Raw genomic sequence first — 72,089 nt, forward strand, 5'->3', positions numbered from 1 at the left:
GTCCTATTTATTGTTCATCATTCCCAATATCATTCTGTTATAACTTATTATTTTTCTGTGTTCACAAAAGCACACACTTTCTATCCTAATTTCTTTCCCGCCCACATTAACGCTGAAGACTCTTTTCTCTCTCCTACTACGAGCTTTCCTATATCATCACTTACCAGCGGAGCCGCTCCCTCCCTCCCTCATCCCGTCATCACTCCTGATACTCTCCCCATAACACTCCCAAATTCAAAATCACCCCTTCCTTTCAACTTCGTTCCACTTAACGCTAACACATCCATCTTTCTACCGAAAAACTGGCAATCTCAAAATTACCCCTTCTTTTCAACTTAGTTTCACTTAACACAAACACATCTACCTTCCTTCTTACAAACTGCCAATCTCTTTCATTTTACTCTCACCTGTACCAGAACCACGCACTTTTAATGACCCAAATATAGTGTTGTGGTTGGGGAGTACCTCCCAGCCTTTGTGCCTTTATTTCTCGTAGAAAGAACCTATAGAAAGCAGGTAATCACGGTGGTAGTATCCCCCCCCCTTCCCCAAACACACACCTACCCCAGGTGATAAGCACTGCATAATAAAATGCGGTCAACACCTCAGTACTACACCTGCGAAAATTTTGTTTTAGAGGGTTATTCATTCTTACCGTTTCTATCTCTGTCTTGCTCTGTCTGCAATATACATTTTTGTTTCTTCCTTTTTTCTTGGTGCAAGTTATTCTCTGATTGTTGATATTTCTCTTCATCGTCAATACTACTTGAGCTTTCCAATCATTCTTTCTATATTTAATTATACAATAAAAATCTGTCCTTATTATCAGGATTCTACTCCGTTTTCTATTAGACATCTTTTTATTTGCTTACAGACGACTTACGATTACACTTTTAATAACTCCAGAAATAAAAAAAGAATTACGATTAAATTATTTGCATTAATCGATCATTATTTCGTAAAAAGATTTTTCTTAAGTCATCTCACTCGGGGATCCTGATCGAAGAGATCTAATGAAGCACAATTTGACGACGTCCAGAAGGAGAGTCTTAATTGGCTGAAGCTTTTCAGGGACAAACTGACATGATTGGACGCCATGTTTTGTAAAATGCCTACCAAGATCGTGATGGAGTCACACGCTAGTGCTAATAAACACAGACACAGGCGCGCAAGCACGAACACACACACACACACACACACACACACACACACACACACACACACACACACACACACACACACACACACACACACACACACACACACATACACACACACACACACACACACTACCTTTACAAACAAGGGATTTCCTGAATTTCAGTTTTTGATATGCCTTGACTGAGACGTTGTCTCTCATAACAATAATAAATGATGGTGCCTGTAACCATTACTAACCATCACCCACCACGCACGTGATCCACATGCTTGCAACATAGCGAGACTCCCCCTCTTGCTTACCTTGCATTTCCCACAATATACATCTAACGCAGCACATTTCAAGACAAACAAGATATAGATACCCAATGTCACCAGACTAACCTATTAAAAGTCCTTTTATTATAATTGCCCTAGTATATAACCCATAAACTAACATATATATAATATACCTAACAATATCCACCAAGTATAGGACTAACCCTCATATATAAAACTGACCCCAATGCATAGAATAGCGAGACTAACGCCTTTACTTACAACCATCCACTAACCCCCTATATAACCTTTAACACCCATGTCACGAACGCCAGAGCGGGGTAGGTCAAGAGCCTACCGCCCCAATAGCTGGGTAGCTCAAGAGCCTACCGGCCAGAAGCCAGAGCTAGGCAGATCGCGAAGGCTGCCAGCCAGTTGTGCCCTAGGTCAAGGCCTGGCACAAATTGTTATTCTGTAACTTGAAATATTTGTAAATAAATAGACGAAAACTCCCGTTTTGGAGTTTATCTTGCCCGCATTAAGTCCTTCTTGTGTAACCACACCCTTTTCACGGTTACATGCCTCTCTCTGTACTCACTCCCTTATCTCACGTTATTTCCATATTTTTCTCACAGACTGTGCTGTGATTTTATTAATTTTTTATTTATTCATATATTTATTTTTTACATCCTTGCAATGCTTTTTGTCTCCTCCCACTTAACCTTTCTTTTCTCTTTCTCTCTCTTACTGCTTTATTTGCTTATTACCCGTTTTCATCCACTTGTTCCCTCCCTTTCGTCTTAAAAAGGTTGTGCACCTCTTCACACAGCACATTTCATCCGTCCTTTTGCTTTGTCTCTTCTCTTCTCACATTTTTTGTTCTTAATCTTAAGTCGGATTTTCTTTTTTTTTTAGACAAATGATAGAGATGTATAATGTTGTTTGATATATATATATATATATATATATATATATATATATATATATATATATATATATATATATATATATATATATATATATATATATATATATTGCGTCTGGGGTATTGGTTGCTTGTTATTGTGGCAAAGTAGCATGCAGTCGATACTTTAGGGTCTATATGGGGCGCCCCTACGGACCAGAGCCACACATCATTTTATTGTTTTTGGTTAACAATAAGGTGAAGTAAAACGCTGCACGTCAAAAGTTAATATATATTGTACGAGTAAGGTACACTTCGTCTTTCCACTCTTCACCACAGTCACGGAAATGCACTGATGCGTACAGGACGAGCTCGCACAAAAATCTGGCGTGCTGCGTGACAAGCACCGATTCGATCCACAGAACAGTTGCTAACTTTTATTTATCTAATCATTTTAATTATTCATTTGTATACAGAATTTTACATTTAAACACTTTCAGTTACATGACAACTTCAAATTTGATAGTAATAAAGATCTATATCCCATTCACTCAACTTTCGCATTACAATTTATATGACAATTAATTAACAGGTACAACGACTTCTAGAACTCTGGAACTCACGCTAAAGCACGCACGCACGCACACACGTACACAGAAACTACGCATTAATCTAATTCTACATGTAGTTTAATTTCTAACCAATACATGCATACAATAAACGCTCGGCCACGTGAAAGGAGCTGGCCCCAGCGACTTACAATGTAACGTACAAAAGATATAAATGCAATTAGTACATGCTGGCATATGAACATTATATATATATACATGGAGAACGTACATGGAACATTAATTTAATAAAGGAAGGTAGTGGAGAACATTTTTGGCAGCTATAGGGATTGAAGGTTCAAGAAGTATGACGGTTGCGAAGATTATATGGGTGGGAGACAGGGGATGTTGAAATGGGAGGGGAGGGAGGAAGGGGTTCTGTGGGAGTCGGAGTGTCATTGTCACAGTCTACACCTCGAGAGAAAAGCTTAAGGGTGTCCAGGTGCATGATGAATTCTGTGTCTGAACGCAAGTGTTTTAGTTTGACTTTGTTTGTAGGTTCTAGTGCGAGGACACGGAAAGGACCAAGGAATTTTGGTGAAAGCTTGGAAGATGGAGAATGGGTCTGGGCATATACAATGTCACCTATAGTAATGTTAGATTCTCTAGCATTTTTATTGTGAAGACGGGCCATCTCGTCTTTAGCGAGAGAAAGAGACTGAGTAATTCTCTTGAAGAGAGAGCTGAAATTTGAAAGTGAAACCTTTACAAAATCATCAAGGTTGTAAATGGGACCTATTTCTGAAGCAAGAAGGTCATATGGGAGTCGCTTGTCGGAACCAAAGATGACAAAGTGAGGCGACTCTGATATGGACCTATTGATGGCACTGTTAAGGCAAGACTGAATCATAGGGACATGGTAATCCCAGGAGAGATGGAGATCAGAAGCGAGGTGTCGGAGAACATTGAGAATCTTTCTGTTTTGCCGTTCAACAAGGCCATTTGAACTGGGGTGGTATGCAACAATATTACATTTTGTGATTTGAAAGGACTTGCAAATATTGGAAAGAATCTCATTGTTGAATTCCGTGCCATTGTCAGAGAGAAGAACTTTGGGAGTAGTGAAGGGGCAAATAACTTTGTCAATGAATGTCTTTGCAATTGTTGTCGCAGTCTTGTCTGGGATAGGTGCAAGTATGCAAAATCTGGAAAAATGATCCATACACACAAACAGGTACTGGTTTCCACTAGAAGTGAGTGGTAATTTGAGAAGGTCAATTGCAACCATATCAAAGGGTTTGCTAGGGATTGGGTATGTCAATATTGGAACTTTACTTTGAATATGACCTTTATGGCTAGCACATGAATGACAGGCGTCAATGTGGTTATGGATATCCTTTCTCATCGTAAGCCAAAAGTACTGAAGTCTGGCCTGTGTAACGCATTTGTCTTTTCCTGGATGTGCAGCAAGTGGAGAATCATGTAAAAGGAACAGAACTTCAGGTACTAAGTCAGAAGGAACTACGAGTTGTTGTACAAGTCTGTTTGGTTCATGCTTGTTGGAAAGTGTGGTTTCGTGATAAAGAACGTCATTGACAAGTCTGAAGTGTTCCAAGGAGGTAGGTAAGTCTGTAAGATCAGATGTATCTCCTGACTCGAGAGAGAATATCACACGTTTCCACATTGGGTCGGATCTTTGAGCTGCTTGTATACGCGCATGAGTAAGAGTGACTGGCTGAGGGAGGGTATTGATAGCAGCAACATTTCTAGAAAGTGCGTCTGCAACATGGTTTGCTGATCCGCGCACAAATGAGAAGGTGGGACTGAATTCTTGAATAGTCAAGAACCAGCGAGCAAGTTTCCCGGACAAGTTCTTGCCTCTGAAAAGTTGAAGAAGTGCCTGGTGGTATGTATGGACTGTGACAGGATAGCCTAGAATGATTTCCTTAAAATGTCTAAGTGCATATATTACAGCAAGAGCTTCAATTTCTGTGACAGAATAGTTCCGTTCAGCTTTGTTAAGGAGTCTGCTGGTAAAGGCAATAGGGCGAAGGTGTGTGTCTTGTTCTTGCATGAGGACAGCACCAAGACCTTGGAATGAGGCATCGGTGTAGAGAATAAAGGGTAAGTCATAGTTAGGAAAGGCTAAGACAGGAGCAGTGGTAAGGGCATTCTTTAAGTCTGCAAAGGCTTGTTCCTGGGCAGACGACCAGTGGAAGGGTACATCTTTCTTTAGTAGGGAAGTAAGAGGGGCTGCAATTTTTGAATAATTGCGGATGTACCTACGGTAATAACCTGAAAGACCAAGGAAGGAGCGAAGGTGCTCAAGGTTCGTTGGACGAGGGAAGTCAGCAACAGCTTTGACTTTATCAGGAACCGTAAGAATGCCATCAGAAGTTAGTACATGTCCAAGAAAACGAATTTCTTTCTTAAGAAAGGAGCATTTGCTGAGTTTAAGTTTAAGGTTGGCATCTGCAAGACGAGAAAAGACTTGTTGAAGGGTGTGAATGTGGTCGGGTACAGATTTGGAAGCTATTATGATGTCATCCAAATACATGAAGACATTTTCACCAATTAAGCCATGAAGTACGGTATGCATAAGTCGTGTGAAGACAGAAGGAGCAGAAGTGAGACCCATAGCCAAACGTTTGAATTGGAAATGACCAGAAGGGGTAGAGAAAGCTGTTAGAGGTTTGCTTTCCGGAGCAAGAGGAATTTGAAAATATCCTGACATTAGGTCTAAAGTTGAAAAGACAGTATTATTCTGACCAACAGAATGTAGGATTTCCTGGAGAACGGGAATGGGCGTTCTTTCGGGGACAGTGATTTTGTTAAGCTCTCTAAAATCAACAACAGGTCGAAATGTACCATCTGGTTTGGGAACAACAAATAGGGGAAAATTCCACTCAGAAATAGAAGGTTCAATGATATCTTGGGCAAGCATGTCTGCAATGAGCTTGTCCACAATCTTGCGCTTACTGTGCGGGAGTCTATAAGCCGGAATATAGCAAGGTTTAGAGCCATCACGAAGGGGAATGTGGTGGTGAATGAGGTCTGTAGAACCTAGGGATTCACCTGGCAAGGCAATGACATGGCGAAAGGCATTGCATAAAGAAGTTAAATCCTGTTGAGCATCGGGGAAGTCAAGGGTTTTGAAGTGAGATGCGTCAATAGGAACCTGTGCCTGATGCACATCGGAGTTAATGGTACAAACTGGCAAGGAAGAATTTTGGTCATCAATGACTTTTACTCTTGAAGGATACACAAGAAAATCACATAAGTTAGTACCAAGTTTGAGGTGGAGGGGAGCATGAGTGTCATTGGCAACAAGAAAAGACGTATGACCTTTCTTGGAGGTAGTGCATAAGGCTGAAATTAGTGATATGCCTTTGACACGTGTGGATTCTGGCATACAGAGAACATCACATTCCGGAGCTTGGAAAATGCGAAGCTGCACTTTGAAATACTCATGTGGTGGAAGAGTCACAGGTCTTGTTAACACTGCATGAGTAGTGCGACACATTGTGGAAAGCACATCAGAGACAGGGGAGAAGGTAATTACTAAATCATCCAAGGAAGGAGAAATCTGGCTTTCTGTTGGAGAGAATTCTGTAGAAGGGGGAGAACATTTGGTATTCCTTTTCCTTGATTTAGGCATGCGAGAAGAACGCAAACGCTTTGTACGTGTGGGAACTTTGTGCAAGGTCTGTTCACTAGAAGCAGGAAGTGAATTCTGAAGAGAAAGTTCAGATGATGATTGTACAGTATCCTGGGACGTGGGAGCTAGAGGAGAAGGGGAGGAAGTACTCTCAGTTTGAGTTATCTGAATCTGGGTAGAGGGGGTAGGAGGAGCAACAATAGTGGGCACTGACACAGTTGGCATGCTGTGGGAGGGGGGATTTGCAGAAGGTGGGTGAGAAGTAGTCGCCAAGGGTAGGGCTGGTATAAAATGACGACCGTAAGCAATGCCATGGCGTTGGGGAAAGACGCTAATTCCATATTGCTGCATAGTGGCTAGTCCCAGAAGGACATCTGCAGGAAACTGTACATCAGCCACATATAGAGGGATATGAATCTCGTGACTGTTAGGATGAAGAACTATTGGAAGATGGATCTTACCTAAAACTGGAAATGGAACACCATCTACGTTAGTAAGTTGGAGATCGGAAGGTTCCAAGATTGTAACATGCTTATAGGATAGGCGGAGTTTGTGGAAGGTGGAAGAAGTTATGATATTTACAGGAGAACCAGTATCTATGAAGAGAGATATAGGAAAGGTATGAACCATAGCAGGAATGGAAATAGCATTGGACCATGTGTTAGAGTTAGAAAGAGTACAAATGGGAAGGGTGGGTGGTGGGGATGGGATAGGCATGTTAGGAGGGGTTGTGCTGAGAGAAGGAGAGGGAGATAGTCATATAGGAGAAGAAGAAGGCGAACTTCGACGGGAAGAGAAAGTCTGTTGAGAGGGGTTGGAGTTCAAAACACGACATTCTGCAGCCGTATGGAAGCATTTACCGTGGACAGGGCAATCTTTATCGGGAGGAGTGGAGAGACGAATAGCACATCTGTTAGCATAGTGGCCTGGGGTTTTGCAATAGTAACAAATAACCGTTGAACGTGAGAAGGATCTTTGTCTAGGTCGAGAAATGGATCTGGGACGGAAAGTGGATCTTTGCCGAGAGGCAGATCGGGACACATGTGCAACTGCTAAGGTAGGTTTGGGGATTGGGGCTGGCTGGGCATCAATGTCTGTCAGTGTCTTTGGTGACTCTTGGATCTGATGAGACAAAGTTGAGATGGTCATATTTGGAGTGAACTGTATGGATTTGGTTTTGTTTAAGGTGTCTGGATGGAGAAGAGAAAGAAAGCGAAAGTACGCAAAGAGGGATGCAACCTGGTTAAGGGAGATAAGTCAATCGGCCTCAACCCAGTTGGAAGATGCTAGAGTGGATTTTAGACGAGCCTTTATGTCTGAAGCAAGTCTTGCATCCTTTTCTTTTCTGACATAAGGAGGAGAGTTTATTTGTAAGGCAAGGTCATATAGGGGAGTGAGAACACCAAGGGTAGTGTGTTGGCCAAATTGAGTCTTAATTAAGTCAACAAAAGTAGAATATGTGTTGCATTCTTGAAATGCATCTGTTTGCAGGATGTCTCCAGCTACGGAGTTCTGATCAACAAAGCTGCGTAGGACACTGAGTTTTTCATCATCAGTAGTGCAATTTCTACGATTAATAGCTGCTTCGACATTGTTAAGGAATGAATGGAAGGGAATATTGGAACCTGTGAATTTGGGTACGTCTACCGTGTCGTGTACAATAGTCATGAGTTGACGGGGTTGTTGGGTTGAGGAAGAAGCCATGTTGGTAGGGCTTAAACTTGGGGATGAGAACGGAGAAAAAGGTAGGGGTGGAAGGTCGTTTAGTGACACACTGAGTAGCGATGAGAATTTTGGGGAGGGATGAGGTGAAGGTGTTGAGTCTGTGGATGAAGGTAGACTCTGGAGGGAGGGGCTACGAAAAATATTACAAGGAAGGTCTGTCATAAAGGATGTACTGACTGCCAAAATGGTTTTCCACTTACCTTAGATATACTAGAAGAAGACGTCTTGAGATGTAGAGAGAAGACACAGAGGGATGGAGAACACACAGGTGAAATGGAAGAGCAGTGGAACTTGCTGCAAACAGTGGAAGATTTTAGTAAGGGTACACAGAAATCTATTGGAGTTATAAGGAATTATGAAGGTATTTAACATTAATATATACATACACAAAATAATACAAGTAATAATGGTAATGACATAAAGAAAACAAAAAGTAACACTATTGTTTGTATGGCAATGCTAAGTTATAACACAACACTGATTTTACGAGTATAAATAACTGCTTTAGAAACTTAAGTTCAAGAATGGCACTTATGGAGGAGGGGCTCAGTAAACCGACTGGAATCGTCGTGTAACGGAGACGACGTCGGGTGGGTGATGTGGAGGGTAGAGCGCTCAGCAAAGACGGCGGAGGTGGTTGGTGTCGCAGTGGAGGCGAGTCCGTTGGGTCTCGCTGTGAGGAACGGAGAGCGGATGGAGGTGGAGTGGTGCCTTGCGCGGACGGTGACGTCACGCATGGAGCTAGGCCGTGAGCTGGGGCTGGTGACCTGGTTTGGGTAAAGCACCGTACAGGACGTCTGTGGAAGTGGTTGAAGCTGGAGCGGAGACTTCCAAACGGTCGTGGTTTCCGGATTCCACTTTGGAAGTGGAGAAGTGGAGCAGAGACTGGAACTGCGTAATCCACTTGAGGAAGAAGATGATGCTGGAAGTACGCGTTTGCGGGAATTTGGAGTCACGCGTATGCTGTAAGGTAGTTGGTGAGCTGACTCGTAGAATGATTGACAGCTGGGTAGGGGGGTGCGAGCTGAAGGGTGACGGTGAGAGTGAAAGACGGGAAATGCGAACGATGGCTTGGGTAGCGACGAACGTGGTTGGAGGTAGCGTGGTGAGGTGACCTTATAGCACTGGCGCTTGTGTATGGTGGAATGCCGCTTGCAGGGCAGAGAATTGCTTGAAAATGCAATATGGGATCACACAAGGAGCGCAGACTGGAAAAGGGTCACACAGATCTTCACTCTGTTGTAAACAATGCAGAGAGAGACTTGTACACTGCCGATGCACTAATGGCGTAGACGCTGTGGTTAGGCCGGTCGGGGGAGCACTTAACTTTCGACACCGCGCCACCATTTATTGTTTTCGGTTAACAATAAGGTGAAGTAAAACGCTGCACGTCAAAAGTTAATATATTGTACGAGTAAGGTACACTTCGTCTTTCCACTCTTCACCACAGTCACGGAAAAAAAAATGCACTGATGCGTACAGGACGAGCTCACACAAAATCTAGCGTGCTCCGTGACAAGCACCGATTCGATCCACAGAACAGTTGCTAACTTTTATTTATCTAATCATTTTAATTATTCATTTGTATACAGAATTTTACATTTAAACACTTTCAGTTACATGACAACTTCAAATTTGATAGTAATAAAGATCTATATCCCATTCACTCAACTTTCGCATTACAATTTATATGACAATTAATTAACAGGTACAACGACTTCTAGAACTCTGGAACTCACGCTAAAGCACGCACGCACGCACACACGTACACAGAAACTACGCATTAATCTAATTCTACATGTAGTTTAATTTCTAACCAATACATGCATACAATAATTTTGTCTATGATAGAAGAAATTCTGTTCATAGAGAAATGATGACACTTTTATACTACGACTGTCCCTCCGTTATGCTGTCCCCCAACCCCTTGTTGCTGTCCTGTACCATTTCTCTGAGTATTCTCTTTCTGATTGGGGGAATTCCCTGTGGTGGGGGAAAAGAATACTGCCACCAAGTTTTCCCACTTGGATCGTAAGAGGCGAGAAGAAAGGGACGGGGAGAGGGACTAGGCATCCTTCTCCCTGTAGCCCCAAGGGGCAAATTCCTAAAAATCAAAGGAAAGGCATAAGGGGTGCTGGAGGGCCTCGGGCCAGCACCCTAAGGTTTGGGTCTTTTAATGTGCGTGGATGTGGTACAGATGAGAGTAAAAGGGAAGAGATAGGTAGCATGTTTGTGAGAAGAAAGTTGGATGTGTTGGCTTTGAGTGAAACTAAGTTGAAAGGGAAGGGTGAGTGTAAGTTTGGGAGTGTAAGTGGGAGGTTATCAGGAGTGAAGAGAGGGCGAGGGAGGGAAGGGGTGGCTATTCTAGTAAGTGAGGGGATAGGTAAAGGGGTAGTGGAGTGGAAGGAGGTTTCCTCAAGGATAATGTGGATGAAGGTGAAACTGGGAAAGGAGATGTGGGTCTTTGTAAGTGCATATGGGCCGGGCAGTGAGAAGAACATGGAAGAAAGGGAGGCCTTTTGGATAGATTTAAATGAGTGCATAGAGGGTTTAGGAAGAAATGTCAATGTAATAGTACTGGGAGACCTTAATGCTAGGGTGGGAAATGGTCCAATCGATGGAGTGGTTGGGAAGTGTGGAGTTCCAGGAAAGAATCGTAGTGGAGAGTTGATGGTGGAAATGTGTCTAGAAAGAGAGTTGATGATAGCAAATACAGTGTTTCGAAAGAAAGTCAAGCATAAGTACACATGGGAGAGGGTGGTGGAGGGAAGGGTGGTAGATAGAGCGCTAATGGATTATGTAGTGGTAAATAGGATTATGATAGGAAGAGTTAAGGATGTACATGTGCTAAGGGGAGAGGGTGGGGGAATATCAGATCATTTTTTGGTGGAAGGTAAGCTGAGAGTGGAGGATAGATGGAGAAGGAGGAAAGGGACAAAAGGTAGGGAGGTTCTTAGAGTGAACTCCTTGAATGAAAAGGAAAAGGAGAAGGAGTACGAAAAGAAGCTGAAGGAGGAGTGGGAGGGAGTAAAGGATAGAGCAGAGATGGGTGTGGAGGAGGAATGGGGATGGTTCAAGGAGGGAGTCTTAAAGTGTGCAAGGATGGTGTGTGGAACAAGAAGGACAGGGGGAAATAGAAGAAAGGGTAGTGAATGGTGGGATGAGGAAACAAAGAAGGCTGTAGAAGAGAAGAAGCGAGCATTCACAGATTGGTTACAAAAGAGGACAGGGGAGTCATATGAGACGTACAAAGAAAAGAAAAGAGAAGTAAAGCAAAATGTAAAGGAGGCAAAGAGGAGAGCAGATGTGAAGTGGGGTAGGAGTATGACAGAAAATTTTGAAAGTAATAAAAAGATGTTTTGGAAAGAAATTAAGAGAGGAAGAGGAGGCGAATCAAGTAGGGAAGAAAAGGTAAAAGGTACAGATGGAGAGTTGATCATGGAAGAGATGGCAGTGAGGGGAAGATGGGCAGAATATTTTAGGGAGTTGCTAAATGTGAAGGAGGATAGGGAAGGAAAGATAGCTGCAGTGGGAAATGCGAAGAAAATGAGAGTGATGAGTGAGGAGAATGGAGGAGAAATAAGGAAGGATGAGGTGAAGGCAGCTGTAAAGATGATGAAAGCAGGTAAGGCACCTGGTCTGGATGGATGTCATGCAGAATGTCTGAAAAAGGGAGGTGCAGTGATGGTGGACTGGTTGGTGAGGTTATTTAATGTTTACTGGAGAGAGGGTAGAGTACCGGAGGACTGGAGTAGTGCCTGTATAGTTCCTCTTTACAAGGGAAAAGGGGACAAGTGTGAATGTAGTAATTTCAGAGGGATTAGCCTGTTGAGTGTAGTAGGGAAGGCTTATGGGAGGATCTTAATTGAGAGGATTAGGAGAGGAACAGAGGGAGTAATTGGTGAGGAACAGTGTGGATTTAGGACGGGTAGAGGTTGTGTAGATCAGATCTTTGTGGTAAGACAGATATGTGAGAAAGCTATAGGAAAGGGGAAGGATGTTTTTTGGGCTTTCATGGATCTGGAAAAGGCTTATGATAGGGTAGACAGAAAGGCACTGTGGGAGGTTATGCAGATTTATGGGATAGGAGGAATGCTTTTGGGAGCTGTCAAGAGTTTTTATGAGAGTAGTAGAGCATGTGTTAGGATTAGAAATGGAGAGAGTGAGTGGTTTGAAGTAAAGGTGGGACTTCGTCAAGGATGCGTTATGTCGCCCTGGCTGTTCAACTTATACATGGATGGGGTGGTGCGAGAGGTGAATGCTAGGGTAGTGAGTCAGGGATTGGAGATGGTTAAAGAAAATGGAGAAAAGTGGGAGGTGAGTCAGCTGTTGTTTGCGGACGACACTGCGCTTGTGGCAGGGTCAGAGGAGGGATTGAGGAAGCTGGTGGCAGAGTTTGGGAGAGTATGTGATAGAAGAAAGCTAAAGATAAATGTGGGTAAAAGTAAGGTGATGAGATGTACAAGGGGTGAAAGTGGCAGTAGACTGGAAGTGAACATTAAGGGAGAGCGACTGGAGGAAGTGGATAGTTTTAGATACTTGGGTGCAAGTGTAGCAGGAAAAGGTGGAGTGAAGGTGGAGGTAGAATGTAGATTGAGAGAAGCGAGTAAATGCCTTGGTGGTTTAAAGAGTGTAATGAGGAATAGACATTTGGGAATGGATGCGAAGAGGAGACTGTATGAAGGAGTGATTGTGCCAACAGCACTGTATGGGGCAGAAACGTGGAACATAAGAGAAGAAGAGAGAAGGAGTTTGAATGTGTTTGAGATGAGGTGTCTGAGAAGTATGGTGGGGGTTACTAGGCTAGATAGAGTGAGAAATGAGGAGGTGAGGAGGAGAACAGGGGTGAAAAAGGATTTGGGAGATAGGGTTGATGAAAGAATATTAGGATGGTTTGGACACATGGAAAGAATGAGTGAAGAAAGACCAGTAAAAGAGGTATGGAAGGCAGATGTGGAGGGAGTGAACATGAGGGGACGTCCTAGGATGAGGTGGATGGATGGGGTGAAGGGGGCTTTGGGGAAGAGGGGAATGTCTGTTGAGGAAGGAAGGGAGAGGACGGAAGACAGAGGTGAGTGGAGAATGGTTGTATATGGATGATGTTGTGACTGCATGAGGAGGAATGGGCGGGGAAGTGGGGGGTGGGGTAGTATGTGTGAGTAAATTTTGACGCAGCCCGAAGGGATTTCTCCCCGTCATCGCCTTATATGCAAAGGGGGACGGAGAGGGGGGGTCGCCGATTAAATGAAGCGGCCTCGCTGTGGATGTACTGTGTCTTGCGACACTGCTTCTGACCCAGGGCGGTGGGCAGGGTGCAGGGATGACCCGTCATCCAGGAGGTGCTCAGATGAGAGGAAGGGTGGGAGGGGTGTGGAGTGTATTTAGAGATGAAATGGGTGGGAGTGTTTTTATGCCTTTCCCTTTTTGGCTACCTCCCTTGGAAGGGGGAAAAAGCCTTGGTATATGTATGTATGTATATATATATATATGTGTGTGTGTGTGTGTGTGTGTGTGTGTGTGTGTGTGTGTGTGTGTGTGTGTGTGTGTGTGTGAGTGTGTGTGTTTGTGTGTGTATGTGTATGTTTGTGTGCTTGTGTGTGTGTGTGTGTGTGTGTGTGTGTGTATTCACTTGGTCTTTTGGATCACGTGTTCGACTCGTGATCGACAGCTATTTCCCTCCTGGAAGAGAGCTCAGAGCTCGTAGGTCCGATCTATGGGTAATGCTATGACCTTTCACACACACACACCCCCAACTCCCCGCCCACGAGTCAGAGTAACGACCCGAAGCGCAGCTGTACCGAAATTAATTTCGGCCCTGGGCAGGATTCGAACCAAGCACTACGCGCACCACCATGCTAGTAGTTCATTGTTCTACCAACCGCGCCACCGAGTCGTGTGTATGTGTGCATGTGTGTGTGTGTGTGTGTGTGTGTGTGTGTGTGTGTGTGTGTGTGTGTGTGTGTGTGTGTGTGTGTGTATTATATATATATATATATATATATATATATTTATATATATATATAATACACACACATTGCTGTATGTTGTGTATATATCTATGTATGTGAGACAGATAGGGTGGTAAGGCAAATACAGAGAACTGTTGGAGATTTATTTCTGACGTTTGGTTCTCGTCAGGACTTCTTTACATTAGTTTTAGGAAGTCCTGGTCTGGACGAAACGTCAGAAATAAAATTCCAACAATTCTGTGATTACCTCATCACACTACCGCTCACACGTGCGGGCTCACACACACGCATACACGCACACACACACACACGTACACACACACACACACACACACACACACACACACACACACACACACACACACACACACACACATACAATATCTTATCCCGTCATAGTGTTTATGGCCGTAATTTTAGAACGTTTCACCATCTCTGACAAACGCTTTCTAAAAATAGAAAGTAAAAAATTTACTAGATTCAGGAAAATAACCCGTGTATAGTTAAGGTACTGAGCCAGATAAACATAATTGGGAAAATATGAAAAAAAGACAGGAAGCGTTTGCAAAGGAGTTAACGAAATGTGTATAAGTACAGCCTTGAACCCCATTTTGCCTTTAGCTTGTTGAGACGATCTTTCTCTTTATATTATCATTCTTCTGACTCTGAAAAATACCCACATTTTCCGTCTTGTTAAAACTTTGTTCTCATGTTCCTCTATCGAATCTAGAGGCATGAAGTACTCACATATTATGGGTCCTTATCATTTATGCTCAAACCGAAGATTTGATTATTTGTGCTCATCTAATTCGTGCCGTCATCTCACTGTAGCTGAGCTCCCCTCCTCCCGAGCCATTTATAATCCTGACCAGTCATCATTCTTCTTCTTCTTCATCTTGGTCTTCATAATCCTCCTCCTATTCTTCCTCTTCTTTTTTCCTCCATTTTCTTGTCCTTTTACTCCCTCTTTTTCTCATTTCCTCTTCTTTGTTTTCTTTTCATCCTCTTTTCATCCTCCTCTTCTTTTTTTTTTGTATGTTTTTTTTTCTTTTGCTCCATTTTCTTTTCCTTTTACTCCCTCTTCTTTCACATTTCCTCTTCTTCATCTTCTTTTCCTCATCTTTTTTTTCTTTCTCTTCCTCCTCTTTTTCTTCTTTCTTCTTTCTGTTTATTCTCAACCTACGGAAGTCCTCTTACGTCAAGATCCCTCTTTGCACCGGTTCGTACACGGGTTCTCGACCTGTTCCTTCACGTACCCCGTAGTTATGGATTTCTGTTTCCCGTACTCCAATAGTTCATTTCAACATCAAATCGAATAACTAAGTCCTGGAATTTTTTTGGTTTGTGGACCCTTTGTGAAACTCTGTGGACCACTAGAGGACCGTAGACCATACGTTATGGACCATTGGCCCAGAATATAGAATTAGGCTGTATACATTCTTTGCCTATCCACCAATAACTATGCACACTACGAGTATATGAACTCTCAGCTCGAAGTTCATCACATTCCCTTCGCGCCGTCCTCCCTCAACTATCCCAATAGCTTTGACTCATTCAAAATCTTCCGTATTAATCAGAGTAATAAATAAATAAATGAATAAATAAAATAAATAAATTATATATAAATATATATATATATATATATATATACATATATATATATATATATATATATATATATATATATATATAATACATATATATACCAAAGGCTTTTTCCCCCTACACGGGGGATAGCCAAAAAGAAAAAGGCATAGAGACCACTCCCACCCATTCCATTTCCTATATATTCCACTCCCCTCCACCCTCCTCCCTCCCTCTTATCTTGGCACCTCCTGGATGACGGGTCATCCCTGCATCCTGTCCACTGCCCTTGGTCAGAAGCAGTGTCGCAAGACACAGCACATCCACAGCAAGGCCGCTTCATAAATTCGGCGACCCCCCCCCCTCTCCGTCCCCCCATGCAGAAAAGGAGAAGACGGGGAGAAATCCCTTCGGGCTGCGTCAAATTTTTTCTCATACATTCTTCCTCACCCCCCATCCCCCACCAATTGCCCCTTATGCATCACAGCATCATCTATGCACAACCCCTCTCCATTCACCCCTATCTTCTGTCCTCTCCCGTCCTTCCTCCACAGACATTCCTCTCTTTTGTAATTCCCCTTTCACCCCATCCATCCAGCTCATCCTAAGACGCCCCCTCATATTCACTCCTTCCACCTCTGCCTTCCATACCTCTTTTACTAATCTTTCTTCATTCATTTTTTCCGTGTGTCCAAACCATCCTAATACTCTTTCATCAACCCAATCTCCCAGCTCCCTTTCCACCCCTGTTCTCTTCCTCACCTCCTCATTTCTCACTCTATCTAGCCTAGTAACCCCTATCATACTTCTCAGACATTTCATCTCAAATACATTCAAACTCCTTCTCTCTTCCTCTCCCATGTTACATGTTTCTGCCCCGTACATTGCTGTTGTCACAATCACTCATTCATATAACCTCCTCTTAGCATCCATTCCCAGATGTCTATTTCTCATTACACTTTTTAATCCACCAAGGCATTTACTCGCTTCTCTCAATCTACATTCTACCTCCACCCCCACTCCTCCCTTTCCTGTCACATTTGCACCCAAGTATCTGAAACTATCCACTTCCTCCAGTTTCTCACCCTTAATGCTCACTTCCAGCCTACTGTCACTCTCTCCCCTTGTACATCTCATCACCTTACTTTTGCTCACATTTATCTTTAGCTTCCTTCTTTCACACACCTTCTCAAACACTGTCACTAACTTCCTCAATCCCTCCTCTGATCCTGATACAAGCGCAGTGTCGTCAGCAAACAACAGCTGACTCACCTCCCACTTTTCTCCATTTTCTTTAATCATCTCCAACCACTGACCCACTACCCTTGCATTCACCTCTCGTACCACCCCATCCATGGAAAGATTGAACAGCCAGGGAGACATAACACACCCCTGACGAAGTCCCACCTTTACCTCAAACCATTCACTCTCTCCATTTCTAATCCTAACGCAAGCTCTACTACTCTCATAAAAACTCTTGACTGCTCTTAACAGCTTTCCTCCTATCCCATATATCTGCAGTACCTCCCACAGTGCCTTCCTGTCTCCCCTGTCATAAGCCTTTTCCAGATCCATAAAAACCCAAAAAATATCCTTACCTTTTCCTATAACTTTCTCACATATCTGTCTTACCACAAAAATCTGATCTACACATCCCCTACCAGTCCTAAAACCACACTGTTCCTCACCAATTACTCCCTCTGTTCCTCTCATAATCTTCTCAATCAAGATCCTCCCATAAGCCTCCCCAACTACACACAACAAGCTGATCCCTCTGTAACTACTACACTCACACTTGTCCCCCTTTCCCTTGTAAAGCGGAACTATACAAGCACTCCTCCAGTCCTCCGGCACTCTACCCTCTCTCAAACAAACATTAAATAACCTCACCAGCCAGTCCACCATCACTGTACCTCCTTTCTTCAGACATTCCGCATGGCATCCATTCAACCCAGGTGCCTTACCTGCTCTCATCATCTTAACAGCTGCTTTCACTTCATCCTTCCCTATATCTTCTCCATTTTCCTCACTGATCACTGTCATTTTCTTAGCGCTTCCCATTGTAACTACCTTTCCCTCCCTATCCTCCTTCACATTTAGCAGCTCCCTAAAATACTCTGCCCACCATCCTCTCATTGCCTTCTCTTCCATTATCATTTCTCCATCTGCACCTTTTACCTTTTCTTCTCTATTTGATTCGCCTCCTCTTTCTCTTTTAATTTCCTTCCAAAACATCTTTTTATTACTTTCAAAATTTTCTGTCATACATCTGCTCTCCTCTTTTTGCTTCCTTTATCTTATGCTTAACTTCCTTTCTCTTTACTTTGTACCTCTCATGCGATTCCCTCGTCCTAATTTATAGCCAAACTATGAATGCCTGCTTCTCTTCTACACCTTTCTTTGCTTCCTCATCCCACCACTCACTACCCTTTCTTCTATTTCCTCCCGCCCTCCTTGTTCCACACACCATCGTTGCACACCTTATGACTCCCTTCTTGAACCATCCCCATTCCTCCTCCACTCCTAGTTCTACTCTATCCTTTACTCTCTCCCACACCTCTCTCAAGTTCTTCTTATACTCATTCTCCTTTTTTTTCTCATTTAACCCATTCAACTCCGATGACAAGATGTCTTGTCATTTGGTCAAATAAAACAAAAAATCATAAAACACCAAAATGTTTGATCAAACACCAGAAAAATATGACGTCAGTCCTCGCTTCGCTCGCAGCGAAGCGAGGACTGACGTCATATTTTTCTGGTGTTTGATCAAACATTTTGGTGTTTTATGATTTTTTGTTTTATTTGACCAAATGACAAGACATCTTGTCATCGGAGTTGAATGGGTTAAGCAGTTCACTCTAAGTACCTCCCTACCTTCTGCCCTTTTCCTCTTTCTCCACCTATTCTCCACTCTCAATTTACCTTCCACCAGAAAATGATCTGATATTCCCCCACTCTCTCCCCTTAGAACATGTACATCCTTAACTCTTCCTACCATACTCCTGGTCACAACTATATAGTTCATTAACGCTCTATCTGCCACCCTTCTATCCACCACCCTCTCCCATGTGTACTTATGCTTGACTTTCTTCCCAAACACTGTATTTGCTATCATCAACTCTCTTTCAAAACACATCTCCACCATCAATTCTCCACTACGATTTTTATCTGGAACACCATACTTCCCAATCACTCCGTCTATTGGTTCATTTCCTACCCTAGCATTAAAGTCTCTCAATACAACTACAATGACATTTCTCCCTAGTCCCTCTATGCACTCATTTATATCTATCCAAAAAACCTCCCTTTCCTCTACGTTCTTCTCACTACCAGGTCCATACGCACTTACAAAAATCCACATCTCCCTTCCCAGCTTCACCTTCATCCACATCAACCTTGATGAAACCTCCTTCCACTCCACTACACGCTTACTTATCTCTTCACTTACTAGTATAGCCACCCCTTCTCTCCCTCGTCTCCTCTTCACTCCTGAGTACCTCCCAGCTACACTCCCAAACTCACAGTTACCCTTTCCTTTATTTATTTATTTATTTTTTTTCACTCAAAGTCAGCACATCCATCTTTCTTCTTTCAAACCGACGGGAAGATCTTGGGTCTCCAGGTCTCTCTTGAGCAAGCTTTCCGCGTCGTCATCGATGGGGACTCCCTTCACTACTCCCACGACGATTGTCTTGGGGAGTCTGGTAGTTATCTCGATTTTTTGGCGGTCCGGTTTTAGGACAGGGGTGCGTAGGAGCAGTCCCTGCTGTTTTGCCGATGAGCAGCTAATCAGCCATTCTCCAGAGGGTGTTTGTCGAATTCCTTCGACTGGGCCCACCGTCTATTTGACCAACTGTGCTTGCCGCCAGGACCCCAGCTTTAGGAATCGGGCTGAGTTCTCCATAGGTTTGATTATCACTGGGAACTTCGACGGGCTATGTGCGGGTTGGAGTTTCTTGGGATGATGGCGGCGATTGTTGACAATCTGCCATCCTCCCTCCTTTGGCTTACTGCTTGATGCGGCAACAGTGGTGTATGTCAAACTGGTCGACTGACCTTCCTTGTCTGTCTCTTTTAAGGCATTTAATGGTGTAGGTGCGTCTGTTGGAGTTGATGGGGCGGGATGCTTGTCGATGGAATTTGCGTCATGAAGGCTGTGCTCCGAAGTATGGGCAGTGTCCATTTGCATTTCTTCATAGGGGATCCTGTCAAATGGTTTGTGAAAGAGTTCTTCCATCCGCTGGGCACTTTCATTGGAGTAGGAGACTTTTAGTCTTTTTTTGCCGATGAGGTTCATCAGGGTGTCTCGGGAACGCATCTTCTTCGTCCTCGCTGGAGGAGAAGATGCTCCTGCGTTGAAAAGATTCTTCCATGTTCTGTAAGTCTGGATGCACACTTCACTTCACGGCATTTGTGTAGCTGACCAGTTCCGATTTGTAACACACGAAGGCGTAAATCACTGCACTTCACAATCACTCCACTTCACCGTGTGGGGGACATATCCTGTAGATTTTGAAATCGATAGTCTAAGCCCAAACTGGGGGATGAACGATACGCAAGGCTCTTGTAAGACTTGCTGTGTACAGTGAGATGCTGTGGTGATGTGTTTAATGAAAATGTCGATGATACTATTAACAACAATGATGGCGAAATTCTTGATTTTTTGTTTTTAGTATACAATCATTTAAAATCTTTTTACAGTACTGTGGTAAATTGAGATATATTGTATTATTGCTTTATTCTTATTTTACTATAGACTTTGTGTTGGTGTATAAGAATTGTATACTTGTGCTGTAGGTTCCTTACATACCATGCGATTCTCATATGTTTAATACTCTGTAATATGTTTTGATGCTCTATAGCATCTGTTGGTGTTGTTTATATGTTTGGATCCTTTGTAGACGTCTTTTGTTTTTGTTCAAGTACTGATGCTATAACGTCAATCTTGGCTTGTTTACGTTTGTCTGCTGAGCTCTCAATAAAGAGCAAAATTGGTTCCTGTTTTTCACTCAGCTACCTCAGCCATGCTGCAACAGTTACAGAATATAGAGGAATATTTTTTATTTACAAAATAAATAAAGTTGCTGGAGTAAATATATACATTTATGTCAATATAAATTAATCGAACTCATGTCGTGCTAAGGGGTGACCTTAGTTTTGTTCTGTACTTCGCGGTCATGAGTCTTAAAGGGGACACTCCACGTGTTGGCTACAGAACATTACAGAACTCTCCCCATAGTGACGACGTAGGAGAAACGATTATCTTTTTCTTCTTTGTAGTGTGCTTGTGGTTTGTAGCCTGTGTGTCCGGAAGTGTCGGAAGACCAACGAGATCTTGTGTGTTGTCCGAGAGGAGCTATGCAGGCTTGGCGCGGCCCATGGAGATGGTGTCAGTGGTTCCACGGCGACCGATGGTCACGTTCATTCTTGTCCTCTTGGCGATTCTGGTCCATCGTATGTTTGTTGAACATGCTTCTTTACTCCCTCCACGCGAACGAAAACATGTGAGCAGTCATCGAGGTCCTGGCTCACGAACGTTCTTGTGGGTGAGGTACTGGCTGGAGTTTCTGCATTGTATCTGTAAGATTAGTGGCATAATTTTGAATACTGCAAGGCTGTTATAGGGGCGGATGCAAGAAACTCACCTGGCAGGCGGAGTGGAGTGCCATAAAGAAGTTCTGCAGAAGAGTGGCCAAGGTCTTCTTTGAGGGACGTGCGTATGCCGAGAAGGACCATTGGAAGCACCGTAGACCAGTCGGTGCGGTCGCGTGCTGTTGCTGCAAATGAAGCCTTGAGTTGTCGGTGGAAGCATTCAACGAGTCCATTGGATTGAGGATGGTAGATTGCTGTTCTGAATCGCCGGATACCTAGCTAAGACATGATTTTGTTCCATAGAGTGAATTCAAATTGGTTACCACGGTCAGCTGTGAGGCTGAGTGGTGTACCGAATCTTGAAATCCAGGTGGTTATGAAAGCTTTGGCTATTGTGTCTGTGTTTATGTCTGTAAGCGAGATTGCTTCGGGCCAGCGTGTAAAACGGTCCACACAAGTAAGAATATACCTGAAGCTGTCGGGGAAGAGAAGCAGTCCGACGATGTCGATGTGGACGTTCTCGAGTCTAATAGAGACTGGGCGGAAGGTACCTGATGGGGAGATGGTATGGCGTGTGACCTTAGAAGCTTGGCATTTGACGCAGGTGCGGTTCCAGTGTCGAACGTCTTTGGCGATTCCACTCCAGATGAAGCGTGATGACATCATGTGCTGCGAAGCTCGAATACCTGGGTGGGAGAGCTCATGTAAATGGCGGAACAAGGGATACCTGTGGTTCTCGGGCAAGTAGGGGCGGATGGTGTCTGTGGATACATCGGCGTAGAGCTGAGTGTTGGTTCCAGGGAGCTGTACCTTCTTCATCTACAACGCGGGGTTTTCCATCAATCGCTGCAGCTCGGTACCCTGAGCTTGGTCTGCGGTGATGGCGGCGTAGTCGATGAGAGAGGTAGAGACTGCAGATATGCTGAGCGAGAGTGCGTCGGTAGGGCAGTTATCTTCACCTGGAACATAGCGAATATCTGTGGTGAAATGGGGAATGAAATATATGTGTCGTAGTTGTCTAGGGGAGTAGATTGTTTTGTTATGGATGAATGTAGTTGTGATTGGTTTGTGATCGGTGCATATGTGAAATTGTCGCCCTTCGATGAAATACCTGAACCTACTGACAGCCTTGTAGATGGCTAGGAGTTCCTTGTCGAAGGCGCTGTATTTCTTCTCGGCATTATTGAGTTTCTTTGAGAAGAAGGCGATAGGTTTCCAGGCGTCGTTGATGTATTGCTGCAGAACTGCGCCGACACCTGTGTCTGAAGTGTCTGTCGAGATTGAAGTGACGGCATCAGGGATGGGGAAACTAAGGGCAGTAGCATTCCCGAGTGCTTCTTTAGCTGCCATGAAAGCTGCGTCAGTTTCGGTGTCCCAGATGAGTACGATGGAACGTCCTCTCTTGCATGACTTGATCATGGAGTAGAGCGGTTGGAGAAGTCGAGCGCAGCCTGGAATGAAACGGTTATAGAAGTTTAACATACCAAGGAATTGTTTGAGTTGGTGCTGTGTTTTAGGTTTCGGGAAACCCCGAAAGGCGCCACAGCGGGATGAGACAGGGATGTCGCCTGAAGGTGTGACGGTGTGTCCTAGGAAGTTGGTGGATGAAACACCGAACTCAGATTTGTTGAGATTGATATGGATACCGTAGTCTTGTAGTCGGGTAAAAACTTGTTTCAGATGGTCTTCGTGCGTGGCTTCGTCCGGACTGACGATGAGCACATCGTCGATGTAAGTGATGCAAAAAGGCAGACCTCGTAAGACTTCGTCCATGAATCTCTGAAAAGTTTGGGTAGAGTTCTTGAGGCCGAAGGGCATTCGATCGTATTCGAACAAGCCAAAAGGTGTGGTGACAGCTGTTTTGGGGGATGTCCGGCGGGTTGACTGGAATATGATGGAAGGCTTTGACAAGGTCGATCCGGGAGTATACGCGAGTTCCTGCAAGGTTTGAGGAAAACTCCTGGGTACCTATCCATCACAGTTCGCGAGTTGAGGGCGCGGTCTGATGTCGCCGTTGTTTTTGGGGACGATGTGGAGCGCTGACCACCAGTTGCTTGAGCTCTTCATAGGTTAGGGCCCCTCGTTTGGCAGCTCGGTCGGCCATCTCGTTTCCATGGATGCCTACATGGGAGGGCACCCACTGGAAACGAAGACGGAGGCCGCGTCGTGCGATTTTCTCTGAATGGATTAGAATTTCCTTGAGGATTTCCGGTCTTGTTTTGCAGTACTCACTCTGTATTACAGCTAGGCTGGACTGGGAGTCCGATAGGATGACTACTTGCGTTGGGAGACGAGGGAGAGCTTTGGCTTTATTCAAACCTTCTCTGATGGCGACGAGTTCGGCAGTTAGGATGATGGTGGGTGGGAGCTTCACTTCGAAATGCTCTCGCGTGGTCTCAAGGAACAGTCCTGCTCCTGTTCTGCCATCACTGAGCACCGATCCGTCTGTGAAGATCTTGAAGTCGTCCGCGTACTCCTGAGCCAGCAGTTCTCGAGTACAGGTGGCGATTTGGTGTGGGGGATCTTCTATGGCTACTCCAGGGACGTTGGTTCGTACCTCCGGCGGCTTCATGATCCAGGGTGGGTATGGACCAACTTGGGCTTGGGGGACACGAAGGCGGTCGTCTGGCTCTATTCCCGCTCTCGAACAAAGAGCGGAGACAGAGGAGACCGGACCATGTCCTGGTACAGTATGTGGGGCTGGGTTCCAGCCTTCGCCTAGTTCAGTATCCGTGGAGTTAGGTACCCTCGCTGAGCTGAAGAGGTACTTGCAGGTGTCTCTCTTCAGGCGATGCCACAGTGCGAGGATTCCGGCTTCGCAATATACTTGCTGTTGAGGGACAGACTGCGGGAGGCCGAGTCTTAGTCTAAGTGCTTGGCACTCGACTGTAGCCATGCGGCGGATGACCGACATCGGCAGGTCGTGCAATGCTTGTGCGCCAAACAGGAGCCGGGAGCGGACTAGACTCTGGATGAGGTAGATTAGTGTTTCTCTGCGATGTCCCCATGGTTCGTGTCGGACGGCCCGAATGAGGTTGAGGGCACGTCTGGCATTGTTTATGGCTTGTTGGACCTGACTGGTCCAGCGACCATCTTTTTGAAAGATGACGCCCAGGTACCTGACTGAAGGTGAGGGGGGCATTTCTGTGCCGCAGATGCTGAGGACGTTCCAGGTTGGGTAATGGCCTCTGTTATAGCCAGGGAGGTGCACAGGCATGTACACCGTCTTATTTGGAGAGAGTAGGAAGCCGAGGCTTTGGAGGTGGCGGACAACACTGTCTACTTGACTTTGGAAGAGGCGGAATTCTGCCTTGTGTTGGGCAGAGTCTTTCTTCGGGCGTCTATGCTTTGATCGGCGCCATACGGCTATATCGTCGGCATAGGCGGTAACGGTGGTGTCCTTCCTCAGCCCTTTCCCGATGTCAGCTAGCATTAGGGCGAAGAGAGTGGGTGCCACCACTGAGCCTTGGGGGACTACCATGTCAACGGGCATTCGCCCGCTCACGACTCCCCTCCAGCGCACTATTATTGAGCGGCCGGAGAGAAAGGAGCGAACGAAGGAATACAGCGCTGGGGAGACTCCGATAGATCTAAGCTTCAGTAGAAGGCTTGGACGATGTCCAGGAAGCAGGCGTGCAGAATTCTCTTCTGCCACTGGGCCTTGCGGACATGTTCTGCGAGTCGCACGATGTGGTCATTGATGCTTCTGCCTCTTCGGAACCCTGCTTGAAGCTTCGGGAGAGCACCCTTGGTCTCGATGGTGTGAGTGAGACGATTTAAGACGATCCTCTCGTAGACTTTCCCAACGTGTGAGGTTAGGGATATGGGTCTGTGGCTGGCCACCATGTGACGTGGCTTGTTGGTTTTGGGGATTGGGGTGGCCGTGGCTACCTTCCAGGCACCCGGGACTATTCCCTCTATCCAATATTTGTTAAAAAATAGACAGGAGGGTGTCCTAGAGGGGAAGAGGGAGATGTCTCAGTAGGGGATAGGTGATTTCGTCAGCTCCTGGGGATGCCGTGGAACCCTGGATGACCCTCAAGGCTCTGCAAAGTTCAAACAGTGTAAGGTAGCTGTCCGAGCCCTTTGGTGGAGAGAGGTCCATGTGGGTTTCCTCCTCTCGACGCCTGCTCTGCTGCGCTTCTGGTAGGTGATCCGTGCTACTGGCGTTCCCGAAGTGGTGAAGGAATCCTTCGGCTTTTTCTTCAGGTGTGCGAAGGATTCTCCCGTCTGTGATGGTCAGGTTCCTACCGGAGAGGGGGGGGGGGTCGTAACGCCTCTTGAGTACCTTGAGTTTCCTCCAGGCTGCACCGAGGTCTTCGTCCTTCCCTTTGGTGTCTTCCAGTATTGTAATTTGGCTTGTGCAATTATCTTCTTGCATTATGCCTTACTTTGTTTCATTGCCGTGTGACTGCCGTCGGAGCCTTCCTCCATGAAGCGTTGATAGGCTCGTCGTTTCCGTTGAACCGCTTCTTTGCACGAGATAGTCCACCAGGGGTGTCCACGTCTACCCTTGAGGCCTCTCGTCAGTGGGGTGGCTTGGCGTGCTGCGGTGAGCAGAAGTTCAGTGAATTCTGCATTGATTTCATCCGCTGTTCTTGTGAGGTTTGGGCAGTACTGGGAGTTGGCAAGGTATGCTGCGAATTTTTTCCAATCTGCTATATTTAGATTGAGCTGCTGTCTTGCTGGAGGTAGGTAGATTGTGGGAGCCAGGTGGATCGTCACCTGTATGGAGAGATGTTCTAAAGAAACGTGGTCATCCAGGGGGGACCAATCCGTCGCTCCAGCTAGGTTAGGAGACACAACGGAGAGATCAATGGCTGACTTACTGTGAGATGAGACATCGGGGATCCTGGTGTGACTGCCGTTGTTGAGAAGGACAAGGTTAACCAGATCCAGCTGTGAGGCTATGGTTGGTGAGGAGTTAGAGTAGCCATCTTCCCACAGGGCGTCTCGGCAATTAAAGTCACCAAGAACGACCCACTGTCCGGTTAGCTTTGCCAGCCAATCGAAGTGCCGGGTTGTGGCGGGGTTGTAATAGTTGAGTATGGATATGTTATGGTTGCTTTCCACACCTACGGTGGTGACAACCGCATATCCTTCCTCAATCGTGTCATGAAGCGTCCCGCGCTGGGACGAGAGTCCGTTCATGACGTACGTGACGACACGGACATCCCCGTCTGCGTCTATCTCGTAGAATGGCGGGTAGTGGAAGCCCGGGAGGGAGGGGAGTTGCCTAGGCTTACGAACTAGTGATTGAAGAGCAACCACATCGTAGGTGTGTTCGGCGAGGTGTTGGACTAGTAAGTCGCGGGTAATGTTGATTGCCCGACAATTCCAAAGTAGCATCCTAAGCACAACCATGGTTGGCGAGGTCCAGTACTGTGTTTAGGATCAAGAAGATTCCATCAAGGAGGCAGGCTGCTTGTGGATTGGTCTGAGCAATCTGTTTCTGCCACGAACGCATAGCGTCATACATGGCGTTGATGGAACTATTGAGGGTGGGGGTGCATTCCGCTGGAGGGCTGAGGGCTGCTGGAGCAAGTTCGATTTCAACTAACGGGGAGTCGTTGGGTGCTGGGGGCTCCGTTTTGGTTGGGGGTGCAGGGGGCGCGGCATCAGAGTGTTCAGACTGGGGTGTCTTAGTTCTCGTCCTCCGCTTGCGCAGCTTCTTCAGCTTATTCCTCGTTTGTGGGTTAGATATGTCTTCAGGACCTGCAGACTCCTTCTCCACCGAAGGTGCCTCTGGGAAGAGAGGGGAGGTCGCTGGCGTTTTCCTGTGTGGGCGGGTTTTGGCCACGTTACGGGAGGAGGCTTGTGGGACTGCAGTGAAATATCTTCCCATTGCCTTCTCTTCCTTCAGCTGTGTGTTCCATTTTTCTCTGGCAGCTACGAGAGCTTCAGAGAAGGTAGAGTAGCGCTAGTTTTTAAGCTCATACGCTATCTTCCTGATGGAGATTTCTGGGCAATCAGGGCTGGCTGCAGAGGGATTGCCACAGCAGTTGATGCAGAAGAGATGTTTCTCCTAGTAATCTTGTGTGGTGTGCCCTTTTCCGCAGCGAGCGCACCGGGGAGACTTGCGTCGGCACTCCTTGTTTGGGTGACCGAGCAGCTAGTAGTTTGTGCATCGCTTTACAGGAGCAACGTAGGGCACCACCTGGTGCTGGGTGTACCCCAGCTTTACGGAGGTGGGAAGTTCAGCCGCTAGGAAGGCGACTCGCACAGATCCTAGACTTTGAAGAGAATCGATTGGGAGGTCCCGTGCTTCTAGGTCAGCTCGTAGAAGGTGGTCTGCATCGCTGTCTATGGGGACCCCCTTAAATACCCCAACCACTATTGTCTTGGAGATGCGGGTTGATATCTTGATCTGCTGCTTAGAGTCCATCGTCAGGGTTGGAGAGCGCATTAAGTTTCCCTGCTGTGTCTCCGAAGAGATCACTCCCCACTAGGGAACTGTCGTGTATGTTCAACAGTCTTAAATGTGTTTTAGATGGCTATTTATTAAAAATGTCGATGATACTATTTACAACAACGATGGCAAAATTCTTTATTCTTTGTTTTTAGTATGCAATAATTTAGAATCTCTTTACAATACATATATATCCTTGTTACAGAATATAGAGGAGTATTTTTTACTTTATAAAATAAAGTTGCTGAAGTGAATATATATATATATATATATATATATATATATATATATATATATATATATATATCAATCGAACGCATGTCGTGCTAAGTGGTGACCATAGCTTTGTCCTGTACTTGGCGGTCACGAGTCTTAAAGAGGACACTCCACGTGTTGGCTACAAAACACTACACATCTGTCGAGCGATCCTTTAGCAGACATGCATTAGTACATTCTGCGAGAAGGAATCGTTTAACCACCGACAGACCTACCAAGCTGGTGTTTATTGGGCAAAACTTAACACTGGGCAATATGGACGATGCCCATGAATATCCTCGCCATGCAGCTCATTCCGGTAATCCACCACCACCACAGTCATCAACCAGCAGGGATTCTACTGCTTCAAGCAGAATCCCCCACTTTCCAGCTTGAGTCGGACGGCTCGGACCATTCTGAAGCAGATTCTGAGGACTCAATTGATGATCTGCCCAGCCCCTACCCTAGAATCATGATTTCATCTGACATAGAGATGCCTCAGGAGGAGCGGCAGGAGCCACATGACATGGAGCGATGTAGTAAGGAAAATATGTAGTGTTCCATCCCTGAAGATTGTGCTAAGACTAGAATGGATTTTAGAGAACTATGATGAATGTATATGGAGGAAACCATTTATAGCAGTCCATCAAACACATGTACAGCACATGGCTATATTGTATAAAGGCACATAGCACTGATCAATGCTTGTTTGTTTTCAGGTTGATGACATTGCTGGTGTATGTAGACACAATATATTGGCAAATAGCTTCATGCTTATTTAGATTTTGTAAGGTTGCCATATTGGCCCATATACAGCAACTACACTTGTTGAAGCATCTGACAAAAAATTAAATTACTTATGCTTATTTTCATAGTGTCTGAAGATAGGTACACGTATGTTGAGGGGTTGAATCAAGTACTTACACCTGTTCTTATATTTATATATCAATATTAATATCTGAGCAACTTTGGCAGTGTAAAACAAACGAAAAAAAATAATAAAAAAAATGTTTAAAAATCTGATTTTTTTTTTTTTTTTTTTTGCATCACTAATCATGAGGTATAGCTTATTTACTTACTTAGTTTACTTAGTGAAGTTCCGAGGTCAATCCTCACAGCCGTAGTGGACTACCGCTGCTGCCAGCAGGGCTGCCGTTTCGTAGAATTTTGTACCAAAACGAAGTAAAATAGCGGCATGTGGCAACTGCACAAGGACATGAGGAAATTTTTTCTACATATCAGCGGGCTGTTAAAAACACTCAAAAACTCAAACTTTTGTTTAAAAATCATAAAACTAGTCATCAATTAATAAATGGTACATCAAAATATGACTTTTATTGGTAATTGTGTTACTTAAAATATTATTACCCCAAAAGATACGTTTTTACTGTGTAGGAAAAAAAATCTACGCTAAAGTTTCAGCTTTCTTTTAGCGATAATAATAATAAAAAAAATAATGTTTATATCGTACTTAATATGTTAGGACATGGGGACCTTATATACATTCAGGAATAAAAAAAACTAGAACCAACATTTTTTCAAAGTTTGACGAGTATATCTTGCTATGAAAGTCTGCACACGCCCGAGAAAATGTATGGCCCGGTATGGCAACACTCCCATTCTACACGGTAGTGTAGAAAACGCGGCAACCCTGAGTGCCAGTCCTGTTGTCCCTCCTCGTGAGGACTAGTCAGTCTGGTATTGAGTTTGGTGAAATCCTACTGATGGCAGTGTAGCCTGGCACTGGAGGCTCGTCTGGCAGCACCTTCCGCAGAAACCTGACCAGTGCATGTTTGAAGCTGCCCACCGAGCATTTGGTTTTCTCTCTCACCTCTTTTGGGAGGGCGTTGAAGATTTTTGGACCCTCATGGCCTAAGCTGGTTGCCAGTAGGGTCTTAATCATTTCCGGGGCTCTTGGTGGGAGAGATTGTCTTTCACACTTACGCCCATGCCTTACACTGTGGTATGGGTTGATTGTTGAGTGCGTGGGGTCCGGAACAAGTCCCTCTAGAATTTTCCATGTGTAAATGGCCCTGTATCTTTCCTCCTTTATTGAGATTAGAGAACTGTCAAGAATATGAATAGTCATTTTTAATGGGACCTTTCGCAGAGCGTTTTGATACCAGACACCGCCAGATTTTGTAATTCTTGCCGGAAAATAATTACTTTTTTGGGCAAGTATTATAAACTTACAGAGGTGTATCGTTGTACATTATTGTGTCTGAAATTTAAGTAAATTAATTTCATGATTGCAAACGGCATATAGCATTGTTTGAGCCTCTATTTATAATTACAGATGATATTCGTAAAACAGCCTATAATTGTATCAAGCCGAGCAATTTGTCATTTTCTACCGATTTCAATGGACTTATACTGATATATACTTTCAATTGAATGCACCAAGCAATAGGCAAATCTATGTAATGTATAGAAAATATAATTTTGCATCGAAGACCTAATTTTTCCGGTACGATTACTAAAGCCCCGTCCACACGTACCATGACGCATCAGCGACTTGATGCAGTAGTCGTGTTTAAAACTTAACACTGGCGTCTGGACGGGCTGCATCACTGCGAATACCTTGCGCGAGCAACCAGATCTCGTCATCATTTGGCTTTCACGGGATGAGGATGTCTACCGACGCTCTACTCATTTAATCATTAAACCACCACAGCTTTGGAGTGTATATATTTTTCGTGCCAGCACCAGACTTCTTTGATGCATTGATGGCAGTCATTTCCCTGTGAAACTGTGTTTTCAGTGTATGAAGTTTTTTGGTAATGTCTTCATTCCGCACATTACATTTTGTTAAAGAAAATAAGTCAGCTTTCGATGTTTGTACTTTTTATATTTCTCATCTTATATTCCAAATGGCTGGGTACTGCTTTAGTAGCTTAATGTAATGTAATACAATAGTCTTCGTCCACTCGAAAGGCTTTGCGGAAGTTGCTTGTGCCATTGTATGAAACTAGAAGAGCGAAGCAGAGTGCGTGTATCATCTCCATCCGACTGTTATTGACACACTGCGCAGCGATTAGAAATCGGTACGCCCCATGACTGCTTTCATGATGCTGCGACGAATTGAAAGTCACGTTTTTCAACTCATCGCTTCAATACATCGCGCATCAAATACTCGTACGTCCGCCACCACTGTTGTTATATTTTATCTCACTGATTATCTTCATATACAGGACGTGACAGTGATATCCATTATTTTTCAACACTCTCAGATAAAATGCAAAACCGAAATCAACATCCTCTAATTTTTACTGCTTATACTTACTTCAGTAAAAATAATTACCTATTTTTAGTTTTATCTTATAATTAAATTAACAAAGCCTTATCACACACCAGTAAGTAAAATCTATAACATTAAGAGTCATGTTTTTAATTCTAAATACACTTATGTAGCAATTTATGTCGTATTTTTTTTTTTTTAAATATCGGTTTCCAAATTAGCTAAGTCACCCCTTTGCCTCATGAAATCTGAGACAATTGAAAATTCTAGCGCTAATAGGAAACTACGAGCCTGACTGCGAAAGGTCCCATTACATACAAATATGAAAGTTTTTCTTTAATTTTTTCATAATTACACTAATTATGAGGTCTATTATATGTGATTTGCTACTGAAGTATGTTATGTTAAAATATGATTATTTGATTATTTCTACTGAAACACCAATTTGTGAAAGATCATTTATTTGAATTTCTCAATATTGATAAAATATAGAAATGTTGCATAAAATGTACATTTTATTTATCTCAAGGGATAGATATTAGATTTCAATATGTACGATGATTTGTACGATTTTTCTTTAATAACAGAACCATAATTTTGTCATGAAAATTATAATTTTGAGGTCCCTGTACGATAATATTGTGTTCAGAATATGGCAACCCTGCTGGTACCTGGTCCGATTGATGTTTACTTTTGAGGTAACCGCACAGAGTATCGGTGCGTCGACGAAAGCAGTCAGCAGTTATACAACAACATTCTCTGCGAATTGTGCGTAAACCGTAAAAATGGCCTGTGTAGGACGTATTTTCTATCGTTGCGCAATAAGTCCGCGATATGAAGTACAGAAAATTCTCGTAAGTAACTATAGAATAATAGATCGTACTATGTAACTATTGCGAGGATATACTTCATGTTGTGTAACTATACTAGCATGTAGTGTAGGCTGTAGCCTGTAGGTTTAGGCAATTGTGTAATCGAGTAAGCACCATGCTACTGTTCTTGTCAGTCTGTTGGATCTAGTCCAGTACCACGTAAACATACTTTTCACTCTTTTTTTTTTCCAATGAATAGTCATAGTGATAGTTTCATTAAGGTAGGTTATGTCAGGTCAAGTGACAGTAGGTTAGGCTAGCACAAGTTAGAACTGATTGGACAGTTTAAATTCTGTGTCAATTATCCTTGATTGCATGATAATGATTGTGGAATTTTACCTACATATGAAGTATGCAAGTAACTTACATTGGATTGTCACTGTGCAATAGCTCCAAACCTAACTAGTCCATTGAGAAAATGGATCTATCAAGTTAGCTAGGTCAACATGAAAATGGAATCCCTGATATTTGATAATTTGAGCTGAAGTAGTTCTCATGGGATGCAGAAAGTCACTATGAGTATAATAATGCAATTTGAATTATACATCTAGCTGTCCTAGTTCCCGAGATATTGAATTTTGAAAGGTACCAAATCAGGTCTATTTTGTCCCAGGAAATAGGGTCAAAAAGTGTGTAGCCAGTCCATATACATAACATTGTTCGTAACAACACTTTTGGAAATGTAGTGCCAAATTGACCTGAGAGGTTGGAAGTGCCCTAGACTTCATTTTTCAAGCATCAGAAAGTTGGGAGAACTATGAAATAGCTATTACCGTGATTAGCCAATATGGTGTCCCAAGGAATGACATATCAATAAATATAGTTATTCACACAATGTTCAATAGCAAGATATAACTGGATTGTACTACCTTACATTAGGTTAGAGTACCATTATAGATCATGATAAAGCATGCAAAGATGATTTGATGGACACGTCTGCATCAGTGGCTGAGATGCCACAATACGTTTAATGTTGTCGTTACCCGACCTAATAGAAAAAAAGAATTATTTTCTACTTATGATTTCTCAGCTCTTCTGTGATACCCTGCCCTGGTTTTGGTATCAGAATGATTTGTGAGACTAATAGTTTCCGTTTATTTGGGTCTGTTACCCGTTTATTGGAGTTTTCTAGCTCATTTTTCTTGTTGAAACATGAAAAAAAAATTGATTTACTGCTGAGTGAAGGCTGCCATGTCTTTTTCATGTTTCTATGTACCAATATGTAATTAATGATGTGATTGGTTGAAATTTACTATGATTGTAGTAATTCATGCAACATTTTTATTAATTAGATTTTCCACGATATGTAAATTTGGCCGTTTGAATGGCATGCGCATAAAATGACGAGCTATTGGTGGACGTAATAGATGGTGACGCCTCTAGCATTGTTTGACCTAGCTAATCAAGTGCAAAAAATGAAAAATGCATTCGTATATAACTGGAACAGAACTATCACTCAGCATTGTCAATTAAAGGGTATCTTCTTTAGAAGTACACACTTATGTATCATAGCAATAGAAAATTAGACATTTTGTAAATTTTAATATATTAACTTGATATGCATTTTTCTTGGTGGAAATCAGTAACGAAAACCTTGCTAAAAGCAAATATATAGGTATGTGTGAATCCGCGGGCGGCACCACCATTGCGGATGTAATGTTTACACTGCCATCTTTTGTGACCTGTTTGAATGGGTATGCGTCAACATGAATGTTTGTAGCGTTCAGCACATGTGCAGAATTATCAAATTGTCTTGCTGTTCTGCAACTGTATGCCCATGTCTTCAAAAACAAATAAGAATCAGATTTAAGTACAAATTTGGCTATTAGCTGTTGCAAATTAGTTTTTTGAGTAAAAGTCTAAAGATAAGGCACCTATATATGAATATTTTAATGTAATATTCTTATTTATTAGCCTATTTTCTCTCAGAAATTAACAACTTTAAGATTGTTGGTAATGAGACAGCTGTGCCATAATGGATAACATGTAGGCATTGTTCTCTTATATTTATTCGTGTTTGGTAACGCATGACATGTCGGAGATACTATGCGTAGTAGTCATAGAGGGTGTTGTTCACATATAATACTTACATTGTTATGGTATGAATTTTAAGATGCACAGGCTATGCTATGCCCATTACATAGCCGGCTATGGCTATGATAGCAAGTATATGAAATAACTATTAATAATATGGTCAGTATTCCATGTCATAGACCATGTCCATGACCATGAGAAGTCTCAAGACTAGTAGAGGTCTAGAGGCTAGAATTAAATTTTCTTCTTGGTTTCATGATAATAGATATGAACTGTTGAAATAAGGCTGTTTATTCAGATTATCATGCTTACAGATAACGTGATTAAACAAAATAACTCCTTTGAAAGTAAAAAGACTTTATTCGTTTTTCTATTTCAGTAAATTGGTGTAAAAAATAATTCACTGATTTCAACATAAATTTAAGTTAGGTCTTAGGATAGTTGCAGTACTGACTGGTTAGTGTACCAGGAGGCAATCTAAGGTTAAGGGCTGAGGCATCTATATATGCACTTTTTAATGTGATGGTAGTTCTTTTAGCTGCAAATACATTTCATTGCACATGCATTATATTGATGGAACATGTTACATGATAGGTGTTAGTAAGAATAGTATAAAAGGATGGTCCTACATTATTTTTGACATGCTCAGGTGATTTGTTGACCCATGAACCCTTCACATGCCAAGTTGTATGTCAATTTAGAGATAATCATCAATAAAATCCAAACTGCTGCCCCAATTGACATGCAACTTAATTGTTGCCATGAAAATGCAAATTTGGTATGGTACAGATGTCTCGCATTGTTTTTTACATGCTCAGGTGATTTTTTGACCCATGAAACTCTCACATGCTAAATTGCATATTAATTGGGGCAGCGGTTTAGATTTTATAGATGATTATCTCTAACTTGACAAGAGTTGCCATGGCAACATGATAGGTGTTAGTAAGAATAGTATTAAAGGAAGGTCCTATATTGTTTTTGACATGCTCAGGTGATTTGTTCACCCATAAACCTTTGCATGTCAAATGGGTCAGGTGTTTGGATTTTATGGATGATTATCTCTAAACTGACAATAGTTGCCATGGCAACATGAAAGATGTCAGTAGGAAAAGTATAAAAGGAAGGTCCTACACTGTTTTTGACATGCTCAGGTGATTTGTTGACCCATTAAATCTTCACATGCCAAGTTGCATGTCAATTGAGCCAGGGGTTTGGATTTTATTGATCTATCTCTAAATTGACAATAGTTGCCATGGCAACATGATAGGTGTTAATAAGGATAGTATAAAAGAAGGTCCTACATTGTTTTTGACATGCTCAGATTATTTGTTGACCCATAATCCATGTGCCAAATTGCATGTGAATTGGGCTAGGGGTTTGGATTTTATGGATGATTATCTCTAAACTGACAATAGTTGCCATGACAACATGAAGGGTGTTAGTAAGAATAGTATAAAAGGAAGGTCCTACATTATTTTTGACATTCAAGTGATTTGTTGACCCATAAAACCCTCACATGCCAAGTTGTATGTCAATTGGGGCAGCAGTTTGTGTTTTACAGATTATCATCTCCAAATTGACAACTTGATAGTTGCCATGGAAAGGCAAATTTGGTTTGATGGAGATGTTCCACATTGTTTTTAACATACCTGGCAATGACCCCCACCCTGAAGACCTCTAGAATTACAGATACTGCATTACTAAATGCAGGTTAAATTGGATGAATTTATCATAATATAATTTCTTCTACCTTTGCATGTATGAAAACAAAGATAGCATCTCAAGCAGTCTGTAAGGCAAACTATTAAAATGGATGACTTTTTGAAGGAAACACACATGAGGACAATGGTAAAGGACAAGATGTAAAGCTAGAGAACAGTAACAAGCAGAGTACAACAAGGTTCAGTGCTTGCACCAATAATCCTTCTTGTCATCTGTTAATGACATGATGGAATGAACAAGCTATGCCAACATGTTTGCAGATGATACAGAAATCATGAAGAGTGAAAAATGAGGATGGTAGAATATTGAAAAAAGATCTAGATACTATCTTTGCATGGACCCAAGAATGGGAAATGAAGTTCTGTACCAAAAAATGCCAAGTACTGGAAAAGGGTAATAGTTGCAAAAGGCTGTCCTTAAACTATTCCTTGGGAAGCAAGCACATTACAAATGCAAAAGAGGAGAAAGTCTTGGAGTGTTGATAAAAGACAACCTGTCACCTGTCAGACATATCAGGACTGTGGGAGAGACGTAAGAACTACTGCAGAAGATTGAAGTGGTGTTCCACTAAATGGATGAAGAGATGAAGACACTCCTCAAAACCCTGATACATTTAAGACTGGAATGTGCATTGGTAGTATGGTCCCCACACAGAGTGAAGGATATAAGCAAGATTGAGAGAATACAAAGGCCAGCAATCAAACTGGTCCACAGCCCCTGGCAGATAAATCATACGAGGAAAGACAGAAGGTACTCGGTATGCCAACCTCGAAAGATCATGACATGATTACAGTGTTCAGGTCACTAAAGGGGATAGATTGCACTGATAGAAGAGATCTGATTAAAAATGAGAGGCTTTAAGAGGTCATGGAAGTAAATTAAGACATGCCAAAAGGATATGAAGAAATAAAGTTTTCCATATAGATGAATATGTGGAATAGCTTAGAAGGTGATATAGCCCAAGCTGAAACAATACAGGAGTTCAAATCTAAATATGATAATGCTGATCAACAAAGAATTTGTCCCAAGGAAAACAATAGCTGTATCTTGTATGTTTTTGGATGCAGAATCCAAAAATTATGTCCAGTTTTTTCCATCACCCACAATTTTTGTGTTCCGTGGTATGTAACATTGTGTTACATGGGTTAAATTTCAACCAAGTGATTGGCAACACTGAGAGATTGTTGTATGTTTGGCAGTACTGTGTTTGAAGTGTTGGTGTGAGATTGTATAGTGCACATTTGTGTGGCAATAAGTTTGTGATATTACACAGTAGCATACCTGCCATTCACCTTCACAATGCTAAGAAACTGTATAAACAGCCCAGACAAATTTTGCTATATTTGCAGTGTATTGACATTCAAGTCACAAAGACTGTTTCACACCATTGATTAAAAAGTGTTATGAGCATTATTTTGGCTGCAGAGTGGGGGACCAGGATATAAGCTGGGCCCCTCATGTGTATTTACCTAGTTGTATCTTACAGGAAGGGGAACTATGCTTGTGGTGACCTGTCTTTGTATCTCGCAGTGTCTAGTTTGCTCTTTAATTCATGTATAGCTATTGCACACACTATTGTTTTGTCCAGTTTGTTCCAGATATCCACTCTGTGTGGATTTTTTTTTTTTTTTTTCTTCTTCTTTTAAAGGTCTCTTCCATAACTGTCCTTTTTGAGTTTCTTTTCATGTTCCCAGTTTGTTAAGTCCTCTCTATCAAGGATTTCTATGCCTTTCATGATTCTGTAGATGGTCAGCAGGTCACCTCCTTCTCTTCTTTGTTCCAAAGTTGGTAATTGTAATTTAGACCGTCTCTCCTCATATGACAGGTTTGAAAGTGTTGGGGCCATTTTCGTGTCTGCTCTCAGGTTTCTTTCAATTTTCTTTACTTTTTGGTACTAGGTGACCATAGTGTTGCAGCATACTTCAGTGTAGGCCTTATTATTGTGACATATTTTATAAATAATTTCCTCATCTAAATTGGTAAGAGCCACCTTTATTGATCTTAGTAAGTTGTAAGATTCTCTAACAATTTTAATTTTGTTCTTCTGGCTCATGCAGTTAACATGAATGAAACACATGAGAGTATGAAGCTTCTATTGCAAAAAATTAAATATGAAGAAAATAATTGGAATATCTGGTGACCTAAAGGTTGTGCCAATTTTACTTGGAATGGTGCTGGATTACACAAAGTTTTGTTGCTTTCTCTGTGAGTGGGACAGTTGGGATAAGAAAAATCAGGTAATAGTCCAGTTGTGCACAACTATGCGATATAGCATTAGAAAATTAGATGTTAATTTTGTAAATTATAATACATGAACGTAATATGCAATTTTCTTGGTGGAAATGAAAAAAATCACCTTGCTACAAGCAAAAATACAAACGAACGAAGTCGCTAGCATAGGATCAGGATGCCATCTTGTCGTTTGTCAAGTGTTTACCCCTTGGTACTTCTGCCAGCACATCGTGAGCTATATATTCTTGAAGGAATGCTATGGAGCTGAAATCCATGCATTCCTTCAAGCTATGAGAAACCTTATACCTCTCAATCAGAAAGAGTGATTGAACAGGCCACCAACATCTGTCACAATGACGACGATCATCTGGATGACCTTTGAATTACAGGTACCGATTTACTAAATACAGGCTAGGTTAGAATAGATGAATTTATCATCCTTTCATTTCTTCGACATTGGTATCTATCAAAACAAACATGACATAACATTCATCTGGTGCGACTTCATTACTTATGAAGTCTGTTTTAGCAACTTTTTTGTTTTTCATTTCTGCCAAGAAAATTGCATATTATGTTGATATATTATAATTTACTGCATGGGGAGGAATGGGCGGGGAAGTGGGGGGTGGGGTAGTGTGTGTGAGTGGGTTTTGACGCAGCCCGAAGGGATTTCTCCCCGTCCTCGCCTTATATGCAAAGGGGGACGGAGGGGGGGGGTCGCCGATTGGATGAAGCGGCCTCGCTGTGGATGTGCTGTGTCCTGCGACACTGCTTCTGACCCAGGGCGGTGGGCGGGGTGCAGGGATGGCCCGTCGTCCGGGAGGTGCTCGGATGAGAGGAAGGGTGGGAGGGGTGTGGAGTGTATTTAGGGATGAAATGGGTGGGAGTGTTTTTATGCCTTTCCCTTTTTGGCTACCTCCCTTGGAAGGGGGAAAAAGCCTTGGTATATGTATGTATGTACAAAATTAATCATTAATTTTTTATTGCTATATTGCGTAGTTCTGCACAAATGGACATTTACCAAAAATCATTATGAAAAGAATGTCTGAAACAATCTCTGACCCCAGGTGAGAAGAATGTTGTCAATCCTCCTCTTGTTGATTCAGAGAAAATTAATCTGCCTCCTTTGCATATTAAACTAGAGTTGATGAAAATTTTTGATAAAAGGTATGGATAGAACTGGCAAGGGATTCACATATTTAAAGAATAAGTTTCCTAAAGTAAGTGATGCAAAAATCAAAGAAGGTATTTTTGTTGGACTACAGATTAGGGAGCTGGTGCAATTTTCAAACTGTGAATCTGGTACTCACACGCAGCTGGCACAAAATATTTTTTGAACCACTCAAGGAATATGGCAAAAGTAAACCAAGACTTTGCTAAGGTGAAGTAGTGCACAGGTAAATCACTAGTTATGGCTTGTAGAGCTCTAGGTGCCTTAGATTTACCCACAACAGCAAGCTTGAGATGGTGGTTACTGCTATCATTGGCTCAGACAAGCATCAAGGGATGCTCCTTGCTCCATTTTTTACCCCCTTACAGCTTCTTCACCTTTCCTCATCTGACTATTCTCAGGCATTGAATGCCAAAAGAAACCCATCTCATCACCATGATACATTTGGGAGTAGATTAAATGTTTATCTTGAATGACTTTATCCAGCTTAATCTGAAAAGGTTCATTACTGGTTGTATCTGCATCGCCAGCTTCACCCTGCACAGTTGCATTAAAAAGTCAGTGTTGATTGTGGAATTGCCACAGCCACCCATCACCCCCCTGACATTTTCTATTTCCATTTTCAGTGCCAGCTTCCTAGCTTAGCTGCTGCAAGGATTTCTATGCCACAGACATTCATCCCCACTGATCGTTGCTGCACATACCACTTCATAACTGCATCATTTTTTCCAGTCCTAACATTTTTTTCTCAGTCCACTATTACCACTTTTGCTTGCCAGTGCATCCACACAGTACTAGGCAGAATACTCTACCAGCTTATCTTTTGACTTTCTAATGTCCAACACAGTTTGCTTTGTCACACCATACTCCTCGCAAACACTCGTAACACTAGCGCCTTTCTCTAATTTTCTTAATTCCACTTTTTGAGCCACAGTTAGGGCCATTCACTTATGCTTAATAGACTTGGGAGGCATAATTAAGAGTTAGGTATCTGTTCATACTGAAAAATGCACAAAATTGTTCACTGATACTGGGCAAAACATGGTTTACAAGTGTCGGCCAGACTTGTTTACAACTGCCTGCTGCCACCTATCGGGCATTTCAGGCAGTACACAAGGCATGCATTGTTTGAATTCATTTGTCAGCTGTCTGGACTCAAATTATTAACCAATAGTTATTATTAGCCACAGTTAGGGCCATTTGCTCATGCTTAATAGACGGGAGGCATAATTATGAGTTTTAAGGTATTTATTCATACTGAAAAATGCACAAAATTTTTCATCAGTACCAGACAAAACATGGTGTTTACAAGCATCAACCGGACTTGTTTACAACTGCCTGCCACCATCTATTGTGCATTTCTAGCAGTACACAAGGCATGTGTTGTTTGAATTCATTTGTCAGCTATCTGGACTCAAATTATTAGCTGGACACTATGGAAAAATCGAAATCCAGATTAACAAGATCTAGATAGATGAGACACTGTCTGAATAAATCAAAATCCGGATTAATGAAGTCTGGATAAACAGGGGTCAAGGGTACTACAATAAGGTAAATACAGTAAGAAACACACATATGTACACACACAGTATCACTAACAAGCACAATAGTGAAATTATATGAAAAGATTGTGAAAAATTTATTGACCAAATATCTTGAAAAGATGAACATTCTGACAGACAGTCATTGGTTTCAGATCTGGAAGGTCTTATGTGTCTAACCTTTTAAGCTTTTACCTGAGAGTGATTGATGTGCTGCAAGAGACAGGAGTGTGAGGTGTGTAACGGGATCATTACATGGTCTCCAGGAAGGGTTACTTGCACCAAATTATGTAACGGATAGTTACATCATTCCCAGGAAGGGTTACTTGCCACACACCTTTGAGTTTTTCTGGTTTATTCTTAACAAGGTCTAAGACTTAAGATTTACACTTGTACACAATTTAACTCTAGGGCACGTCACAAGAACCGACCGCTCCTGGGCTCTTGCGGTGGAGTTTTGATCTCCGGAAGTGTGAAGGTCAGCACTTCTCGAGTTGCCTTCCATCGTGGTGTTTACAATAATGTCTTGTTAGTCCGTTGTCCCACATGGGTGGGGCAACTGCACTAATTACCTATTGGTCTCTTGGTTATAAATACTAATTATATATCCAGGGGGGTGGCTTGTTTATATGTAATGTTTCCGTGTGTTATGTCTGATGGCATCCACTATGTGTGTGTGTTCGTGAGTTCGTGTGCGTCTGGTGTGTGTGTGCTCGGGGTGGTATGCTAGGCTGTTAAGATGTCCACTCAGCAATTCGAACGGACGTGGTCTGGCGCCAAGGAGTCCGGTGAGTGAGTGTGATATTGTTCACCATGCATATGGTGACGTATACAGGTGTGCATGTATCTGGACCTAGAGAAGGCATTTGATAAAGTACCTCACAGTTAACTTGTGTGGAAATTGGATCATGGTAGAGGACTGAGTGGCAGACTACAAGAATGAATGAAATATTTTTTTTGAAGGAAAGATACATGAGGATAGTAGTAAAGGATAAGATATCAAGCTTGAGAGTAGTAACAAGTAGAGTTCCACAAGGTTCAGTGTTTGCACCAATAATGTTTCTTGTCTGTCAGTGACATGATGGAAGGAACAAAAAGTTATACCAACTTGTTTGTAGACGATGCAAAAATTATAAGAAGGATGGTAGACTATTGAAAAAAAAAAAAAAATACACTATTTTTGCATGGAGTCAAGAATGGGAAATGAAGTTCAATACCAAAAAATGCAAAGTATTGGAAAGGGACAAAATTGGCAAAAGGATCCTTAAACTACTCCTTGGGAAATGAACCCATTACAAAAGCAAAAGAGGAGAAAGACTTTGTAGTCTTGATATAAGACAACCTGTCACCTGTCAGACATATCAGGATTGGGAGAGAGGCATACAGACTACTGCAGAAGATCAAAGTGGCATTCCACTATTTGGGTGAAGAGATGATGAAAAAACTCGTCAAAACCATGATACATCCAAGACTGGAATATGCATCAGTAGTATGGTCCCCACACAAAGTGAAGGATATAAGCAAGATTGAGAGAATACAAAGGGTAGCAACCAAACTGGTGCTCAGCCTGGCAGATAAACCATATGAGGAAAGACTAAAAGCATTGGGTCTGCCAACTTTGAAAGATTGAAGAGGAAGAGGTGATATGATCACAGTATTCAGGTCACTAAAAGGGTTAGAGTGCATTGACAGAAGAGATCTGATTGAAGATGGGAGGGTTTTAAGAGGTCATGGGAGCAAATTAAGACATGTCTATTAAGACGTCTAAAGGACGTGAAGAAATACAGTTTTCCATATAGATGCATACATATGTGGAATAGCCTAGAAGGTGATATAGACCAAGCTCAAACTATACACGGGTTTCAATCTAAATATGATCATTGTAAATCAAAGATATAGAATAAGTTGGAAATGTACATGAATATAAGTCTAGGTATGTTAGAAAATTAGAGAAGAGGTGTGGAAAGCAGACGTGGATGGAGTGAACTTGAGTGGATGGCCAAGGATGAAATGGATGGATGGGGTTACGGGGGCATTGAGCAAGAAAGGAATGTGTTGAGTAAGGAAAGGAGAAGACAGGAGATAGGGATGAGTGGAGAGTGACTTTGTATGACATTGTTATGCAAAAAATGGAGGGGCAAGGGATGGGAGGATAGGTGTTTCTGTGTGAATGATATTTTGATGCAGCCCAAAGTGATTTCTCCCTGTATTCTATTTTTCTCCATGAGGGGACGGAAAGGGGGGGTTGCCAGTAAATGAAGCAGCCTTGCTGTGGATGTACTGTGTCTTGCTGCATTGCTTTTAACCCAGGGCAGTGGGTGGGATACAGGGATGACCTATCATCCATGATGAGCTAAGATGAGAGGGAGGAAAGGGTGGAGATGAATGGAATGGGTGGGAGTAGGTACGTGCCTTTGACTTAGGAACTTCTTTTATAAGGGGGGAAAGCTCTTGGTATATAGATTTATAGTTCCCTTTATGACACAACTTTCATTTTTTTTTTTTTTTTTTTATGAACCATTTTCTCACCTGTTAAACTACTCATCAATTTTCTTTTTTTTTTTTTTTTCTTTTTTTTTTTTTTCTTTTTTGTCATATCATTTTTGGCTTTGAGCTTTTGTGTCTTTGCTCATTCCTCTTTTTTTAGCATCTTTCCTAATCCAAATATTGTTTAGCTTTTCTTTTTTTGCTAACTTCCAAGACTTACTAATTACTATGTTTGCCATGGCTTGCGACTTGAACTTTATTTTTATTGGACGTGTGTCATTTCTCTTGTACTGATGTAACCTATTCATGCTATCAATTTGATGTGTTACATCTCCGTTGTTGAGGTAATTTCTCTAACTTTCTGCTTTTTTTTTTTTTTTCGTACAAGGTTCATGAGGTGATTTGTTCTTCTTGGCAACGAAAGAGACACTTCTAGACATGTCAACTACATCTCTGACAAGAGACTATCTCTCTTCTTTTATATATATATATATATATATATATCTTTTTTAACTCTGATAGAATTTCACTTACCTGTATGATTATGTGCATTTCCAAGAAAACTGTGCCTTTTGGGGTCTTTCCTCCTTTCATTGCCTTAGTACATTGAGTACATTGATGGAAGGCATAGCTCCTTGACCCCTCCAATCCCTTACATCATATTACACAAATATCCCCTCAAATGCAATATGGGAACAACTCCAGCAGCATTTTACTCATATTTATTTAACAGCCGACCCCAGTACCCCATAGCATTTCTATACAAAAACATTTGTATACAGATTACAAAACAACCACTACTTATTAGACTACAAAGGATTACTAAGGCAGAGCATGCCAACAGGAGACCTTTTGGTCCATATCTAGGCCGGATGCGAAAAAAATCATAATGATAAAGTAATAGATAAAAACTATAATAATGTAAATAACAAATAAAATACATAAATAAATGCATAGATATAGTTAAATAATAAACAAACAGGTAAATAGTAAATAATAATAATAAATTGACATATAACTAATAATAAATGAAAATCAAACAGACAAATGATAACAAAAAACAAATAATATAAAATAAATTATAATCATTACAGCATCTTGCTTAGGTGTTTATCTAAATGATTCTTAAAGCTTCGAACTGACCTACATTGCACTACCTGTGCTGGAAGTTTATTCCATTCATTAACTACACGGTTAGCAAAGTTGTTTCTGCCTACTTCCAAATTAAATCTATTTCTGAACAGTTTGAAACCATTGTTTCTTGTCCTGATTCTCTTTCAATGTGAAAATTTTGTCACTTTTGATGTCAATTCCCTTTAGACTATCAAATTCTGTATTTGACTCTCCCAGAAATTAACCCAACAGAGAAATCATTCCCAAGACAAACAAGAAATACACTGGTATGCATACATTCATATCACCACCCTGCACTGAAATAGTACTATCACAGAATTGGCCTGGTGACAGGCACTAATTATGCTAGATGCACCCATTACACACAAGACACAGAACACATATAGGTTGCTAAAAAGGGATAGACTACATTGACAGATCTCTTGATTTGGCATGGGGAGGCTTTAAGAGGTCATAAGAACAAGTTGAGAAAGACTAGTTGTCTATTTATGTGAAGAAATACAGTTTCCCATACAGACGCATAAATACTGGAAATAGCTTAGGTGATATAGACCAAGCTGGAAAACAGTACCTAAATTTAAATCTGTGGATGATAGTTGGAAAATAAGGGTATAGACCAAGTTGGAACCATATTTGAATTTAAAGTTAGGTATGGTAAATTGGAGAGTAAGAGACAGACCCCATGAGTTCTGCTCCTTGCCTGTATACTACAATTATGTAAATACAACACATACCTGCTCTCACACTAGACAGGTGTGCAAAATCTCTTCAGTGGGTGACTTTTTGACTGAACTGGTGGCCATGGCCAGTTTCCAGGGGATTGTGAGTCTCCTGTAAGAGAACTAGGGCAATAGATTTATTAATTGATAACCATAAACCATTTCCAGTCATCTAGTGACTTCCAAATCAGAGTCCCTAGATATATGGGATTTCTCTTAGCTCAGTAAAATCACTTGGCAGTAGCCAGAGTAAAGGTTATGCTGTCATTAGTTTAAAAAGTTATGCTCCCTTGGTTGATTGAAATAATTGTCACCAGAATAAAAATTTGCAATGAGTTGTCATTAATACAGAAAGAGATGCAATGGTTGAAATGGTGTAGTTGCACAGATTTCAATCTTTCCCTCCCTCACTCCCTTACCAATGGTTGACAAAAGTGGCTTTCTCTCTCTTGACAGAGTGCACGTTGCTTCAGTGACAGATATGTTGATAAGGATAAGCCTGTGGATAGTGGTGAAATGCATCCAGCACCAGAACATATCCAAGAACCAATGATTCCCCCATATGAAGAAAAAGTAGGTGAACCCATTCACCTGAAGAAGGCCAGGTAGGTTGAGATATGCGAGTGAAATGTAGTCTAAAAGTTAGAAATAGGTTCTACATTTTTGTTTTATTAAGGTAACACTGAAAGAGGAGAGGTAAGGAATGTAGTGAAAGAAAATGAAGTAGGTGAGAGTAAAGGAAGAATGGATGTATTTCAAGGATGAAGAACTATTATAGGCAAAGATGGTGAGTAGGATGATGACGATAGGTTGGCTATCTATCTGTATACAGACGCTCCTCTACTTGCATTCATTCGTTTTACGTTTTTTCGATTTTACGTTTGAACTGACTGTAAAAAAAAAATTGTAAAAAAAAATTTTTTTGAGTGAATTTTTTAGTTTAGCGCGCTCTCCGTAGTTCAAACGATACTTACGCATGATGCTGCGTCCATTGTTTACATGGCACAAACGACAGACTGAACGTGCCTTGCCTCCTCCTCCACCATCTCAATTTATGTTGCTTGAATTTAATTTATTTGAAATTAATGTTATTATTTTACAATGTTATGTGTATAATTAATGATTTAGGGGTGTTTTATAAGATATGGTAATAGAATTTACGGATGTATAGTACAGTAACAACTTACGTTCATTTTCAACTTACGTTCGGCCGTTCGGAACGTAACTAAAACGTAAGTTGAGGAGCGTCTGTATACTTCAAGGGCTTTTTCCTCCTTATAAGGAAGGTAACCAAGTCAAAAGGCACACACCCACTCCCAACCATTTCCTTCCCATCCACACCTTTTCCTTCATCTCATCTTAGCTCCGTGTGGATGAAGGTCATACCTGTCTACCACCTACTGCCCTAGGTCAGAAGCAATGCAACAAGACAGAGTATGTTCAGAGCAAGGCCATTTCACCTAATTGGTGACCTCCCTACTCTGTCCCTCCATGCCAAAAATAGAGGTGGGGAGAAAACCCGTTAGGCTGCATCAAAATCTTATTCACACATAACCACTCCCTATTCCCCCATCCCTTTCTCCTTCCCACTTTGCATCACAGTATCATCTAAACACAGCCATTCTCAACTCAGCCCTATCTCCTGCCTTCTCCCTTCCTTGCCCAACAGACATTCCCCCTCATACTCATAGCCTCTTTAACCTCATCCATCACATTCTCGATCATCCCCTCAGGTTCACTCTATCTACCTCTGCCTTCCACACCTCTTTTACTAATCTTTCTTCACTCATTCTCTCCATTAGTCCAAAAGGCTGGGTCAGGACAGAAGGAAAAACAGTGAAGGGTGGAATGAAGAGGAGTGGGTGGTGATGGCAGAGAAAAGATATGCTTATGAGGAATGGTTGGAAAGAAGAAATGAGGAAGTATATGAGAAGTATTGAATAAAGAGGGGAGAAGCAAATCAGGTGAGAAAAGCCATGAGGAGAGTGGATGTATTTACCTAATTGTAGTAGTCATCCAATGTTTATTACAGGCGTTATGTTACTGGCTATATTAGTTAAAAATCCACGATATAGAGAAACTTCCAATAATAATAATTTTTATAGTCTAAGCCTTGAATACCCCTCCCACACTCTTTAAATACATTTAACCCATACAGCGTTGGAGCCAAAAACTTTTTTTTTTTTTTTTTTTTTTTTTTTTTTTTTTTTTTTTTTTTTTTTTTTTTTTTTTTTTGTTTTTTTTTTTTTTCTTTTGCTTAAATCAACTCAAAATGATGTAAAACCAACAAATCTTGCTTATTTTGATTCATCTTAGCCTAGAAGTGGAGAAACTGGGTCGATTTTGTTGAGATATGCATGTGAAAGTTTGGTAGAACATCCGTAGACTTTCTTTTGCTCCTCACGCGGGTTGAACCTCGTACTTTTTTCAGGCTTTATGTTATATGCAGTTAAAAGATTCTGTGGTGGTAAATTTATCAGTAGAGCAAAACATAACCACCAAATCTGCACATGTTTAGTGTGTTGATAATTATAAACATGTCCAATACTTTCTTTGAAAAAATGCCAAATCATGTCCAAAAAGTTAGGGACTAGTAGTGGTTTGAATATTGATTATATTTGCCCAATAAAATGAAGTTTATTGTGTAACTACAGTGTCACTTGACAAATTTCAATGAAACTTGGCCAGAATGACTACAATAATGAGCATGACTTACAGTAAAAAAAAAAAAAAAACTTCCTAGCTCAATTAGAAAAAAAAGTGAAGTGGATTGATGTCCTTAAACACAAAAGAAAATTTGCAAGCAGAAAAATAGAGAATGTGTGCATATATATATATATATATGTGCATGTGTGTGTGTGTATATGTATATATACATGTATATGTACAGTGTTTAGGAAGAAAGTCAAGCATAAGTACACATGGGAGAGGGTGGGGGATGGAAGGGTGGTAGATAAAGTGTTAATGGACTATGCAGTGGTAAATAGGAGTATAATAGGAAGAGTTAAGGATGTATATGTTCAAAGGGGAGAAAGTGGAGGATATCAGATCACTTTCTGGTAGAAGGTAAGTTGAGAATGGAGGATAGATGGAGAAGGAGGAAAGGACAAAAGGTAAGGAAGTGCTTAGAGTGAACGGCTTAAATGAGAAAGAAAAGGAGGAGTACAAGAAGAAGCTGAGAGAGGAGTGGGAGGGAGTGAAGGATAGATTAGAACTAGGAGTGGACGAGGAATGGGGAAGGTTCAAGGAGGGAGTCACATAGTCTGTAAAGATGCTGTGTGGAACAAGGAGGATGGGAGGAAATAGAAGGAAGGGTAGTGAGTGGTGGGATGAGGAAGCAAAGAAGGTTGTAGAAGAGAAGAAGCAAGCTTTCACATATTGGTTACAAAATAGGATGAGGGAATCATATGAGAGGTACAAAGAAAAGAGAAGAGAAGTAAAGCATAAGATAAAGGAGGCAAAGAGGAGAGCAGATGTAAAATGGGGTAAGAGTATGACAAAATTTTGAAATTAGTAAAAAGATGTTTTGGAAAGAAATTAAGAGGAAGAGGAGGTGAATCAAGGAGAGAAGAAAAGGTAAAAGGTGCAGATGGAGAGATGATAATGGAAGGAAGGCAGTAAGAGAAAGATGGGCAGAATATTTTAGGTAGTTGCTAAATGAAGGAGGATAGGGAGGGAAAGATAGTTGCAGTGGAAAGTGCTAAGAAAATGAGTGATGAGTGAGGAAAATGGAGAAATAAGGAAGGATAAAGTGAAGGCAGTTGTGAAGATGATGAGAGCAGGTAAGGCACCTGGGATGGATGGATGTCATGCAGAATGTAAAAAGGAGGTACAGTGATGGTGGACTGGCTGGTGAGGTTATTTAATGTTTGTTTAAGAGAGGGTAGAGTGCTGGAGGACTGGAGGAGTGCCTGTATAGTTCCACTTTACAAGGGAAAAGGGGACAAGTGAGTGTAGTAAGAGGGATTAGCTTGTTAAGTGTAGTTGGGAAGGCTTATGGGTCTTGATTGAGAGGATTAAGAATGGAACAGAGGGCGTAATTGGTGAGAAACAGTGTGGGTTTAGGACAAGTAGAGATTGCATAGATCAGATTTTTGTGGTAAGACAGATATGTGAGAAAGCTATAGGAAAAGGTAAGAATGTTTTTTGGGCTTTTATGGATTTGGAAAAGGCATATGATAGGGTAGATAGGAAGGAGCTGTGGGAGGTATTGCAGATATACAGGGTAGGAGGAAAGCTTCTAGGAGCTGTCAAAAGTTTTTATGAGAGTAGTAGAGTGTCAGGATTAGAAATGGAGAGAATGAGTACAGTCAACTCTCAATTAACATGAGGGTTACATTCCTGGAGATGTGTTAATCAAAATCGTGTTAGTTATTTTTCCCATACGAAATAATGGTAATAGGGGCGGGGTTAGGTTCCTGGACACTGGGAAAGTCTTGTCTTTTTTGGGATTTTGTTACTCTAAACTTGAACAAACGCATTATTAATACATTTGTAGGTTACAGAAACAACAAAAACACACATTCTTTGTATTCATTTGTAGTACACAGTTATTCTATGTGTGCCACTTCTATTCATAGTATATATAAATGATATAGACCATGGACTAAAATCTACTGTTTCCAAATTTGCTGATGATACAAAACTGTGCGGAGTGGCAAATGATCTCTCAAACCAATTAGATATTCAAGAAGATTTAGATAAATTACAGCAATGGTCTGAAAAGTGGCTAATGAAATTTAACACAAGTAAATGCAAGGTAATGCACTTACAGTAGCCGCGAAAAGTTTGGGCGCAAAATTATAGGCGCCCCAACTTTCCCCTAAACTCAAAACATGCGAAAAATACAACTTTCCAGCCAAACTTTTCGCTATTTTTCAATGCTAGCGTTTGTACCCGTATTTAGCCGAGACAATACACACTATTTGGCAACTCTGTTTAGGCGCAGTCGATGTCACATGGAGTCAGTTTCTAAACATCTCTCACGGAGAGTAGTCTTTTTTTTGCGGTGGTCTCTGTTTTTGTGCCTTGATATCTCCGTAATGGGAAGTGGTAAAGAGCTGGAAAGAGACACAGTTGTTACAATCATAACCCTCTATAAGGAGGGTTATAAGTGTAAAGATATTGCTACTCGTGTGGGAATTGGAGTGCGTCAAGTGCAAAAGTGGACCAAGAAATTTCGAGACGAAAGAAGTGACATCATTCGTACTCCAAAGCATCGTACTTCTACGGTTATTAGGAGGCAGTTAGAACCGTAGAAGTACGATTTGATATCTTCCTTGGCCGACCAGAGCGATGCTTTGGAGTACGAATGATGTCACTTCCTTCGTCTCGAAATTTCTTGGTCCACTTTTGCACTTGACGCACTCCAATTCCCACACTTATAACCCTCCTTATAGAGGGTTATGATTGTAACAACTGTGTCTCTTTCCAGCTCTTTACCACTTCCCATTACGGAGATATCAAGGCACAAAAACAGAGACCACCGCAAAAAAAAGACTACTCTCCGTGAGAGATGTTTAGAAACTGACTCCATGTGACATCGACTGCGCCTAAACAGAGTTGCCAAATAGTGTGTATTGTCTCGGCTAAATACGGGTACAAACGCTAGCATTGAAAAATAGCGAAAAGTTTGGCTGGAAAGTTGTATTTTTCGCATGTTTTGAGTTTAGGGGAAAGTTGGGGCGCCTATAATTTTGCGCCCAAACTTTTCGCGGCCACTGTAGGTAAAAATAACAGTAAGTACGATTACAAGTTATTTGGAAATTCGTTAACAAAAGTGGATAGTGAAAAAGATCTCGGCGTAATTATCAGTAACGACCTCAAATCATCCAAGCAGTGTATTTCAGCCTCTGAGAAAGCAAATAAGATTCTGGGACTGATTGCGCGATCTTTTGATTTCAAAAGTCCATCACTCATTAACAAGCTATATAAATCTTTAGTTCGTCCACATTTGGAATATGCTGTTTCTGTATGGTCACCGAATCTCATTAAAGACATTGACAGACTGGAAAAAGTACAACGGCGAGCCACAAAACTGATTCCGAATATCAAAAATAAATCGTACGAAAATAGACTAAAGCACATGAATCTGTTTTCCCTAAAAAAGCATAGACTCAGAGGTGACTTGATACAGGTCTTTAAGATTTTAAAGGGAATTGACAACATCAAAAGTGACAAAATTTTCACATTGAATGAGAATCAGACAAGAAACAATGGTCTCAAACTGTCCGGAAATAGATTCAATTTGGAAGTAGGTAGAAACAACTTTGCCAACCGTGTAGTTAATGAATGGAATAAACTTCCTGCACAGGTAGTGCAATGTAGTTCAGTTTGAAGCTTTAAGAATCATTTAGATAAATACCTAAGTAAGATGCTGTAATGATTATAATTTATCTTATATTATTTGTTTTTGTTTTGTTATCATTTGTCTGTCTGATTTTCATTTATTATTAGTTGTGTCAATTTATTATTATTTACAATTTACCTGTTTGTTTATTATTTTAACTATACCTATGTATTTATTTATGTATTTTATTTTTTATTTACATTATTATAGTTTTTATTTATTATTTTATTATTAATATTTTTTATATATTTTTTTAATATTTTTTATTTACATTTTTATTACATTATTATTATTTTTTATTTACATTATTATAGTTTTTATTTATTATTTTATTATTAATATGTATATATTTTTTTTCAATATTTTTTTAATTTTTTTTTTTTTTTTTTTTTTGCATCCGACCTAGATATGGATCAAAAGGTCTCCTGTCGGCATGCTCTGCCTTTGTAATCCTTTGTAAACAAAATTAGTTTTCCATTAATTTTGGGTTGGTGACAGTTTTCTTGTTTGTTTTGGTGTAGAACAGAAAACAAGAGGTAGTATGAGTGCACAAAATTTGATGCAGCCCGAAGGGATTTCTCCCCATCTCCTTTTATGCATGGGGGGCCAGAGAGGGGGGGTCGCCGATTTAATGAAGAGGCCTTGCTGTGGATGTGCTGTGTCTTGCGACACTGCCTCTGACTCAGGGCAGTGGACAAGGTGCAGGGATGACCCATCATCCAGGAGGTGCTAAGATAAGAGGGAGGGTGGAGGGGTGTGGAGTGTATTCAGGGATGGAATGGGTGGGAATGATTTTATGCCTTTTCCTTTTTGGCTACCTCCCTTGTAAGGGGGAAAAAGCCTTGGTATATGTATGTATGTATGTACCATTAATTGTGGGTTGGTGACACCGTTTTCTTTTTTGTTTTGGTGTAGAAACTGAGATCAAAACAGAGTGTGGGAGACTGACCGCATGGAGCCCCTCTCTCTGTGCTCCTATCGCCAAATTCACATTGTGTTAAATCGAAATTGTCGTGTTATTTAAACATTTTTCCTTAAAAATTAACTTGTGTTAAATCAAAAAGTGTTAAACTCACCTTTGTTTTTTGATTACAGTGAGACCTCTCATTAACAGACATTAATTAGCTGTGTTTTCAGTGTTTTGGAGTGGTTTTTGGGTGGCATAGTGAGTGCATGCACTAAACAAAAGCACCGAAAACACTGCAAACACAGCTAATTAACATCCGTTAATGAGAGGTCTCGCTGTACCTCCCTTGAAAGGGAAAAAAAGCCTTTGGTATATGTATGTATGTGTGTGTGTGTATATATATATATATATATATATATATATATCTTTTTTCAACCACTTTTTCAATCACTTTTAATTCCATGCCATCGCAGTCGAGACTGAAGAATCGCTCGATGGAGGCATCCGTTGGAAATTGAAACGTGGACGAGCCGAGGATTCGAACCCAGCTAACCCGTAACAAAGTTACAGTGACTTAAACCAATACGCTATCTTGATAGCGTATTGGTTTAAGTCACTTTAACTTTGTTATGGGTTAGCTGGGTTCGAATCCTCGGCTCGTCCACATTTCAATTTCCAACGGATGCCTCCATCGAACGATTCTTCAGTCTCGACTGTGATGGCATGGAATTAAAAGTGATTTGTGGTTGAAAAAAGATATTAATTAATCACTAGGAACCATTCAGTGTATATATACAGTGGCCGCGAAAAGTTTGGGCGCAAAATTATAGGCGCCTAAACTTTCCACTAAACTCAAAACATGCGAAAAATACAACTTTCCGCCCAAACTTTTCGCTATTTTTCAATGCTAGCGTTTGTACCCGTATTTAGCTGAGACAATACGCATTACTTGGCAACTCTGTTTAGGCGCACTCGATGTCACATGGAGTCAGTTTCTAAACATCTCTCACGGGGAGTAGTCTTTTTTTGCAGTGGTCTCTGTTTTTGTGCCTTGATATATCCGTAATGGGAAGTGGTAAAGAGCTGGAAAGAGACACAGTTGTTACAATCATAACCCTCTATAAGGAGGGTTATAAGTGTAAAGATATTGCTACTCGTGTGGGAATTGGAGTGCGTCAAGTGCAAAAGTGGACCAAGAAATTTCGAGACGGAGGAAGTGACATCATTCCTACTCCAAAGCATCGCTCTGGTCGGCCAAGGGAGATATCAAATCGTACTTCTACGGTTATTAGGAGGCAGTTAGATAAAGATCCAATGCTCACAGCTCGAAAACTGAAAGAAAATAACCCTGCACTGCTGCATGATGTGTCTGTAAGATGTATTTCTGATCATTTAGCCAAAGATTTACAATACCGTAGTTGCTGAGCTAAAGTTCTTCCCCTTCTAAGTGCAAAAAACATACATGATCGCATAGCATTTTGCAAGAAATATAAGGACTGGTCCTTAGAAGACTGGGAACGAGTATTGTGGAGTGATGAGTCAACGTTTGTGGTGTCGTTGGGCTGCAGGTCGAAGTGTGTGAGGCGCCCCAGGGGGTCTGACCCTAATGACCCTCGCTATACAGCTAAAGTGGTGAAACATGCTGCAAGTGTTATGGTGTGAGGATGCTTTGCATTTGGTGGAGTTGGCAATTTAGTGTTTCTTGCACAAAATGAGTGTAAATCAGCACACTTATTTCGAGTTATTGTGTGATAACCTGCCTGAAAGTTTTGAAAAGTGCAATGCTAGTTGGTTTATGCAGGACGGAGCTCCTGCTCACACAGCTCGGTCTGTTACCCAATGGTTAGAAGACTGTGGTGTTGATTACTTCAAAAAATGGCCTGGAAATTCTCCAGACCTAAATCCCATTGAGCACGTATGGCATATAATTAAAAAACAGCTTCAAGATCGTGACGTCTCCACTGTAGCTAAGCTAAAAACAGAAATACAGGATATTTGGCATAATATTATTCATCAACACGTACAAAACCTGGCAAGATGCATCCCGGCACATTTGGAGAAGGTCATAAAGCTTAAAGGAAAATCGCTTGGTAAATAAGGTATGTAATAAGCCATTTATAGGTCTTTAAATGATTATTTAAATGTCACAAGTGTTTACATTTGTGTCTCGTTAATTACGCTCCCAAACTTTTTGCGGCCACTGTATATACAGTATATATATAATGTGTGTGTGTGTGTATTCATACATACATATACCAAGGGGTCTTCCCTCCTTACCAGGGAGGTAGTCAAGATCATAAAGCATAATTCTACTCCCGTCCATCTCATCCCCACCCATTCCACCCCTCTCACCCTCTCATCTTGGCTCCTTATAGATGATGGATCATCGCTGCATCTCACCCATTGCCATGGATCAGAAGCAGTACAGCAAGACACAGCAAGGTCGCTTCATTTAATTGTTGACCCCTCCACCCTCTGTCCCCATATGCAGAAACATTGAAAACGGGGAGAAGTCCCTTTGGGCTGTCAAAATATTCACACACAACCTGAAACAGGGAGAAGTCCTTTGGGCTGTGTCAAAATATTCACACATAACCTCACCCTAACACCCTACCCCACTTTCACTCCCTTCCATTCATCACAGCATCATTCATACACAGCCTTTCTCCACTCACCCCTTTGTTCAGGCTTCTCCCTTCCTCAACAGAAATCCCCCTAAAGTACAATGCCCCTTTCACCCCATCCATCCATCTCAACCTTTGTTGCCCTCTCATATATGTACATATATATGATGTATATACATATGTGTGTGTAGATATATATATATATATGTATGTATATATATATATATATATATATATTATATATATATATATATATATATATATATATATATATATATATATATATATATATATATATATAATGTAATTTTCTCTCTCTCTTTTTTGAACCTCCATTAATGTTACATGGACCCCAGTTGAGAAGCATGGCTCTACAATGGTGGTAAGATAAAATATTTTGTTTCTTGTTTCACCAATGTTCACTATTTTTCTTCAGGTTAATGTACCAGTCACGAAAACGGGGAATGTTGGAGAATGGCCTGCTTCTTAGTACGTTTGCTCACCAGTACCTAGCCAGTATGAATGCCAGCCAACTTTCACTTTATGACAAGCTCATCAATCTACCTACTAATGATTGGGAGATCTATTATTGGGCAACAGGTTAGTATTAACAATAAAATTCCATTTACCAATGGACTACCTCCATAGACAGTGTGAAATGTCATCTCGCTATCAGCAATCTTCTAACAGATTTTGTGGAAGAAAGTGAAAAGAATGCTAAGATACAACTTTAGTAGAGAGTAAAGGATAAAATCCCAGTCAATTCACAGTCAAAACATTTCTTTATAGTATTGACAGGATCCCTGTTCACTGCACCAGTTAATCCCTGTTGTATCTTTAGAGCTTCAATAAACACTTGAATATTATGACTTTGTCATCCAGAGCTCATACTTGCTATTGGTTTTAGTAGGTTTATATTTTTGTTGGATTTCACTGTCAGATATTTGATGTTTGAGTTAAAGATTGTATGAATAATACTCATAAATGAGACTTAGAATTTTAGGGATCTTCACTGAGAGATTTTGGCCATTTAATTTCACTGTTAGGTATTTTTTCAATTTTGTAGTTGTCTGGAGTGAGTATTGTTACTGATATCTACTGGGATGAGGCTTTCCTACTAGTATTTCTGACCCATTGCACAAGTTTTTCTAAGTAGGCTTGTGTGTTCTTAGCTGTTATTGTGTAGTTTCTATTCTGGGTTATAATCATCAGGTCATCGTCATAGTTCAGTGCATTGGTGTAAAGTTTTGGAGATTGTGAAGAAGTTAGATACCATAGTTGAGCATATTCCTCCAGTGGACAGGGTGCAGGGATGACCCGTCATCCAGGAGGTGCTAAGATAAGAGGGAGGGTGGAAGGGAGTGGAGTGTATTTAGAGATGGAATGGGTGGGAATGATTTTATGCCTTTTTCTTTTTGACTACCTCCCTTGTAAAGGGGAAAAAGCCTTGGTATATGTATGTATTAGGTGGCAGAAATTTGACCTTAATAAAATCAGACTCGTCAACTAAGTGATCTTCCAAACCTGGAGGGTGAGCAGGAGTATTATCAAACACAAGAAGGCATTTTAGTTTCAATTTTTTTTTTCTTGCAAGTATTTTCTAATGCTTGGGGCAAAAACCTCATGAATCCATTCTGTAAAAAATTGTTGTCACGCAAGCCTTTGTATTAGCTCGCCACATTACAGGCAATTTACTTTTCATAACATTATTTCTTTTGGAAACTCTTGGATTATCAGAATAATACACTAGTAATGGTTTGACCTTGAAATCACCACTTGCGTTACCACACAGCAGAAGAGTGAGTTTGTTTTTCATTGGCTTATGCCCAGGCAGTGATTTTTCCTCCTTAGTGATATAGGTTCTTTTTGGCAATTTTTTCCAGAATAATCTGGTTTCATCAGCATTAAATACCTGTTGGGGGATAAAACCTTTATTTAGAAAGTCACCAAACTCAACCACAAATTTTTCTACCATTTCCTTGTTTGAACTCACCGCCTCGCCATGCCTAACTACACTGTGAATTTCACTTCTGTTCTTAAATTTTTCAAACCATCCTTGACTTGCTTTAAATACAAAATCATCAGCGCTTGTACCAGGGCTGTACTAGATCATTATAAATTGCTAACGCTTTCTCGTATATAAATGCTTCAGAGATACTATCACCTGCTAACTGTTTCTCATTTATATAAACAAGCAACAACTTTTCCACTTCCCCAAGTACTGTATATGTGGTCTTTGTTTACTAATGACAGTCACACCTTTTGCAGTATCAGTCAACTTTATCACTTCTTTATTCATGAAAATAGTGCAAATTGTAGACTTTGCTGTACCGTCGTGCACAGCAAGATCAGATACATGAACGCCATTTTCATATTTTGCGATCATTTTTTTCTTCACTTTGATTGTTTTTCTCACAACTTTTCATTTTCCTTGACCAGTATCATTTTTTGCTTTCTTTGGAGCCATGACTGAGGACTAGTGTAGGAAAAATAAATGCTGAATGCAATAGAATTAATAATGAAAGCAAAGCGCAACTATTCAGCTCAGTGGTCAACAGAGAATTGTTTACATTTTGTAAGTGGCCACGTGTCAGCGTCATTTGAGAACAGAAATTTTGTTCGAAAATGGAGGTATTTCCAGCTTGAATTTTTCGTTCAAAAAACCAATTTGTTCGAGTTCAGAGACATTCAAGAACCGAGGTTTGACTGTACTTTCAAAATTTTCTGTCATACTCTCCTCTTTGCCTCCTTACCTTATGCTTTACTTCTCTCTTTCTACCTCTCAAATGATTCTCTCATCCTATTTTGTAACCTATATGTGAATACTCATTTCTTCTCATCTACAACCTTCTTTACTTCCTCATCCCACAACTCTCAACCCTTTCTTCTATTTCCTCCCTTCCTCCTTGTTCCCCACACCATCTTTGCACACCTTGTGACTTCCTCCTTGAACCATCCCCATTCCTACTCCACTCCTAGTTCTACTTGATCCTTCACTCCCTCCCACCCTTCTGTCAGCTTCTCCTTGTACTTCTTTTCCTTTTCATTTGAGCAGTTTACTCGAAGCACCTCCCTACCTTCTGTCCTTTTCCTGTTTCTCCATTTATCTATACTACACTCTCAACTTACCTTCCAAAAAATGATCTGAAATTCCCCCACTCTCTCCCTTAAGAACATGTACATACAAAACTCTTCCTACTGTTCTGGTTACCACTATATAGTCCATTAAAGCCCTGTCTACCACTTTTCCATCCACCACCCTCTCCCATGTGTACTTATGCTTGACTTTCTTCCTAAACACTGTATTTATAATCATCAACTCTTTAGACATATCCCCATCATCTCAACACTATGATTTTTTCCTAGAACACACTTCCCAACCACTCCATCTATTGATTCATCTACCCTAGCATTGAGATGTCCCAATACCACTACATTGACATTTCTCTCTAAACCTGTCTATGCACTCATTTAAATCTTTCCAAAAAGCCCCCCTTTCCTCTACACTCTTCTCACAACCAGGCCCATATGCACTTACAAAAACCTACATCTCCCTTCCCAGTTTTACTCTCATCCACATTAACCTTGAAGAAACCTTCTATTCCACCTATCTCTTCACTTACTAATATAGCCACCCCTTCTTTCCCTCATCCTCCCTTCACTCCTGACACCATCTCAACTATACTTCCAAACTCAACTCGCCCCTCCCTTTCAACTGTAGTTTCACACAATGCCAACACAGCCATCTTTCTTCTCATGAACATACTGCCCATCTCTTCCCTTTTACTCTCATCTGTATCACATCCACACACATTAACCCCTTCCATACGGTGCCGCACACGTAGGCGTCATGGACTTAGATCTCGGTGGCAGCAGCCAATGCCAGCCGTACGACGTGTCGTAATAATACTCGCATCATAAAATATAGTCACCGCTTATATCGATCGTTCTCTCTTTCACCCGCGAATTTTGAAAACCACAGAGAATGGGATTCAGGGCACATTTGAGAGAATGTAAAAACACAGGGGTGACTACAATAAATATAATCAAGACGCCGATATGGCAGCCTCGCGAATACACTCGCTCCCCATGACGCCTACGTGTGGGGCACCGTATGCAAGGGGTTAAAGGACCCAAACCTTAGGGTTTTTAAAACTCCTTCCAGACCCTTTTATGCTTTTTTTTTTTTTTTTTTTCCCCATAGTGCAACACTTCTTAGTTTTTCAGTGGATGGGGCTAGGAAAGTATGGATACAGGACACTGACAGCACAACCAGATGTGATCCTTACTAGGTCCTGTATGATGCGTTTTGAGCAGTAGATAAACTGTTAATCACATACCAGTTATTTGTCTTCAGCAAAGATTTTAGCCTAAGAACAAAATATACTAGCATGGTTTTAAATTTTAGTCAATTTTTATTTAATTGCTATTGCTTGATTTAAGCTTTTTATCTTTAATTTGAAGTATGAAACAAGGAATGACCTCGTCCATAACTTCGAGAAATCCAAATGTTTTAGATCCACATCTTTAAAGATTTACTGCTTTGTAGGAAATGATAATAATAATTGTTGCCTCAAGTTTTACTGAATGGGCCATCTAGCTGTGTAAATCAAAATAGTTTATTGGACAACATCATTTTTTTCTCATTCCCCAAAAAATTCCAGTATTTCTTTACATTCTAGGTGTACGTCCAGTACCAGAAGAATTCCAGAATGAAATCATGGATATGTTGCAGCAGTTCGTCAAAAACGAAGACCGGGAAAATAGATGCTTGCAGCCTAATTTGCATTAGTACCTTTCAGATTTTACATGAGTTGTGTATATATAGTATGTAGATGTTGCTAAATGTACATATTTTTTAAAATTATATCATTATCCTTTCTAATCCTAATACAAATAGTTTAGTAATAATATAAGCTTGTAGGGACTTTTGGGTCAGATGGTTGTTTCATAAACAGAGATCCTCATTAGTCATTGTACACTGTCATTGAACTTGAGGAAATGGTGAAGAGAGTACTAGTTACACTGATAAGACCAAAATTAGAATATGCAGCATCACTATGGACACCCAGTACAATAAAAAACATAAAGAAACTAGAAAGAATTCAAAGAGCATTGACAAAGGTGGTACCAACACTTAGCAAGTTGACATACGAACAAAGATTGGACAAACTAGATTTACTAACTCTGGAGCAAAGAAGAGAAAGAGGCAATTTGATAACCATCTACAGAATTATGAAAGGGATGGAAATCCTTGATAGGGATGATCTACTTAAATGGGACAGAAGAAATACAAGTACAAAAGGACACGAGAAGAAACTTAAGAAGGACAGTTACAGAAGGGATTTGAAAAAGAACTGCTTTCCACACTGAGTAATAGATACATGGAATAAATTGAAAGAGAAAACAGTGAGTGCTAAAACTATACATGATTTTAAGAAAGAACTGGATGCAGAAAGATACAACTGCAGGTCACTATGATATAGCTCTTCTCCCACAAAGTACAACTAGATAGATAAATACACATACTTTTTACAGTCAAGAAAGAAAACTTTTTAACACCTTTTAAATCAAAACTTACAAGGCAAGCTACTAGTAGTAGAGTGTATACATACAAACAAACTATATTCCATAGGAAGCAAATCCATTACAAAAGTGGAAAAGGAGAAAGATTTGGGAGTGTTGATGAAAGACGACCTGTCCCCTAACACATAGCAGCAGTCCAAATGTGTCTCGCATATGAACTGGTACAGAAGCTTAAAGTGGCTTTTCAGTATATGGATAAAGATATGGTGAAAAAGTTCATGGAAACCCTGACCAATCCAAGATTAGAATCCAAGGCAATGATATGGTTCTCACACCGAGTAAAGGATATGAGCAAGATTGAGAAAATACAAAGGGCAGCAACCAAACTGGTCCCCTGTTTGGAAGATAAACCATATGAGGAAAGACTGAAAGCAATGAATCTGTCAACATTGAAAGATTGAGAAAGGTTATGATTACAGTACTCTGGTCACAAGAGGCAATAGTTTACACTGACAGAAGAGATCTCTTGATTAGAGTTGGAAGGGTTATATGAAGTCAAGTGAACACATTAAGAAAGACTACATGTCTAAAGAATGTGAAGACAGTTTTCCATGTGAATACTTTGAATAGCTTAGTTGGTATAGCCTAAAAAGGAACAGTACATGAATTCAGTTCCAAATATGATAATTGGAAAACAAGGATATACAAAAAGTTGAAACCATACATGAATTTGATATGTATGATAAAGAGTAGGAAACAGGACCCCATGGGCATACTTCCTTTCCTCTATAGTACAGTTAGGTAAACACATACAGGTAGAAATGATGAAAGATTCCATTCTGTCTTCACAAAAGAGTGAAAAACAAGGACTAGATTCTTGCAAAAAGACCTTGACATTATATTTGCATGGATCCAAGAATGAAAAATTAAATTCAATACCAAAAGATGCAAAGTAGAGGAAATGGGCAATTGTTCTAAAAGACCACCTTTAAACAATTCCTTGGAAAGAAAATTCATTACAAAGGCAAAAGAGGAGACTCGTTTGGAAGTTTTGATCAAAGAAAACCTGTCGCCTGACAAACATCAGCAGATTTTTGGGAGTGGCATATGGACTGCTGCAGAAAACCATATGAAGAGAGACTAAGGCACTGAGACATTAGGGGAGACTAAAGGCACTAAATCCACCAACATTGAAGGATCAAAGAGAAATGAGATACCATTCCAGTACTCAGATTACTAAAGGGGATAGACTACATTGACAAAAGAGATCTCTTGATTAGGGATGTAAGGGCTTTAAGAAAGAGGTTATGAGAACCAATTGAGAAAGACTGAATGACTAAAGGATGTGAAGAAATAGTTTTTCTATTTAGATGCATAAATGCTTGGAATAGCTTAGAAGGTGATATAGTCCAAGCTGGAACAATACAACATGAATTTGAAGCTGTGTATGATGAATTGGAGAGTAAGAGACAAGAGGTGCCAAGATTGGAGGGGAGTGGAATATATGGGAAATGAAGTGGGTGGGAGTGATTTCAATGCCTTTTTCTTTTTGGCTACCCCCTGTGTGAGGGGGAAAAATCCTTTGGTATAGGTATGCAAGAGACAGGATTCAGTGAGTGTTGCTCCTTTCCTGTATATTACAATTAAGTACACACACCTTCATCTCTCCTTATATTTCTCTTTTATCAAGAATAATTACTCAAAAATATGCAGAGAGGAAGAGAATTTTGAAAGAAATATAATTGATAAAAGATAAGCTTGTACCGTTCTTTAGGTTTGTCAATGATAAGATGTACGGTATAGAAAGAATTTTGAAATTTCTAGTTGAAGTAAAAGTTTATGGAGAAGCATCGATGCAGGTCAGAATAATAGATGTTTCCAATCAGTTTTCATTAAAAAAATTATTTGGTAAAGTGTTGATCTGAGCTAAGGATTAGACCATGATGCCTCTCCATCTACCATCCCCTTCAGATGGATTTTTTTTAATTCATCAAACCACATCAAATATTTAATTACTGCAAAGGGCATATCTATAACCAAGACATGTATGAATTCTTAGAAGATGACATCCTTCAGCTATATCCTGGTAATGTTCAAGGAGTGACAAAAATTAGAGGAAACAGTAACATGATTATGGTCACAGTGTATGGTTATCTTCCTGAGTGTGTAAAGATTGGTCCTTTTTCCCTCCCAGTAAAGGCTTTTTATTGACAATCCTTTAGTGTTAATGGTGGTATGAGTTTGGTTACAGAAGGAAGAACTGTACAAATAGTCCCTGATGCAGTCACTGCTCTTCCCTTAACCTCTTCAGTACGGGCCTTAAGTCTCGCGGGCAGCAGCCGATGCCAACTGTACGACGTGTCGTAATAATACTCGCATCATAAAATATAGTCACCGCTTATATCGATCGTTCTCTCTTTCACCCGTGAATTTTGATAACCATAGAAAATGTGATTACAGACAGTTTAGAGAGTATGTCATTACGGAGGGGCAACTACAATAAATATAAGACGCCGATATGGTAGCCTCGCGTATCCACTTGCTCCTCATGACGCCTACGTATGCGGCACCGTATGGAAGGGGTTAACTTGCACCCTACTCATGAATGTGAATCAGAACCTTACTGCTTTCCCTGTTGGGAAATTCGCCCAATACGTTCTCAACAATTTAAAAGGTATTATTATGTACAGGGCATTCTTCAACTGGCTGATTCTCAATTGGTAGTGCCAGGTGGGAACTTTATTTTAGACAGAAGGATGGTGGGGCAAAGACGTGCCTCCTCCCTCCACTCCAGTTCTTTCACTCCATCTAATACAGTTATGTCACCTTGCCTTTCACAACCTCCAATTGTTCCCTGCCAATCCTATGAGAATGCTTCTCCTGCTGTTGTTGTCCACAACAACTTCTGTATTTTGGAAAATTACACATATAAACCTTCCATTGCATCATCAATAAAGTCCAGTACATCTTTAGCAAAGCCTTCCACTGCATCTTCAGCAAAATCCACTATTGCATCATCAACAAAGCTGTATCTTCAGCAACATTGACTTCCTCTACAGAAGCCCATATCACTGAAGAGCATGCTCCCAACAGTGCATACTAAGGATATTAAACTAAAACAGACACGTTTTGCAACAACAAATTTTTCCAGTTCCTTCTTAGTCACAATAAAAATGTTCTTGTGCATTTGCTGAATCCCTTGACTCAACAGATACTCCCCAAGAAATTCCTTTGGGAGCATCAGATAGCCTTAAGCCAGATATTAAAAACCTGTGTGTAGATTCCTATAACTGTAACTGCATAAGGTATCTTAGGTTACTGGCTCTACTTGCAACTCAAGATTAGATAAACCTCACTGGTTGAGCAAAATACCTTGTCAGGTTGGCAAAGGGAAACTTCTCTCTGGAGCTCTGAACCCCCCCCCGTTCAGAATTGAATTGTTGCAGTATGTATACCTCCTGGGAAGAGCTGAGTTTCCTATTACATTTTTCTCCAGTGGGAGCCAAGATTAGAGGAAGGGAGGGGGATGGATGGGAGTGGAGTAAGGGGATGGAATGGGTGGGAGTGGATTTGTGCCTTTGACTTTGACTACCTCCCTTGTAAGAGGGAAAAGCCTTTGGTATATGTATATGTATCTCTCCCCAGGAGACAATGATGGGAGACTCCGCTCCTTCTTCCAAATATTATACATTGTATTCTGATTTTAATTTAGGACAGGGCCACCATGGTGTGTGTGGTGGGGGTGGGGAATTAAAAAATTTTCTTCTTTTGTATTCACTAAATTTTACTTTGTGCTGCTGGGATGCCCCCCTTCCCTCAAATTTTATTTATTTATTTTTTTATTCCCCATCATTTTAAGATTAATTGTGATAGGTAACTGCACTGGTGCCATGCCCCCTGTATTAAAAGCTGAGGCTAGGTCTTGGTAGCATAGCCTTGAGCTTTCTTTGAACATTGAGCAGGGAGTTACATGCAAGGAATAGCATAGTTGATATTTCTCCATGACCATGAACATTTTATTTCCAAAGCCCCCTCTCTTCCTTGTACGAGTTTTATTTGCCAGACCAGCTGCATACACCTCTTGCATTTCCATCCAATACACAGGGAAAAATATTTGATTTAGCATTCCATGATTCCTTTTCTCATTGTTCTTGCAATATGGGGGATGGCATAAGTTTGAATTGTCACAATGTTTATCTGAAGGATGTATTTGAAGCAGTATCACAGAAACCTGACAATAATGTACCGACAGTTTGGGGGATGGCATGAGCTGGAATAACAGGATGCGTCGTCCACACTCCTGATGTATCCCCCCTGAAGGTATGAAAATTCGCACTCAACTTTACCTAATTGTGGTGTACAGGAAATGAGCAATGCTTGTTTGGTTCCATTCCCTAGTCTCCAATTTCTGTACAAGTAATACCTAGCTTCATATGCATGTACAGTTCTAACTTATTGTATATCCATGATTTCCGATTATCATATTTAGATTTGAACTCGTGTATTGTTTGAGCTTGGACTACATCACCTAAGCCATTCCATGTATTTATGCATCTATATAGAAATCTATATTTCTTCACATCCTTTAGACATATGATCTTTCTTAATTTCTTCCCATGACCTTTTAACCACTTCCATACGGTGACGCTTACATAGGCGGCATGAGAAGCAAGTGGGTACTCGTTGATGCCGATGTCGCCATCTTGATTATATTTATTGTAGTCGTACCTACGTAATTTCCATTCTCTCTAAACTGGCTTCATCAATTTTCTATTGTTATCAAAATACACGGGTGAAAGAGAACGAACGATTGAGCACTGACTTTATTTTTTATAATGCGATTATTATGACACAACATCGCATGTCGGGCAGCTAATGCTGCCAGACGTGCGATGTGCCCCGGAGTGAAGAGGTTAAATCCCTCCCATCTTTAATCAGGAGATTTCTTCTGTCAGTGCAATCTATCCCCTTTAGTGATCTGAATACTGTAATGATATCACCTCTTTCTCTTCAATCTTTCAAAGTTGACAGACCCAGTGCTTTTAGTCTTTCCTTATAAGGTTTATCTGACAGGCTAGGAATCAATTTGGTTGCTGGCCTTTGTATTCTTTCACTCTTGCTTACTGTATGTCATTCACTCTGTGGGAACCTTACTACTGAGAAGAAGGTGAGAGACCTATTTGCTTCACTGTAAGAGGGAATGACATAAGTAAGTTAATGAGTGAGAAATTATTTGCACAGTTCTGGGATGTGCTAGATGAAATTAGGTATAAGGGAGGCATTCCTGTTGTACTTGGAATTCTTCCAAAGCATAAAATTGGAGATATGTTGCATTCCAGGACGATTGCAATGAATCATAGGCTGGTAAATCATTTTATGGCCAATGGACGGGCATTTGTTGACAACTGGGATTGTTTTTATGACAGGAATTATCTATGTACAAGGAATGGGGTACACTTGTCACCCAAAGGATTTTGGCTCATTGCTGAATCCCATGAGCAAGGAGTAGGCATCCTGCAGGGATTTTTTTAGGTAGATTGTGTGGGAGTCAGGAGAAATATATCTGAATATAGTTTAGGCTATAAAAACGGCTCAGAGAGGGACTGCAAAAATAATCACAGGCAGAGGTAAGACAGATATGTGAGAAAGCTATAGGAAAGGGGAAGGATGTTTTTTGGGCCTTTATGGACCTGGAAAAGGCTTATGACAGGGTAGACAGAAAGGCACTGTGGGAGGTTTTGTGGATATATGGGATAAGAGGAAAGCTTCTAGGAGCTGTCAAGAGTTTTTATGAGAGTAGTAGAGCTTGAGTCAGGATTAGAAATGGAGAGAGTGAGTGGTTCAAGGTAAAGGTGGGATTTCGTCAAGGATGCGTTATGTCGCCCTGGCTGTTCAACTTTTACATGGATGGGGTAGTGCGAGAGGTAAATGCAAGGGTAGTGGGTCAGGCATTGGAGATGGTTAAAGAAAATGGAGAAAAGTGGGAGGTGAGCCAGCTGTTGTTTGAGGATGACACTGCGCTTGTGGCAGGATCGGAGGAGGGATTGAGGAAGTTGGTGACAGAGTTTGGGAGAGTGTGTGATAGAAGAAAGCTGAAGATAAATGTTGGTAAAAATAAGGTGATGAGATGTACAAGGGGTGAAAGTGGCAGTAGTCTGGAAGTGAGCATTAAGGGAGAGCGACTGGAGGAAGTGGATAATTTTAGATACTTGGGTGCAAATGTGGAAGGAAAAGGTGGAGTGAAGGTGGAGGTAGAACGTAGATTGAGAGAAGCGAGTAAATGCCTTGGTGGATTAAAAAGTGTAATGAGGAATAGACATTTGGGAATGGATGCTAAGAGGAGACTATATGAAGGAGTGATTGTGCCAACAGCACTGTATGGGGCAGAAACATGGAACATAAGAGAGGAAGAGAGAAGGAGTTTGAATGTGTTTGAGATGAGGTGTCTGAGAAGTATGATGGGGGTTACTAGGCTGGATAGAGTGAGAAATGAGGAGGTGAGGAGGAGAACAGGGGTGGAAAGGGGGCTGGGAGATAGGGTTGATGAAAGAGTATTAGGATGGTTTGGACACATGGAAAGAATGAGTGAAGAAAGGCTAGTAAAAGAGGTATGGAAGGCAGATGTGGAGGGAGTGAACATGAAGGGACATCTTAGGATGAGGTAGATGGATGGGGTGAAGAGGAGAATGTCTGTTGAGGAAGGACGGGAGAGGACAGAAGACGGGTGAATGGAGAATGGTCGTATATGGATGATGATGTGATGCATAAGGTGGAATGGGCGGGGGGGGATGGGGGGTGAGGTAGTATGTGTGAGCAAATTTTGACGCAGCCCGAAGGGATTTCTCCCTGTCTTCTCCTTTTATGCATGGGGGGATGGAGAGGGGGGGTCGCCGATTTAATGAAGCGGCCTTGCTGTGGATGTGCTGTGTCTTGCGACACTGCTTCTGACCCAGGGCAGTGGACAAGGTGCAGGGATGACCTGTCATCCAGGAGGTGCTAAGATGAGCGGGAGGGTGGAGGGGTTGTGGAATGTATTCAGGGATGGAATGGGTGGGAATGATTTCATGCCTTTTCCTTTTTGGCTACCCCCCTTGTAAGGGGGAAAAAGCCTTGGTATATGTATGTAGAGGAAGGATACACTAAAGGTTAACTATACAAATAGCAGAAGTGTAATGAATATAATTTATTTGCTGTGAGGTAAAGTATGCATAGATTTTATATTATAACTATTACCAAGTCCTGGGTCAATATGGCGGGTAGTCATTTCCTTCCGTAAATCAAGATAGAGTGATGTAAACTTCTTCACAAGGATAGGTGAGGCAGGAGTGGTGGAGGAGTTGCACTTTTCATAAAAAAAACAGCTAATTGTATTTTGAAGAATTTAATTAAGCAGGAGGAATGTAGAGAAAATATTTGGGTGGAGATTATAGGCAAGTATAAGAAATTTATTATTGGTATCCAATATAGACCTAATCTCAGCATTGAGCAGACAGATCCCCTAATTCAAGAAATTCGCAGGACATCCCATCCCAGTGATCATTGAGTATTTTATCTATAGAAACATTGACTAGGGAAATTTAGTAGGAAATCAGGAAGTGCAAAATTTGTTAGATGTGATACAAGATAACTAAAACAAATGATTATCAATTCTACAAGGGGAAAGAATACTCTGGACTTGCTATTAACTGAAAATGAGTCTAATGAGATATGTAAAAGTGGGAGATAGTCTAGGCTTTAGTGATCATCAAGAAATAAGATTTAATATTAAATGAGAAGAATTAAATAGTACAAATAATGTTCTAGTTCCTGACTTCAGGAGAGCCAATTTTGATGAGAGTATTTAGGACAACTGTTCACTTACAAGATGAACCCAGAAGACTATGACAGGGTAAGGTATACAGTCAGCCCAGATATCATTAGCTCAGTCAAGTGTCAGGTCACAGAAAGTGATATGCATGCCTTGGGTCAGGTCACAAGTGTGAGGTAAACAGCATGGTCAGTAATCTGGATGTAATGTATAATAACCTAATGGCTTTGATTTTAAATACACACATTTATTCCCCTCAAAACAGTAAGGTCCAGTACTAATTCTCCCAAATGGATGACAGATAGGCTGAAAATCAAAATTGGAAGAAAAAATAGGGTTATGCCAGAATAAAAAACAGGGAAACACACCTTAGATCTAAATATAATGATATGGCTAGACTGATTAAAAAGAATACATGCCCAGCAAAACATAATTACGAAATTAAGGTTGCCAAACAAGTGAGATCCAACTGAAAGGGCTTCTTTCATCTCTAGAGAACAAAACATAAGGAAAGGATAGACCCAGTTAAAAACAATGAAGATGTCATGATAGATTTGGAGGAAAAAATGAGTGAGGCGTTAAACTAGTATATTCTCACTGTGTTTACAAAGGAGAGATTAGATATGGTACCTGACTGTGACCTGATTATCAGTGGGAATGAAGGAAGTAGATTAACTAACATCAACATCAGTAAGGTAGATGTAGTCAAATAGATTGATAGACTTGAAGCTACAAAATCCCCCTGGTCCAGATAAAAAAAATTCCAAGAGCTCAAAGAGTACAAATTTGAAATCTGCAACCAGTTAATGGAAATATTGAACAAGTCAGTTGACACTAGTTTTGTGCCTATTGCTTAGGGGAAGGCAAACTTTATTCCTGTTTTAAAAAATGGAGATAATGTGGATGCAACTACAGGCCAATCAGTTTGACATCAGTTATAGGTAAAATGTTTGAATTAATAATAGCTAATAGAATAAAAAATCTTATCAAGAGACATGATTTGTGACTCACAGCATGGGTTCTTCAAGGGTAAGTCATGTGTAGCTAATATTTTTACACTAATGTATTCAAGGCTTCAGATAAAAATTATAGTTACAATGTTATTTACTTTGACTTCAGCAAAGCATTCAACTAGGTGCCCCACTAAATCAAGTCAAAGCCCATGGCATAAGAGGAAAAGTGTTTGAATGGATTAGAGTTTGGATCAGTGACAGAAAACAGTGAGTCACCATAAATTGAGTAAAATCCAGGTTGGGGAATATTTCTAGTGGAGTTCCTCAAAACTCAGTTTTGGTTCCCTTATTGTTCATTATGTACATAAACAACTTGGACAATGGGATTAATTGTGTTGTTGGTAAGTTTGCAGATGACACTAAAATAAGACGCCTAATTAGGTCAGGAGAAGACACCAAGATTTTGCAGGAGGATCTTAACAAATTATTCACATGGTCAGTGAAATGGCAAGTGGATTTCAATATCTCAAAGTGCAGCATGTTAACCTTAGGTTTACACAACCCAGAAAGCAAATAAAGCTAAAATAATACTTATTTAGAGAAAACTGAGTGATAGAGAGACTTGAGTTTGAGTCCTGATCTTAAATCCAGGAAATAGTGCATTACTGCCAGGAATGGAACTAACAAAGCATTAGGTTTCATTGCTAGGACTGTTACAAATAAAAATGCAGAGGTAATTATCATACTCTATCAGGCATTAGTTAGTCCCATCCTTGACTGTGGTGCAGTTTTGGTCTCCATACTATAGAATGGATATCATTTCTCTAGAATCAGTACAGAGGAGAATGACCAAAATTATACAGGGGCTCAGAAATTTACCTTATGAGGACAGACTCAAACAACTTACACTCTGGAAAGCTGCAGAGTGCAGGTGTTCAAGTGGATCAAAGGCTTTAACAAGGGTGATGCAAACAAGGTAATCATATTAAGACAACAGGGCAGGGCTCGCAATGAAGGAATTAAATTTGACAAATTTATATTTAAGAAGGAAGTAGGCAAGAACTGGTAATTAAGTGGTGAACGAATGGATTAGACTTAGTAACCATGTACTGAGCACTGAAACTATATTGTTTTAAGAAAAGGTTAGACAACTTTATAGATGGGGTTGTAGATGATAATGGACATGGAACTGCCTGGTGGAGTCCTTATGGTCTCTTGCAGTCTCCTTCATTCTTATGCTCTTATATTCTAGTCACAGGTGGATCAGGGTTTCAATAAGTTTTTTCATGATCTCATCATATAGTGTGTTAGGCAGTTGTCCTCTCCTCTGTGGAGAGACACGGCAGCTCACGACGGTTCCCAACACAACCACGGCACGTCGGCGCCTCTCCCAACGGCCCTCCTGTCCCCTGGGACGGCTGACCTTGCGCACCTGGCAGTCCCCAGCTGCAGTGAGGTGCGTCGACGCCTCTCCCAGCGCCCAATTAGCGCGCGGGTGAGCTGACCCAGTGAATGGAAATCACCGAAATCACGCTCATGCTATCTGTTGCAAAAATGATGTACATGCCATTTCACAGGATAGGTTATAATAGATGAGCCTATCCGGACTGGAGCCACATCACAGTCGGTGGTGTTCCCGTGAACCCTGCACAATCTATTTGCTGTTTAGGGGTTGTTTTTCAGAGATTGAAGGTGGTCCAGTCACCTAAATCAGACCATCAATGCTGGATGGGCCCTCAACCTCGTCCGAGTTATTCGTCGCGAGCCCTGTGGTCAACAGAGGGAAACGCTGATCTCATCGTCAAGAGTTTGGTACGCTCCTGGCTCCTCTCCGGGGCCCCTGGCCGAAACGATCTCCCTCCAGAGACAATGTGCACATTAGAGTGGAGTGTCAAGCAGGTGTATAATGAAGCAGGTGTTCTTCCTCTCCGGTATCACCCGAAGCAAGATGTCTGCAATTACCTTTTTAACTCTAGTAGAGTTTCAAATTCCACGGACAAGGAACTCCGAGAGGATTGGATACTGGCCTCGTCCACGACACCCATCCAAGGCTTGCCCAGCTCTGACAAGGATCTCTGCCTTAAAGCCTGGCTTCATCCTCATACTCGCTGGCTCTTTATCCAGTGTTTGGATCCCTTTCCCCCCTGGATACTCAATCCAACAATAGTTGTGCCAGAAATCCCCGGATTAGGACGAAAAGACAGCCTGCATCTTCTCTGCGCATATTTGAAAGCTGATTAGAATCAGGTTATAAGGAAGACATTCTAGTCTACACAGATGGCTCATTGCTTGAGGATGGCCGCACAGGCAAAGGTATCTTCTTGGAAAAATCCAAGAGTCCATCTCTGTGATTCTACCACCATCTTGGCCGAGCTGATTGCCATCCGGGAACCGATAAGTAGGATTCTAGCTTTCTCCCATCCGTCAACTCGTATCACTGCTCTCAGACTCTTGAGCCAGCCTTATGGCACTACAAAAAGGTCAATGCATCTCGCGACCTGAAACCTTGCAGAAAATCTTACACCTCGCAGCAGAAGCCGAAAAAGGTGTCCAAATACAATACCAGTGGGTTCCCTCTCATGTGGGACTGTACGGCAACGAGACGGTGGACGGTGCTGCCAGGAAAAGTGCCTTAACGCCGGAAGAAGACCAGATCCCCGTCACGTCCACGGTCAGCGACGCTTTGCATAGAATCAACAAAGCCACCTGGGAA

General features: G+C 41.1%; 2 protein-coding genes across 3 annotated transcripts; one reads left to right on the plus strand and one right to left on the minus strand.

Moving 5' to 3' along the window:
* Positions 1 to 23,371: 23,371 nt before the first annotated feature.
* On the minus strand, positions 23,372 to 24,877 carry LOC143040112 (uncharacterized). Its single transcript, XM_076210804.1, has one exon. It carries the CDS (start codon positions 24,875 to 24,877, stop codon positions 23,372 to 23,374), a length of 1,506 nt encoding a protein of 501 aa, XP_076066919.1.
* A 3,689-nt stretch (positions 24,878 to 28,566) lies between these two features.
* On the plus strand, positions 28,567 to 60,176 carry LOC143039853 (succinate dehydrogenase assembly factor 2, mitochondrial-like). Of its 2 annotated transcripts, none has more exons than XM_076210111.1 (4): positions 28,567 to 28,599; positions 45,667 to 45,815; positions 55,527 to 55,690; positions 59,773 to 60,176. In XM_076210111.1, the coding sequence occupies exons 1-4, from the start codon at positions 28,582 to 28,584 to the stop codon at positions 59,880 to 59,882; spliced, it is 441 nt and encodes a 146-aa protein (XP_076066226.1). In that variant the 5' UTR covers positions 28,567 to 28,581; the 3' UTR covers positions 59,883 to 60,176. The 2 variants fall into 2 exon arrangements, with proteins under 2 accessions (XP_076066226.1, XP_076066225.1); XM_076210110.1 differs by lacking the exon at positions 28,567 to 28,599 and adding an exon at positions 31,933 to 32,152.
* The last annotated feature ends 11,913 nt before the right edge of the window (positions 60,177 to 72,089 follow it).

Source organism: Oratosquilla oratoria, chromosome 27 (genome assembly GCF_046742065.1).
Source record: "Oratosquilla oratoria isolate Oo_2021 chromosome 27, ASM4674206v1, whole genome shotgun sequence".
In the NCBI taxonomy this organism is placed as follows: domain Eukaryota; kingdom Metazoa; phylum Arthropoda; class Malacostraca; order Stomatopoda; family Squillidae; genus Oratosquilla; species Oratosquilla oratoria.

Coding starts and splice junctions, on each gene's coding strand:
- LOC143040112 (XM_076210804.1), bottom strand. CDS start 24,877: ATGGTAGTCCCCCAAGGCTCAGTGGTGGCACCCACTCTCTTCGCCCTA.
- LOC143039853 (XM_076210110.1), top strand. CDS start 32,084: ATGGCCTGTGTAGGACGTATTTTCTATCGTTGCGCAATAAGTCCGCGA. Junction 32,153..45,666: donor ATGAAGTACAGAAAATTCTC/GTAAGTAACTAT, acceptor CTCTCTTGACAG/AGTGCACGTTGCTTCAGTGA. Junction 45,816..55,526: donor ATTCACCTGAAGAAGGCCAG/GTAGGTTGAGAT, acceptor ATTTTTCTTCAG/GTTAATGTACCAGTCACGAA.